The sequence below is a fragment of the Rattus norvegicus genome, chromosome 1, assembly GCF_036323735.1.
Source record: "Rattus norvegicus strain BN/NHsdMcwi chromosome 1, GRCr8, whole genome shotgun sequence".
NCBI classification, from domain to species: domain Eukaryota; kingdom Metazoa; phylum Chordata; class Mammalia; order Rodentia; family Muridae; genus Rattus; species Rattus norvegicus.
The window spans coordinates 124,399,084-124,460,727 of NC_086019.1; the positions used below are offsets into that span (position 1 = coordinate 124,399,084).

Genomic DNA, 61,644 nt, shown 5'->3' on the forward strand with positions numbered 1-61,644 from the left:
CGCCATCAGACTATCTCTAGTGTTACTTTGTTCTGCTATTTCTGACAGTGGCTAGACTGTCCTATAAGCCTGTGTGTCAGGGGTGCTGTAGACCTGTTTTCCTCTCTTTCAGTCAGTTATGGGGACAGAGTGTTCTGCTTTCGGGCGTGTAGTTTTTCCTCTCTACAGGTCTTCAGCTGTTCCTGTGGGCCTGTGTCTTGAGTTCACCAGGCAGCTGTCTTGCAGCAGAAAATTTGGTCTTACCTGTGGTCCCGAGGCTCAGGTTTGCTCGTGGGGTGCTGCCCAGGGGCTCTCTGCAGCGGCAGCAACCAGGAAGACCTGTGCCGCCCCTTCCGGGAGCTTCAGTGCACCAGGGTTCCAGATGGTCTTTGGCTTTTTCCTCTGGCGTCCGAGATGTGTGTGCAGGGAGCAGTCTCTTCTGGTTTCCCAGGCTTGTCTGCCTCTCTGAAGGTTTAGCTCTCCCTCCCACGGGATTTGGGTGCAGAGGGATTTGGGTCTGTTTCCTTCAGGGTCCGGCGGTGTCTCTGGCAGGGGTCCTGCCGCTCCCCCACGGGAGCCCAGAGGCCTTATGCAGTTTCCTCTTGGACCAGGGATGTGGGCAGGGGTGAGCAGTGTTGGTGGTCTCTTCCGCTCTGCAGCCTCAGGAGTGCCCACCTGACCAGGCGGTTGGGTCTCTCTCTCACTGGGTCTGGGACCAGAGAGCTGCTGTGGGCCGGGATCCGCGGGTGTGTGACTTCCGGTAAACACAGAACGTGCCTGGTCCTAGAGAAATTCCGCTTCCATGTGTCCCAAGCTCACCAGGCAGCTTTCTTGCAGCAGAAAATTTGGTCTTACCTGTGGTCCCGCTGCTCAAGTTTGCTCGTGGGGTGCTGCCCACGGGCTCTCCGCAGTGGCAGCAACCAGGAAGACCTGTGCCGCCCCTTCCGGGAGCTTCAGTGCACCAGGGTTCCAGATGGTCTATGGCTTTTTCCTCTGGCGTCCGAGATGTGTGTGCAGGGAGCAGTCTCTTCTGGTTTCCCAGGCTTGTCCGCCTCTCTGAAGGTTTTGCTCTCCCTCCCACGGGATTTGGGTGCAGAGAACTGTTTATCCGGTCTGTTTCCTTCAGGGTCCGGCTGTGTCTCTGGCAGGGGTCCTGCCGCTCCTGGGCCCTCCCCTACGGGAGCCCAGAGGCCTTATACAGTTTCCTCTTGGGCCAGGGATGTGGGCAGGGGTGAGCAGTGTTGGTGGTCTCTTCCGCTCTGCAGCCTCAGGAGTGTCAACCTGACCAGGCGGTTGGGTCTCTCTCTCACCGGGTCTGGGAGCAGAGAGCTGCTGCCTTTTCTTTTCTTATTAACTTGAGTATTTCTTATATATATTTCGAGTGTTATTCCCTTTCCCGGTTTCTGGGCAAACATCCCCCTCCCCCCTCCCCTTCCTTATGGGTGTTCCCCTCCCAACCCTCCCCCCATTACCGCCCTGCCCCCCAACAATCTAGTTCACTGGGGGCTCAGTCTTAGCAGGATCCAGGGCTTCTTCTTCCACTGGTGCTCTTACTAGGATATTCATTGCTACCTATGAGGTCAGAGTCCAGGGTCAGTCCCTGTATAGTCTTTAGGTAGTGGCTTAGTCCATGGAAGCTCTGGTTGCTTGGCATTGTTGTACATATGAGGTCTCGAGCCCCTTCAAGCTCTTACAGTTCTTTCTCTGATTCCTTCAACGGGGGTCCTATTCTCAATTCAGTGGTTTGCTGCTGGCATTCACCACTGTATTTGCTGTATTCTGGCTGTGTCTCTCAGGAGCGATCTACATCCGGCTCCTGTCGGTCTGCACTTCTTTGCTTCATCCATCTTGTCTAATTGGGTGGCTGTTTATTTATGGGCCACATGTAGGGAAGGCTCTGAATGGATGTTCCTTCAGTCTCTGTTTCAATCTTTGACTCTCTCTTCCCTGCCAAGGGTATTCTTGTTCCCCTTTTAAAGAAGGAGTGAAGCATTCACATTTTGATCTTCCGTCTTGAGTTTCATTTGTTCTAGGCATCTAGGGAATTCAAGCATTTGGGCTAATAGCCACTTATCAATGAGTGCATACCATGTATGTCTTTCTGTGATTGGTTTAGATCACTCAGAATGATATTTTCCAGTTCCAACCATTTGCCTACGAATTTCATAAAGTCATTGTTTTTGATAGCTGAGTAATATTCCATTGCGTAGATGTACCACATTTTCTGTATCCATTCCTCTGTTGAAGGGCATCTGGGTTCTTTCCAGCTTCTGGCTATTATAAATAAGGCTGCGATGAAGATAGTGGAGCACGTGTCTTTTTTATATGTTGGGGCATCTTTTGGGTATAAGCCCAAGAGAGGTATAGCTGGATCCTCAGACAGTTCAATGTCCAATTTTCTGAGGAAATTCCAGACTGATTTCCAGAATGGTTTTACCGGTCTGCAACCCCACCAACAATGGAGGAGTGTTCCTCTTTCTCCACATCCTCGCCAGCATCTGCTGTCACCTGAGTTTTTGATCTTAGCCATTCTCACTGGTGTGAGGTGAAATCTCAGGGTTGTTTTGATTTGCATTTCCCTTCTGACTAAAGATGTTGAACATTTCTTTAGGTGTTTCTCAGCCATTCGGCATTCCTCAGCTCTGAATTGGTTGTTTTGCTCTGAACCCCATTTTTAATAGGGTTATTTGTCTCCCTGCGGTCTAACTTCTTGAGTTCTTTGTATATTTTGGATATAAGGCCTCTATCTGTTGTAGGATTGGTAAAGATCTTTTCCCAATCTGTTGGTTGCCGTTTTGTCCTAACCACAGTGTGCTTTGCCTTACAGAATCTTTGTAGATTTATGAGATCCCATTTGTCGATTCTTGATCTTAGAGCATAAGCCATTGGTGTTTTGTTCAGGAAATTTTTTCCAGTGCCCATGTGTTCCAGATGCTCCCCTAGGTTTTCTTCTATTAGTTTGAGTGTGTCTGGTTTGATATGGAGTTCCTTGATCCACTTGGACTTAAGCCTTGTACAGGGCAATAAGCATGGATCGATCTGCATTCTTCTACATGTTGCCCTCCAGTTGAACCAGCACCATTTGCTGAAAATGCTATCTTTTTTCCATTGGATGGTTTTGACTCCTTTGTGAAAAATCAAGTGACCATAGGTGTGTGGGTTCATTTCTGGGTCTTCAATTCTGTTCCATTGGTCTATCTGTCTGTCTCTGTACCAATACCATGCAGTTTTTAATCACTATTGCTCTGTAATACTGCTTGAGTTCAGGGATAGTGATTCCCCCTGAAGTCCTTTTATTGTTGAAGATAGTTTTAGCTATCCTGGGTTTTTTGTTATTCCAGATGAATTTGCAAATTGTTCTGTCTAACTCTTTGAAGAATTGGATTGGTATTTTGTTGGGGATTGCATTGATTCTGTAGATTGCTTTTGGTAAAATGGCCATTTTTACTATATTAATCCTGCCAATCCATGAGCATGGGAGATCTTTCCATATTCTGAGGTCTTCTTCAATTTCTTTCTTCAATGTCTTGAAGTTCTTATTGTACAAATCTTTTACTTGCTTGGTTAAAGTCACTCCGAGGTACTTCATATTATTTGTGTCTATTATGAAGGGTGTCGTTTCCCTAATTTCTTTCTCGGCTAGTTTCTCTTTTGTGTAGAGGAAGGCTACTGATTTATTTGAGTTAATTTTATACCCAGCCACTTTGCTGAAGTTGTTTATCAGCTTTAGAAGTTCTCTGGTGGAACTTTTGGGATCACTTAAATATACTATCATATCATCTGCATATAGTGATATTTTGACCTCTTCTTTCCCGATCTGTATCCCCTTGACCTCCTTTTGTTGTCTGATTGCTCTGGCTAGAACTTCAAGAACTATATTGAATAAGTAGGGAGAGAGTGGGCAGCCTTGGCTAGTCCCTGATTTTAGTGGGATTGCTTCAAGTTTCTCTCCATTTAGTTTAATGTTAGCAACTGGTTTGCTGTATATGGCTTTTACTATGTTTAGGTATGGGCCTTGAATTCCTATTCTTTCCAGGACTTTTATCATGAAGGGGTGTTGAATTTTGTCAAATGCTTTCTCAGCATCTAATGAAATGATCATGTGGTTCTGTTCTTTCAGTTTGTTTATATAATGGATCACGTTGATGGTTTTCCGTATGTTAAACCATCCCTGCATGCCTGGGATGAAGCCTACTTGATCATGGTGGATGATTGTTTTGATGTGCTCTTGAATTCGGTTTGCCAGAATTTTATTGACTATTTTTGCGTCGATATTCATAAGGGAAATTGGTCTGAAGTTCTCTTTCTTTGTTGGGTCTTTGTGTGGTTTAGGTATAAGAGTAATTGTGGCTTCATAGAAGGAATTCGGTAGTGCTCCATCTGTTTCAATTTTGTGGAATAGTTTGGATAATATTGGTATGAGGTCTTCTATGAAGGTCTGGTAGAATTCTGCACTAAACCCATCTTGACCTGAGATCTTTTTGGTTGGGAGACCTTTAATGACTGCTTCTATTTCCTTAGGAGTTATGGGGTTGTTTAACTGGTTTATCTGTTCCTGATTTAACTTCGGTACCTGGTATCTGTCTAGGAAATTGTCCATATCCTGCAGATTTTCAAGTTAATTGTATATAGGCTTTTATAGTAAGATCTGATGATTTTTTGAATTTCCTCTGAATCTGTAGTTATCTCTCCCTTTTCATTTCTGATTTTGTTAATTTGGACACACTCTCTGTGTCCTCTCGTTAGTCTGGCTAACGGTTTATCTATCTTGTTGATTTTCTCAAAGAACCAACTTTTGGATCTGTTGATTCTTTCTATGGTCCTTTTTGTTTGTACTTGGTTGATTTCAGCTCTGAATTTGATTATTTCCTGCCTTCTACTCCTCCTGGGTGTATTTGATTCTTTTTGTTCTAGAGATTTTAGGTGTGCTGTCAAGCTGCTGACATATGCTCTTTCCTATTTCTTTCTGCAGGCACTCTGCACTATGAGTTTTCCTCTTAGCACAGCTTTCATTGTGTCCCATAAGTTTGGGTATGTTGTACCTTCATTTTCATTAAATTCTAAAAAGTTTTTAATTTCTTTCTTTATTTCTTCCTTGACCAGGTTATCATTGAGTAGAGCATTGTTCAATTTCCACGTATATGTGGGCATTCTTCCCTTATCGTTATTGAAGACCAGTTTTAGGCCGTGGTGGTCCGATATCACTCATGGGATTATTTCTATCTTTCTTGTTGTTGAGATCTGTTTTTTGACCAATTATATGGTCAATTTTGGAGAGAGTACCATGAAGAGCTGAGAAGAAGGTATATCCTTTTGTTCGATCTTCTCATTGAGTCCTGGATTTCCTGTATGTTTTGGACCAGTAGCTTTTTCCGCTTTACATTATCTTTGATAGTTGAGTCAATGATTTCTATGAAATCTTCTGCTCCTGAGATTCTCTCTTCCATCTCTTGTATCCTGTTGTTGAAGCATGTATCTACAGCTCCTTGTCTCTTCTTTTGGTTTTCTATATCCAGGGTTGTTTCCATGTGTTCTTTCTTGATTGCTTCTATTTCCATTTTTAATTCCTTCAACTGTTTGATTGTGTTTTCCTGGAATTCATTCAGGCATTTTTGCAATTTCTCTCTGTAGGCTTCTACTTGTTCTCTAAGGGAGTTCTTCACGTCTTTCTTGAAGTCCTCCAAATATGATCAAATATGATTTTGAAACTAGATCTTGCTTTTCTGGTGTGTTTTGATATTCCATGTTTGTTTTGATGGGAGAATTGGGCTCCGATGGTGCCATGTAGTCTTGGTTTCTGTTGCTTGGATTCCTGCGCTTGCCTCTCGCCATCAGATTATCTCTAGTGTTACTTTGTTCTGCTATTTCTGTCAGTGGCTAGACTGCCCTATAAGCCTGTGTATCAGGAGTGCTGTAGACCTGTTTTCCTGTTTTCTTTCAGCCTATTATGGGGACAGTGTGTTCTGCTTTCAGGCGTGTAGTTTTTCCACTCTACAGGTCTTCAGCTGTTCCTGTGGGCCTGTGTCTTGAGTTCACCAGGCAGGTCACTTGCAGCAGAAAAGCTGGTCTTACCTGTGGTCCCAAGTCTCATGTTTGCTCACGGGGTGCTGTCCACGAGCTCTCTGCGGTGGAAGCAGCCAGGAAGATCTGCGCTGCCGTTTCCTATTTCCCTTTTTCTTTATCTCTTTTCTTCTTTCTTTTTACTTTTTTATTGTTCTGGGACAATATACGGACAGAGAGTGGGAGAAAGGGACTTTGCAGAAAAGTGGAAGTATTATCAGGGAGTTAGCCAGGCTGAAGAAGGAAAAAATCTGATGAAAATATTTATTTGAAAATGGTGCAATACATGCACATGTGAAGTAATATATATGTACATATATATATATATATATATATGAGACATATGTACATATGAGATAAAAACACTATTTACATAGAATACTTTTATATTATGATAAAGCAAATATGACCATTATATGTAGGATTAGATTAATTTTAACATATATAAAGAGTACATGTAATGAACTACGTGAATACAAGGTATGACAAATAGATAATATCGTCTCTTTTTTAGTGAAACCTCCACTCCTGTTAGCTCCATCTGCCAATTCCCTTCTCCTCCAGTTTCACTACCCATCAATTTCCTGTTCAGAAAGGGGCAGGCCACCAAAGACCAACAAGATACATGATCATCTCAAAGTACAAAGGAAAAATCTCTAAGAGTTTTTAACCACTTTTGGTTTGAGGAAAATTATTCAAGTATTTCTCAGAAAAATGAATTCCCGTAATTTTAATTGTAAATACTGCATGTATAGTTTTTAAATGATTCACTATGCCTGTAATAAAAAAAGTTAAAGGGTATCAGTTGTATGTTTATTGTTTATTTTTTGTTTTGATTGTTTGTTTGTTTTTCTTTTCTTTGTACATTGTACTACAAGGCATTCTCTGGGCATTCATTAACGAAAGTGAATAAGTGGAATATTATTTCTGTTTATTTTATACAAAGTGTCAATTTACTTTTCAATTATATGTATCATATATATTGAAAAATTTACAATGCAGAGATGGTGGGCATACATGTGAATAACTTACTTTTTTGTTTGAAATGTGTGAATCCACTTCTAATCTGAACTATTGAGGTATGGATACAGACATTTGATCTGGATCTTGAGGTAGGAAGATGTATGTCTTTAATTCATATATGGGAGTAGGAAGTTACAAACCATTATTCTGGATCTTGAGTTGAGAAGAGATGCCCTTAATCTAAATCATGCATTCTGCTGGAAGCTTATGTGGTAACACAGAAGAAGGAAGCACTTTGCCTACTTGGAATCACTTGTGTCATGGCTTGAATATGCTTTACTCAGGGAGTGGTACAATTTAGAGCTGTGGCCTTGTTGGGATAAGTGTGACACTGTGAGCACAGGCTTTAAGACCTGATCCTAGCTCCTTGGAAGTCAGATTCTGCTAGCAGTATTCATATGACAATGTAGAACTCTCAGGTCCTCCTTCAACCAGGAGTGCCTGGACACTGCCAATCTCCCACCGTGAAGAAAATGGACTGAACCTCTGAACCTGTAAGGTAGCCCCAATTAAATGTTTTCCTATCAAGAATTCCCGTGGCCATGGCATCTGTTCACAGCAGTAAAACACTAAGACAGATTGCTAGCACATCCATTCCTTAACTCTCATTAGATCCTGTTTGGAAATATATCATATATAGAAGAACAGTTGAGACACACATACTTATGGGACAGAACAACCAATAGATAACTGAACTTTCCATTCACAGCCAGCCTTTTTTGGATCAATAGGAATTAGTAGCCGTTTATAAGAAATTCCAATAAATTCCATTTACACACACATATAAACACAGACATATATTTTGTATTTACACCCATACACATACATTATATGCATATTCACATGCAGAGTCACACACATAAACATATACATATGTGTAGTATGTGTAAACACATATATATTACATATTAATATGTTAATTCAAGAAATAAATTGGAAAGGATAATATTTGCAATAAAAACATTTGATATCTAATCTATCTCATCCAGTCTTTCTTAATATAATCATAAAATAATCATGATAAATTTTATTATACCAAAAGAAACAGACCGGATAAACAGTTCTCTGCACCCAAATCCCGTGGGAGGGAGAGCTAAACCTTCAGAGAGGCAGACAAGCCTGGGAAACCAGAAGTGACTGCTCCCTGCACACACATCTCAGACGCCAGAGGAAAAAGCCAAAGACCATCTGGAACCCTGGTGCACTGAAGCTCCTGGAAGGGGCGGCACAGGTCTTCCTGGTTGCTGCCACTGCAGAGAGCCCGTGGGGAGCACCCCACGAGCGAACCTGAGCCTCGGGACCACAGGTAAGACCAAATTTTCTGCTGCAAGAAAGCTGCCTGGTGAGCTTGGGACACAGGAAAGCAGAATTTCTCTAGGACCGGGCACGTTCTGTGTTTACCGGAAGTCCCACACCCGCGGATCCCAGCCCGCAGCAGCTCTCTGCTCCCAGACCCGGTGAGAGAGAGACCCAACCGCCTGGTCAGGTGGGCACTCCTGAGGCTGCAGAGCGGAAGAGACCACCAACTCTGCTCACCCCTGCCCACATCCCTGGCCCAAGAGGAAACTGTATAAGGCCTCTGGGCTCCCGTGGGGAAGAGCCCAGGAGCGGCAGGACCCCTGTGCCTGAGACACCGCCGGAACCTGAAAGAAACAGACCGGATAAACAGTTCTCTGCACCCAAATCCCGTGGGAGGGAGAGTTAAACCTTCAGAGAGGCAGACAAGCCTGGGAAACCAGAAGTGCCTGCTCCCTGCACACACATCTCGGACGCCAGAGGAAAAAGCCAAAGACCATCTGGAACCCTGGTGCACTGAAGTTCCCGGAAAAGGCGGCACAGGTCTTCCTGGTTGCTGCCGCTGCAGAGAGCCCGTGAGCAGCACCCCACGAGCGAACCTGAGCCTCGGGACCACAGGTAAGACCAAATTTTCTGCTGCAAGAAAGCTGCCTGGTGAACTCAAGACACAGGCCCACAGGAACAGCTGAAGACGTGTAGAGAGGAAAAACTACACGCCAGAAAGCAGAACACTCTGTCCCCATAACTGACTGAAAGAGAGGAAAACAGGTCTACAGCACTCCTGTCACACAGGCTTATAGGACAGTCTAGCCACTGTCAGAAATAGCAGAACAAAGTAACACTAGAGATAATCTGATGGCGAGAGGCAAGCGCAGGAACCCAAGCAACAGAAACCAAGACTACATGCCATCATCGGAGCCCAATTCTCCCACCAAAACAAACATGGAATATCCAAACACACCAGAAAAGCAAGATCTAGTTACAAAATCATATTTGATCATGATGCTGGAGGACTTCAAGAAAGACATGAACACACTTAGGGAAGCACAGGAAAACATTAATAAACAAGTAAAAGCCTACAGAGAGGAATCGCAAAAATCCCTGAAAGAATTCCAGGAAAACACAATCAAACAGTGGAAGGAATTAAAAATGGAAATAGAAACAATCAAGAAAGAACACATGGAAGCAACCCTGGATATAGAAAACCAAAAGAAGAGACAAGGAGCTGTAGATACAAGCCTCACCAACAGAATTCAAGAGATGGAAGAGAGAATCTCAAGAGCAGAAGATTCCATAGAAATCATTGACTCAACTGTCAAAGATAATGTAAAGCGGAAAAAGCTACTGGTCCAAAACATACAGGAAATCCAGGACTCAATGAGAAGATCAAACCTAAGGATAATAGGTATAGAAGAGAGTGAAGACTCCCAGCTCAAAGGACCAGCAAATATCTTCAACAAAATCATAGAAGAAAACTTCCCTAACCTAAAAAAAGAGATACCCATAGACATACAAGAAGCCTACAGAACTCCAAATAGATTGGACCAGAAAAGAAACACCTCCCGTCACATAATTGTCAAAACACCAAACGCACAAAATAAAGAAAGAATATTAAAAGCAGTAAGGGAAAAAGGTCAAGTAACATATAAAGGGAGACCTATCAGAATCACACCAGACTTCTCGCCAGAAACTATGAAGGCCAGAAGATCCTGGACTGATGTCATACAGACACTAAGAGAACACAAATGCCAGCCCAGGTTACTGTATCCAGCAAAACTCTCAATTAACATTGATGGAGAAACCAAGATATTCCATGACAAAACCAAATTTACACAATATCTTTCTACAAATCCAGCACTACAAAGGATAATAAATGGTAAAGCCCAACATAAGGAGGCAAGCTATACCCTAGAAGAAGCAAGAAACTAATCGTCTTGGCAACAAAACAAAGAGAATGAAAGCACACACACATAACCTCACATCCAAATATGAATATAAAGGGAAGCAATAATCACTATTCCTTAATATCTCTCACTATCAATGGCCTCAACTCCCCAATAAAAAGACATAGATTAACAAACTGGATACGCAATGAGGACCCTGCATTCTGCTGCCTACAGGAAACACACCTCAGAGACAAAGACAGACACTACCTCAGAGTGAAAGGCTGGAAAACAACTTTCCAATCAAATGGTCAGAAGAAGCAAGCTGGAGTAGCCATTCTAATATCAAATAAAATCAATTTCCAACTAAAAGTCATCAAAAATATAAGGAAGGACACTTCATATTCATCAAAGGAAAAATCCACCAAGATGAACTCTCAATCCTAAATATCTATGCCCCAAATACAAGGGCACCTACATACGTAAAAGAAACCTTACTAAAGCTCAAAACACACATTGCACCTCACACAATAATAGTGGGAGACTTCAACACCCCACTCTCATCAATGGACAGATCATGGAAACAGAAATTAAACAGTGATGTCAACAGACTAAGAGAAGTCATGAGCCAAATGGACTTAACGGATATTTATAGAACATTCTATCCTAAAGCAAAAGGATATACCTTCTTCTCAGCTCCTCATGGTACTTTCTCCAAAATTGACCATCTAATTGGTCAAAAAACGGGCCTCAACAGGTACAGAAAGATAGAGATAATCCCATGCATGCTATCGGACCACCACGGCCTAAAACTGGTCTTCAATAACAATAAGGGAAGAATGCCCACATATACGTGGAATTTGAACAATGCTCTACTCAATGATAACCTGGTCAAGGAAGAAATAAAGAAAGAAATTAAAAACTTTTTAGAATTTAATGAAAATGAAGATACAACATACCCAAACTTATGGGACACAATGAAAGCTGTGCTAAGAGGAAAACTCATAGCGCTGAGTGCCTGCAGAAAGAAACAGGAAAGAGCATATGTCAGCATCTTGACAGCACACCTAAAAGCTCTAGAACAAAAAGAAGCAAATACACCCAGGAGGAGTAGAAGGCAGGAAATAATTAAACTCAGAGCTGAAATCAACCAAGTAGAAACAAAAAGGACCATAGAAAGAATCGAAAGAACCAAAAGTTGGTTCTTTGAGAAAATCAACAAGATAGATAAACCCTTAGCCAGACTAACGAGAGGACACAGAGAGTGCGTCCAAATTAACAAAATTAGAAATGAAAAGGGAGACATAACTACAGATTCAGAGGAAATTCAAAAAATCATCAGATCTTACTATAAAAACCTATATTCAACAAAATTTGAAAATCTTCAGGAAATGGACAATTTCCTAGACAGATACCAGGTATCAAAGTTAAATCAGGAACAGATAAACCAGTTAAACAACCCCATAACTCCTAAGGAAATAGAAGCAGTCATTAAAGGTCTTCCAACCAAAAAGAGCCCAGGTCCAGATGGGTTTAGTGCAGAATTCTATCAAACCTTCATAGAAGACCTCATACCAATATTATCCAAACTATTCCACAAAATTGAAACAGATGGAGCACTACCGAATTCCTTCTACGAAGCCACAATTACTCTTATACCAAACCACACAAAGACACAACAAAGGAAGAGAACTTCAGACCAATTTCCCTTATGAATATCGATGCAAAAATACTCAATAAAATTCTGGCAAACCGAATTCAAGAGCACATCAAAACAATCATCCACCATGATCAAGTAGGCTTCATCCCAGGCATGCAGGGATGGTTTAATATACGGAAAACCATCAACGTGATCCATCATATAAACAAACTGAAAGAACAAAACCACATGATCATTTCATTAGATGCTGAGAAAGCATTTGACAAAATTCAACACCCCTTCATGATAAAAGTCCTGGAAAGAATAGGAATTCAAGGCCCATACCTAAACATAGTAAAAGCCATATACAGCAAACCAGTTGCTAACATTAAACTAAATGGAGAGAAACTCGAAGCAATCCCCTAAAATCAGGGACTAGACAAGGCTGCCCACTCTCTCCGTACTTATTCAATATAGTTCTTGATGTTCTAGCCAGAACAATCAGACAACAAAAGGAGATCAAGGGGATACAGATCGGAAAAGAAGAAGTCAAAATATCACTATTTGCAGATGACATGATAGTATATTTAAGTGATCCCAAAAGTTCCACCAGAGAACTACTAAAGCTGATAAACAACTTCAGCAAAGTGGCTGGGTATAAAATTAACTCAAATAAATCAGTTGCCTTCCTCTATACAAAAGAGAAACAAGCCGAGAAAGAAATTAGGGAAACGACACCCTTCATAATAGACCCAAATAATATAAAGTACCTCGGTGTGACTTTATCCAAGCAAGTAAAAGATCTGTACAATAAGAACTTCAAGACACTGGGGAAAGAAATTGAAGAAGACCTCAGAAGATGGAAAGATCTCCCATGCCCATTGATTGGCAGGATTAATATAGTAAAAATGGCCATTTTACCAAAAGCAATCTACAGATTCAATGCAATCCCCATCAAAACACCAATCCAATTCTTCAAAGAGTTAGACAGAACAATTTGCAAATTCATCTGGAATAACAAAAAACCCAGACTAGCTAAAGCTATCCTCAACAATAAAAGGACTTCAGGGGGAATCACTATCCCTGAACTCAAGCAATATTACAGAGCAATAGTGATAAAAACTGCATGGTATTGGTACAGAGACAGACAGATAGACCAATGGAATAGAATTGAAGACACAGAAAGGAACCCACACACCTATGGTCACTTGATTTGGAGCCAAAACCATCCAGTGGAAAAAAGATAGCATTTTCAGCAAATGGTGCTGGTTCAACTGGAGGGCAACATGTAGAAGAATGCAGATCGATCCATCCTTATCACCCTGTACAAAGCTTAAGTCCAAGTGGATCAAGGACCTCCACATCAAACCAGACACACTCAAACTAATAGAAGAAAAACTAGGGAAGCATCTGGAACACATGGGCACTGGAAAAAATTTCCTGAACAAAACACCAATGGCTTATGCTCTAAGATCAAGAATCGACAAATGGGATCTCTTAAAACTGCAAAGCTTCTGTAAGGCAAAGGACACTGTGGTTAGGACAAAACGGCAACCAACAGATTGGGAAAAGATCTTTACCAATCCTACAACAGATAGAGGCCTTATATCCAAAATATACAAAGAACTCAAGAAGTTAGACCGCAGGGAAACAAATAACCCTATTAAAAAATTGGGTTCAGCTCTAAGATCAAGAATCGACAAATGGCATCTCATAAAACTGCAAAGCTTCTGTAAGGCAAAGGACACTGTGGTTAGGACAAAACGGCAACCAACAGATTGGGAAAAGATCTTTACCAATCCTACAACAGATAGAGGCCTTATATCCAAAATATACAAAGAACTCAAGAAGTTAGACCGCAGGGAAACAAATAACCCTATTAAAAAATGGGGTTCAGAGCTAAACAAAGAATTCACAGCTGAGGAATGCCGAATGGCTGAGAAACACCTAAAGAAATGTTCAACATCTTTAGTCATAAGGGAAATGCAAATCAAAACAACCCTGAGATTTCACCTCACACCAGTGCGATTGGCTAAGATCAAAAACTCAGGTGACAGCAGATGCTGGCGAGGATGTGGAGAAAGAGGAACACTCCTCCATTGTTGGTGGGATTGCAGACTGGTAAAACCATTCTGGAAATCAGTCTGGAGTTTCCTCAGAAAATTGGACATTGAACTGCCTGAGGATCCAGCTATACCTCTCTTGGGCATAAACCCAAAGATGCCTCAACATATAAAAGAGACACGTGCTCCACCATGTTCATCGCAGCCTTATTTATAATAGCCAGAAACTGGAAGGAACCCAGATGCCCTTCAACAGAGGAATGGATACAGAAAATGTGGTACATCTACACAATGGAATATTACTCAGCTATCAAAAACAACGAGTATATGAAATTCGTAGGCAAATGGTTGGAACTGGAAAATATCATCTTGAGTGAGCTAACCCAATCACAGAAAGACATACATAGTATGCACTCATTGATAAGTGGCTATTAGCCCAAATGCTTGAATTACCCTAGATGCCTAGAAGAAACGAAACTCAAGACGGATGATCAAAATGTGAATGCTTCACTCCTTCTTTAAATGAGGAAAAAGAATACCCTTGGCAGGGAAGGGAGAGGCAAAGATTAAAACAGAGACTGAAGGAACACCCATTCAGAGCCTGCCCCACATGTGGCCCATACATATACAGCCACCCAATTAGACAAGATGGATGAAGCAAAGAATTGCAGACCGACAGGAGCCGGATGTAGATCTCTCCTGAGAGACACACCCAGAATACAGCAAATATAGAGGCGAATGCCAGCAGCAAACCACTGAACTGAGAATAGGTCCCCTATTGAAGGAATCAGAGAAAGAACTGGAAGAGCTTGAAGGGGCTCGAGACCCCAAAAGTACAACAATGCCAAGCAACCAGAGCTTCCAGGGACTAAGCCACTACCTAAAGACTATACATGGACTGACCCTGGACTCTGACCACATAGGTAGCAATGAATATCCTAGTAAGAGCACCAGTGGAAGGGGAAGCCCTGGGTCCTGCTAAGACTGAACCCCCAGTGAACTAGTCTATGGGGGGAGGGCGGCAATGGGGGGAGGGTTGGGAAGGGAACACCCATAAGGAAGGGGAGGGGGGAGGGGGATATTTGCCCGGAAACCGGGAAAGGGAATAACACTCGAAATGTATATAAGAAATACTCAAGTTAATTAAAAAAAAAAGAAATACTCAAGTTAATAAAAAAAATAAATAAAAAAAATTTTAATATACCATGAGGGTAATACTTCTACTTACTGTATGAAATCATCTATGCTTACTTCCTAGCTTGATGCTGTCTTAAGTGTTTCTCCCATTTCCACTATTGTTTCTTGACCTAAATATTAGGAAATGCACAGGTGCCTATGCTATTCCTCTGTCATCTCAACTTGTAGTGGAATAATATTTTCATAGAAGTCTCTTGCTGAAGGACAGATACATGGCTACGTCATATCTCATAAAAACTCTCTTTCTCACTTTCTGATAGCTTTATTTGAAAATAGATGGTCTATAGCAAATGTAGGTAGAAGGTGTGACATCCAGACAGAGAGAATGCAAGAGCGAGAGCAAGAGCGAAAGCGAGAGCGAGAGCAGAAGAGAGAGAGAGAGAGAGAGAGAGAGAGAGAGAGAGAGAGAGAGAGAGAGAGAGAGAGGGAGTCAGGGAGGGAGAGAGGGAGAAAGGCATAGGAGATTAGCCACTGAGATGCAGAAGTCAGAATATGAAACTATAGAGAGGTAACCAGCCATGTGGCAGGCAAATAAAATGTATATGGGTTGAGATATAGGCTAGACCAGTAAGAAAACTAGGTTAAGGCCTAGGACATAATTCATAAATAAATAAGCATGTAATTATTCTGGACAGGAGGTAGACATAGAAATGTTGATTACGTTCAACACTTTCTCTATTTTGTTTATTTTGATATGAAACTAGCACCATGATTTTTCATATTTTCTCATAATTTTGAATATGGATGACATACTAACTCCTACTTGTTGCAGACATATTCTCGTTCTTTTCCTCATCTACTTGTGGTTCATTTCTCACAGTCTACCTAACCATACTTTGTTGTGAAGTATCTAATATAAGATCTCATTCAGGTTGTATGTTATAGTAACCCTCATAACAATTACTAAGAGGTTAATTGAATCATGTACTTCTTATAGAGTATTAACATACTTTTTACAGAGTAGAAGTATCTTGTTCCTTTATATTACCTAGACTTTTCCTTCACCTGTGTAGAACACCCTTTCAGTTATTATATTCATATTCAAAATCAGGGGTCGAATTGATTTTGTTTTTTTTTTAATGTGCTAAGCAATAGCTACCTAACTTCCTATGTTAGTGGTCTTTTGCCATTTTTTAATTTATACAACTTACTCCCAACATTTCCTTTTGTATGCTTTTCAACTAGGTGTAGAAATATTTCTGTCTGGGAGTAACACAGAGTAAATAGCTACAATAAGTGCTTAGTACAGTCCCTATTATATATCGGGTTTACAAGTAAATTAATGATGAAAGATTGAGCTACAGCTATGACTGGAAATTTAAAAGCAAAATATGCACATATAACACTAATGCATCAAGGTCACATAAGTTACCTACTGTGGATATTGACAATCATGGAAATATAGTTCTGAAAATTGTCTGTTGAATTTGAACTAAAATACAGGGAAGGACTTCTGAAATTATTAAAATTCAGTTTGGACTTTAAGGCCATTAAAATAGCAATGTATTCCTGCATGTATTCCCAGTTATAAGGACATCATTATATACAAAGGAAATATATTTTACCTGCCAGCTTGATCACTATTATTTACAGCACCACTGTTCTGTGGACCCTAGAACATAGAGTATTCATTAATGCTAGGAATAACGTGTGCGGAATGTATCCAGTGATTTGACATCATCCAAACAAGGATGATCCAAACTAGCTCTGTAGATAGTAGTGGTCTACAGAGTGAAACCTCATGGATTTCAACCTTTCCCTGTTAACATGGTTCCTGGCCATGTACTGCCCATCAGACAGCACTGACTGCAAACAGAACCTATATGATTACAGTGACAGGTCCACATAGTTGCTTTGTCCTCTAATCATCTTGTCAATCCTTTAGTTACTCTGTGCTTAATTCTTTCAGTTCTGCCTCTATAAATGCGGTTGCTTTATGTCTGTGTCCTTATTTCTTTCCTCATTAAAGGACCTGTTTATACACCAATGGATTCTAAATCATTATATTCATTAATCTATTAAATCCATGGAATCTAAATGTTCATACACCATATTGTTACTGATATATGATATGAGCGTGATTACATGTTAAGTTACTAAGTATTATTTTTTCAGGAAAATCATCTAGCTTTTCATCAATGCAATATATTTTTCACACAAGATTAATCTCGAAAAATATAGCAAAGGATTTATAATATGGTACAAAGAGTCTACAACTCAGTCTAGATTAAAATATTACTTGTAGAATAATTCTTTTTAAAAGTCAATTAAAGCTCTCATACCTTACTACACGTGTTTGAATGTGTGACTCTATTGCCTCTATCGCTCTGTGCGTGTGTGTGTATGTGTGTTTTCCCATGTATACAAGGTATTTTGTATATATGTATGATTCGAGTTGAAATTCTCAACATGTTAAAGATTCTTCGCTTTTATCTGATATAAAAAGCACATACTATGACCTCTTTTACTAGATATGCTTACCTACAGGATCACTGAGTTTATTCCCTGCTATGAACAAAACTTGAACATATGCTCATGCGAAGACTGAAATTCAGAGATTATTTTGGGGCCCTGTGTATCCTTGTGTTCCCCTTATTATTAGATTTTTGATGCCAGCCTCAAAACTAGTATTTTCTCCTTGCAAACTATTTTAGTGACATCTTCAGAAGTCAGGTATTATTTGCCTTATTTAGCTGTGTAGCCTTCTATTTGCCTTTATTTTCTTCTTGTAGATCATAATAAATAGTTATGGAAGTGAAGATTAACTTAGCTGGTTAAATTGTTATCAGAGTGGACAGAACACAGGAGTTACAAATGATAAGATGTGGACAATGGTAAAACAGGAGGGCTTTAACTGTAGAAGATAAAAAGTCATAAATATCCTATAGAAAATGTGGTTCATTTAAACAATGGAATACTATTCAGTTATTAAGAACAAGGACATCATTAGTTTTGCAGGCAAAGGGATGGGACTAGAAATTATCATTCGTAGTAAGGCAACTCACACTCAAAAAAAAGATGCATGGTATGTACTCACTAATATATGGAGAGTACCTAAAAATAAACAGAATACCCAGGACAAAATCCACAGAACTCACAAAGGTTAACAAGCTGAAGGGCCCAAGTAAGAATGCTTCAATCCCATTTTTGAGGGAGAAGTAAGCAATCATGGGGTGCTGAGGGAAGGAAGGACCTGGGAAGGAGAGGAGAGGAACAGGGTAAAAGGAGAACATGACCAGGTAATGGCAGGGGTCAGGTGAGAAGCACTGAAGACCAGCATAAATAATGGGGACAGGTAACCTCAGGATTTAGGAGGTGGTGGAATTTCTAGAGTGTACCAGAGATTGGGGAGATGAGAGGCTCTCAGGAATCAAAGAGCGGGACATTAGATGAAATGCCCAACAATGGGGAGAGGGAATTTGTAGAAAATCTACCTACAGTAGAAAGACAGAGCATCAAGTGTATGGGTGGGGTTTCCATTTCACAGTCAAAAACTTTGACCCATAATTACTCCTGTCTAAATGTACTACAGAGACAAACATGGATAAGAAACCAAAGAAAAGAAGACCCAGTGACTGGCCTAACTTGGGATCCATCTCAAGGGAAGGGTCCAAGCCCTTACACTATAACTATGCTTACAGATCGGAGACAAGCATGGTTGTCCTCCAAGAGGCTGAGCCAGCAGCTGATGGAGACAGAGCCAATATTAGGATACAAAAGTAGACCCAAAAATCTTAGGGTACTTTAAACCCTATAGAATATTTCAAGTACTCAAGGAAGGGTAAAAGCAGTAGTTATTTCCTACAAAAGGAAGAACATGTATTTCATTTTGAACACCCAAAGATATACCCCAAAACCGTACATATATAATATTATATTGACTCAAAGCTTATATTTATGTCTTAAAATAAACATGATGAACATGCACATATATGTATATGTATATGTATATGTATATGTATATGTATATGTATATGTATATGTATATGTATATGTATACGTATACGTATGTGTATGTGTATGTGTATGTGTATGTGTATGTGTATGTGTATGTATATGTATATGTATATGTATATGATGTATATGTATATGTATATGTATATGTATATGTATATGTATATATACATATACATGTATGAAAAAATGCAGAAACACATTTTAAAAACAAGCAAGAATGGAATAAAGGAGACATGGAGGAAGAAAAGAATATGTGAAATATAATTTAATTTATTCTAAAAATATAAACCCAATGTGTACAATATATTTGATATGCATAGATACATGAATTTGTTCTCCAATTAAATGGAGGTTAAGTAGTGTCCAGCAACCACATTGCATTCTAACAACATACTGAGAGAATTCCAACACTGTCCTTTCTAGGGAACAGTTAAGTTTATTAGATTAACTTACAAAGCTTTTGTGATTGGCTGCTTACACCTGTGTTTGAGGTCTGACCCAAAATATACAACAAAATGTTTGTACTCTGTAAGAATGATGACTTGTTCAGGGATCCACTGATAGAATCACAATCAGGACTTCCTTGGCCACATTCAGTTACAGTAGATTTAGTACAAAAAGGTTTAGGAGCATATGTTACTCAATTAAGTATCCTATCCTTCGTGATATTTAAGAGGAAATGTAAAAAGTCCAAATCCAATCTAAGATATTTCTTTGTCATGTTTCATGGGGAAGATTGCCTGAAAATGTCAAAAATTTCTCTTGGAGACTGGCACTATACAAACATTTGAGAGCACTTCCATTCTTTCCAGCACTTTTTACTCAAGAGTCCCTAAGAGTAGGATGGTCTCACTTGGCTGTTTGACAATTTGTAAGTTCCAGCAGGTTGCTGAACTCTACAGAATTTTTCAATTAATTCTCTCTCTAGAAGAGGGGTATTGAGGTGTCTTGAGGATTATTTATTGCTAAGAAGTACAAGTGAGAGAAATGATGAAAATTAAGAAATGGACACATAGTATAGCGATAACCTGTGATAACAAACACATTTTTAATGGAAGAATTTTACCTAGCGCTTCATTTAAATAATCAATAGCTATTGGTTCTTTAGAGGATGCCATGGCTCCCTCTGCCTCAAATATATGTTTATGTTACCCATATCACATGGGACTTTTTCCTTCCTGGAACTGGCATTGACTCCAACAGGAACTTTGAATTTATGTAAATAATGCATGCCATTATTAAACTAGGTAAGACATCTTGATTCTCAAATTTATTAATAAACATGCAGAATCCACAACTTAGCATGGTCTTCAGGTTTACTTCTCTAAAGCATCATTAGTACTGCTATGGAGGAGCTAGCTCATATAAAGAAGATATTTGTTCCAGTACTAAGCTTAATTACCCAAATACCATACCCAATCAACCTTCTTACCAAAAGGAACTTTTCATTGTCTTCTAAAAAGCAACAAACAAATATTAAACATCTCATGTTATAAATGTGAGCACAAATCAATTTAATGCCTAAGGGAAAGTTTTAAAGATACAGTTGTAGAAGTAACTCATTGTATGGGGTATATGTGCATCTCACCCTGTCTGGTTCTGAGCCTCATCACCTTACAAACTCATTGGCAAATGTCATTCTAGCAAATTCCCTTATCTGTGTTATACCACCAATATTAATGTTTAAGCCAAACTTTAAAAGTACATACCATATGTAAATGGCTATCATATACTTTTCCTTTGGCTGTTTTAATCCTGTCTTAGTTATAATTTGTTCTCATTGTGAGTGATTAACTCACATATTACTGTTGTCTTTTGAAAGTTTCTAATGTTAGATAAATGTGTGTATAAGAGTGGTCATAATCAATCATGTGAAGTATTGAGAGAGGAATCGAATTTTCATATGCTATCCATCTGTCCCCTGATGTGGAAAAAAGTTCTGCCTATGAGAAATTTGATGTTTTTGAACACACACACACACACACACACACACAAGCACACAAACACGCACGCGTTAAGTCTCCTTTTGATCGAGTTAGTATATATTTTTAATTTGCCTGAAATTTCTACTATTACAGAGTGAAACACAATTTAATCTATTCAGTGAATTTTTCTAACACTGAACAATATCCTGGGTCCCTAGAAATATTTTTCTTACATTTTTCACTTCTTGCATGTAATAATGGGTAACTCTAGGACCTAATATAGTTGACAAGATCAGCAGAGTACTATATGCTCATTCATAGTAGTCATTGTCTTAACACTCCATTTAAAAAATGCTACTCATGATGAAGTGTTTCTCTCCCTCAGAGGTCATACATTCCATTCCTTATGGAGGCTACAGTAAAGTAATGAGACAGATATCTATCTATGCATCAGTATTCTGGTGATAATTCTTTTATGAGGAAAAAGTCCATGCATCTTCTCCTGAGATCTATAAGTTAGCTCAAGTACTAGCTTCTTTGATTTCTGAAAAAATCATTAAATGAGTTCAGGTCTCTCAGTCCCAATGAAGTTGTCTACAAATGAACAGATCTTTCTCTTATTTTTCCTCCATCTTTATTAAATTAAGTATTTCTTATTTACATTTAAAATGTTATGCCCTTTCCTGGTTTCCAGGCCAACATCCCCCTAACCGCTTCCATTCTATTTGCGTGCTCGCCGCCCCATCCTCCCCCCATTACTACATCCAAGAATACCATTCACTGGATATCCAGCCTTCGCTGGGCCAAGGGCTTCTCCTTCCATTGGTGCCCCAACTAGTCTATTCATTGCTACCTACGAATTTGGAGGCCAGTGTCAGTCCATGTATATAGTCTTTGGGTAATGGCTTAGTCCCTGAAAGCACTGGTTGGTCGGCATTGTTGTTCATATGGGGTCTCAACCCCCTTCAGCTCTTTCAGTCTTTTCTCTGATTCCTTCAACGTGGGTCCCATTCTCAGTACAGTTTTTTTGTTGCTGGCATTTGCCTATGTATTTGCCATATTCTGGCTGTGTCTCTCAGGAGAGATCTGCATCCAGTTCCTGTCAGGCTGCACCTCTTTGCTTCATCCATCATCACCCAGACATGTGGCCAATAGAAATTGCAGGGCAGGAGAGACTGCCACTTTTGCCCTCCTTTCCCCACATCCCTCGCCAAAGTGGAAACTGTATAGGGACTATAGGCACAGGAAGATAGGGGCAGTAAAGCTGCAGGAGGCATTTGGTCCAGACTGCATCCTGATATGCAGGGACCCAGTCAAATAGGTCCCTGCAACCAAATCCTGCCAAAGGGAGAGTTAGATCTTCAGAGGGGAATACACACCGGGAAACCAGAGGAGACTACTCTCTGCCCAAATTTCTGACTCTAGATGAAAAGAGCTAGTACTATCAAGTCCCCTGTACACAGGGACCCAGAAGAGGGGGCAGGCCCTTCTGGTTGCTGCCCTCACAAAGAGCTGAAAACGAGCCCAGATGAGGGACTTCAGGCTTGAGACCAGAGGAAAGATCAACTTTTCTGCTCCACGTGACCTGTCTGGTGGACTTAAGATACATGCCCACAGGAACAGCTGAAAGCTAGTAAACAGGAATGACTACACGTCTGAAAGCAGAACACTCTGTTCCCATAACTGGCTGAGAGAAAGCAGGAAAACAGGTCTACAGCACTCCTGACACAGAGGCCTATAAGACAGACAAGCCACTGTCAGAAATAGCTAAACAAGGTAATACCAGAGAGAGCCTGATGGTGAGAGGCATGCTCAGGAATCCAAGCAACAAAAACTAAGACTACATGGCATCATCACAACCCAATTCTCCCACCAAAGGAAATACTGGATATCCAAACACAACAGAAAAGCAAGATTTCTATTTAAAATCACATTTTTTGAAAATAATGGAGAACTTTAAGAAAGACATAATAACTTCCTTAAAGAAATGCAGGAAATTGCAAGTAAACAAGTAGAAGCCCTTAGAGAGGAAATACAAAATTTCCCAAAAGAATTACAGGAAAACACAATCAAACAGGGGAAGGAATTGAAAATTGAAATCGAAACAATAAAGAGATAGAAGAGAGAATCTCAGGAGCAGAAGATTCCATAGAAAGCATTGACACAACTGTCAAAGATAATGTAAAAGAGAAAAAGCTACTGGCACAAAACCTACAGGAAATCCAGGACACAAGAGAAGATCAAACCTAAGGATAATAGGTATAGAAGACAGTGAAGTTTCCCAACTCAAAGTACCAGTAAATATCTTCAACAAAATCATAGAAGAACACTTCTCTATACTAAAGAAAGAGATGCCCATAAACATCCAAGAAGCCTACAGAACTCCAAATAGATTGGACCAGAAAAGAAACTCCTCTTTTCACATAATAGTCAAAGCACTAAATGGACAAAACAAAGAAAGAATATTAAAAGCAGTAAGGGAAAAAGGTCAAGTAACATATAAAGGCAGACCTATCAGAATCACACCAGATTTTGCACCAGAGACTATGAAAGCCAGAAGCTCCTGGATAGATGTCATACAGATCCTAAGAGAACATAAATGCCAGCCCAGGTTACTGTATCCAGCAAAACTCTCAATTAACACAGATGGAGCAACCAATATATTCCATGGCAAAACCACATTTACACAAAATCTTTCTACAAATCCATTCTACAAATGATAATAAATGGTAAAGCCCAACATAAAGAGGCAAGCTACATCCTAGAAAAAGCAAGAAACAAATAGAAGGCAAGCACACAAACATAATCTCACCTCTAAATACGAAGATAACAGAAAGCAACAATCACTATTCCTTAATATCTCTCAACATCAATGGACTCAATTCCCCATTGAAAAGACACAGATTAACAAACCTGGGAGAGAATAACATTTGAAATGTAAATAAGAAATGCCCAATTTAATAAAGATGGAAAAAGACATTAAAAAGATTTATGAATTTTAATTTTATGTATATGTTTGTGGGGTTTTTTTTTGTTTTGTTTTTGCATATAGTCAGGTTTGTGTACCTCAGGCATATGGTGTCTGCATTGGTCATAAAAAGACAATACAACCTTTTGATCCTGAGAAAAGATGGCTTTTTCTTTTCAGATCAAGCACTCAAACTTTATTTCTGGGAAGTGGCTTACAAAGACAAGCAAGCAAGCGAAAAGGCCATGCAGAGCCCAAGACCAATTTGACGATGGTCACAATCACCCCAACCTCCCCCATTGTTCTTTTGGTTCCTGTAACGCTAAACCATATATTGCAGGTTTACTGATGAGAACATCTAACTGGCTAGGTTTCTCAGAGTGTGTATGTGGACTTGACATTCCTGAAACATACCTGAGACAGTGGGTGTATAAATTGGCTTGGCTCCCGGCATAAGTATCCAAAGTTGTTAGAGCCAAGGAATTCAAAGACATGAATTAGTGCATATAGCTTCTGCAAATTATTTCCTCAATTTGTTGTCAGGAGTACATGAGCAATTGCCAGCCTTCCTTACTGTTAGTCTAACATTAATTGGTAGAGTAAGCTAGACCCAGGGTGTAACAAATGGCTCCAGGAGTTAAGGTGTAATCAGTCCATTAGCTGATTTGATTTAAACAAAAAGAGCAATACTGAATTTTCGAGAATCTATGTCTAATACATTTTGTATTTGTACTCTCTACATTTCATGGTTTTTAGTTATTTCCTAATGAGGAAGGAAATTTCACTTCACCATAAAGTTAATGAAGTTCAGATGTAAATTAGTTGTTACCAAGAATACAACCTAAGCCTGGTCAGCCTTGATGAGAGGACTGTCGTGACAGTTTGCTGCTAAGGTCTGAGCACAATTTATATGAGCAAGTGAATAGCATAACATTTTTCTCCTGAGAATAGCTGAGGTTTTAGGCTTGAACAACAGAAAGTTATGGGGTATTTATGTACAGAAATATAATCCGCAATGCATATTTACAGCCATCCTAGTAACCACATAAATTCAACAGGCTTACAATATCAAAAGTGAAGTTTGAGCTTTATTCCTCTTCAGTTTGGTGCTATTACTTCATACGGAAAGAAAACATTTTTTCCTTTTGATTCCCTCAGTGATTTTCACACAGCATTATCTCATCTGGAGTTCCCACAAACTGCTGTAATGTCTAGGGCACAGTACAAACAGATGGTATGTAAATGCTTCTTATCTTGGTTTGACACACATCTCAGCTTTCATAACTGTCTCTTCCTGAAAAGTAAATTGTAGAATGTGGTATTTGTATGTAAAACTTCACCAGATACCTTTGTGAGAGATGGGGCACTATTGGCTGTGTGCCGAAGCCTGCTAAGTTGTATAACAGGGCATAGTGGGTATCCACATCTTTACATCCCCCAATCTCAAAATATGAGATGAACCACAAAGGAAGATTTTACACAATGGTAATTTGCAAATTCTACCAAGAAGGCTTTCAAATACTTTTCCCTCAGACCATTGACTGTTAAAGATTTGTAATATATCTTTTTTCTCAATCTTTACTAAATTGGGCATTTCTTATTTATATTTCAATTGTTATTAACTTTCCCGATTTCCAGGCAAACATCCCCCAACCCCTCCCAAACAATGGAGGAGTGTTTCTCTTTCTCCACATCCTCGTGAGCATTTGCTGTCACCTGTGTTTTTGATCTTAGCCATTCTCTCTGGTGTGAGGTGAAATCTCAGGGTTCTTTGTAATTTATCTCCCTGAAATCTAACTTCTTTATTTCATCAGCCAGTCTCTTAGGCAACCTTTTTTCAAACATTTTTATTCTTGAAGATAACTGTTTTCAGACACAGCTTTCCTATCATCTCCCTTTTTACAGTAAACCTTCTATATTACAGAAATGATAGAGACTCAAGGAGCAGATTTTTAAAAAAAATTATAGTGCAGATCAAAACCAAGAATTCTCAATAAGAAAACATCAAAATCTGATAAACATTTAAAGAAATGTTTAATACACTTTGAAATCAGGTAAAGCAAAAAAAAAAACTAGTTTGTGGTTTCATTTTCCATTTTGATAATGGCTAAGAACAAAAAAACATGTGAAAACACATGCTACCTGTGATGTAGAGTAAGAATATCTCTCATAGGTACAAACTTACATTGCTACTATGAAAATCAGGGTGGCAGTTCATCCAGAAGACAAAATTCAGTCTTTATGCTCCAGTTTGAACCAGCTTAGCAAGAAACCCAAAATGTGATTCACACCACCACAGAGACAACTTGATCAACTATGTCCATTGTTTCTCTCTTCCTAAGAGACATAAATTAAAGGCAATCAAGATGATCCTCAACGGAAAATTGATAAATTGAGTATGCTAACACAATTGCATATTACTCAGCCATTAAAAGCAATAGAATCAAAAAAATTGCATGCAAATTTATTGATCTGGGAAAATATTCTAATACAGGTAAGTCAGACTCCGACAAAAAAATATGGGATGCAACTTCTACTATGTAATTCTTAGATTGCAGTCCTTGTTAACCAAGCCACAATCAAGAGAACCATGGAGGATTAATGCTTTTTGTAACCATCATCAAAGAAGTTTCCAGCTGCAGCAGATAAGAACAAATAAAGAGACCCACTGGCAGACAAGACACAAAAAGCAAAAGAGAGAAACACTAAGGTCTAAATAGGATGTCTCCATTAAAATCTACCGTGAGAGCTCAGAGTAAAGGAAGCTCCAAGAATCTCAGAGATGGAGATCGAGGACACTCTGAAATCATAATCAACAAAAGCAACGTTCATAGGAACTCACAGACCCACTGAAGTCACATGAACTGGGCTTGTTTCTGCATGCACTAGGTTCTCTGTGCTTATATTTTGACTTACTCTGGGTATCCCCACCTTAACCTATCAAGTTTGTGCAAGATTATGTGCATCCTCTCCCACTGAGGCCAGTCAAGGCAGTTCTCAGATTCATATATTGTGGATGGGAGTGGGGATAGGGGTAGGGGATAGGCTGCTCATTGGCCATTTAGTCTCTGCTCCATATTTTTCTGTACATTTCTTTTAGAAAGGAACAATTTTGGGTCAAAAGTTTTATAGGTAGGTTGGTGTCCCCATACTTCCAATGGAGGCAGTCTCTGGTTGCTGGAGGTGATTTCTTCACTTTCCCTGTCCTCATTTTGACTTCAGCCATGCACATCCACCATGATATTTCAGACTACACCAATCAGAATTGCAAAGGTAAAAAAATCAAGCAACAATGCAAGCATGTAGAAAAAGAGCAACACTTTTCTACTGCTGATGCAGCCTCAAACTTGTACAACCACTATGGAAATGAACCTGGCAGTTTATCAGAAAGTTGAGAAATGTGCTCCCTGAAGATCTAGCTATACTATTTCTAAGCATATACCCAAAAGATGTTCCAGTATATCACAAGGGTTTATTACTAATAGCTGGAAAATAAAAGAGATCCAAACACCCACCAACTGAAAAATGGATACAGAAGATATGGTTCATTTACACTATGGTGTACCATTCAGATGTTAAAAGAAAGGGAATTATTAATTTTGCTGGCAAATTGATTGAACTGAAAAATATCATCCTGCATGAGGTAACCCAGACCCAAAGCGACAAGTATTGTGTATATTCAGTGATAATTAGATATTATCCAAAAGTACAGAATATCCATAATACACCTCACAAAACCAAAAGAGGGAAAGAAGAGGGAAAGTCCAAGTAAGGATGCTTAAATCGTAATTAGAAGGGGAATTAAATTTTCGAGGGTGTCAGAAAGAAGGGGGAGCTGGGTTGGAGAGGAGAGTAGAAGGGGGATAGGAGGCAGGATCAGCTTTGTGGAGGGACAGGAGTGAGGCTCAGAGCACTAGGAGAATGAATGGAAGTATGCACCTACCAGTGTTGGTGATGGATGGTTGAGAGTGTTTAGGAATTGACAGAGACCTTGGATATGGGAGGTACCCAAGATTCAAATTGATTTTTGATTTGATCCATTTGTCCTAGTACCTTAATTCCATGAAACACATAGCAATTCCATTTTAGTCTTCATGAGAACTGGGTTTGTGTTTTCCTTGCCCAGGCAGTGTAGGAAACATTCTCGAGGCATATTACAAAAATGTAGTGGCTAAATTTCTTGCAATAATGAGATAAAATATTAGTCCAAACCTACAGAGAAACAATGTTCCAAGACTCTCATCACTTGCCTGACCTCATAGAGAGGGACTGGCATGCATGGAAGATAAAGCACAACATATGAACTATTATTTCCCAAGGCAAGATGACTATAAAATATGGATTGGAAAGTTAGCATTTGAAACCCTTGATGGCAGCACTATGATAACAAGGAAGACAGTCAGTTAGACTTCATTGATACTGGTTCCCAAATCAAATTATATTCCTTATATCTAAATCTACAAGATGTATAGGATCTAAAACTGAGGCAGGGCTGAAGATTTTAAATCAAAAGCAGGAAAGCATTACTTGCACAGGAAATGCAAGGAGGTATCTCAGAGAAGGAGCAAAGGGGATACCTGCAAGTACCTGCTCATGCTGGGATTTCATTAGCTTTGTCACCTGCAGGATTCAAGAGACGTCCTTCTCTGGAGCATCTTATAGTCAGGCTTTGGCTAGATCCACTTGAGAACTGGACTCTAATCCGGAGACTGGTGTGAAAATACTGGCTTCAGAGACCTTTATTAGCACAGGTTGCCTCTGATTTGACATTTATGTGCATTCCAATAGGGAATGGACAAAGAATCATTCAAAAACAGAGATATCACACTTCGATATTAAAAACAAAATCTGTGGTAAGTTTGGAGATCTCTGAGGGAGCTATTGATACATATGTCACTCCATCAACCCATATTGCAGGAAATGCAGAAGAAAGTTTGAAAGGCGAAGACAGAAGGAAATGTAATTTACTCTAGACATAGATATCAACTGATAATAAAATAAAGCCAGCCAGTGGTGCCTCAGGGCTCTCCTGCATCTACCTGCTTGACTCTAGATCCTGGCTACATAGAAAAATGCCTTCATTTCTACATGCTCTTATGACTGTGACTCTGGGCTCCAAAATTAAGCAATCTCCTAATTCACTATTATCTCTCAGTGGCATGGTTCTTTAGTGCTATTTATAGATGCCTGAATTATAGTACATAATAATAATGTCTAGTAGACTATTGTAACTTTGATGTAACAAAGAAATGTTACCTTTAAGCCACCACACAAACTGTATAGTAGAAATGGCATTTTTCTTAGAATGACACTAGAAGTTTCCTATAGTGCCTGCTAGTGTTATATGAAAAGAATCTCAACAGAGAATATGGGACTAAATGGGGAGAGTACTAATGGACTAATAGTAAAATATACTATTTGATACTTGGAAAATTAAGATATTTGTGAGGGGGAGATCCAATATAAAACTTCTGTACTCAAGCTTTCTTGCATAGAAGAAATTCCAGAGAACATAGAAAATCATTAGACTTGTTACTTCAAGCATAGCCAATGCAACCTGTTCAGTAACCTAAAATTAACAGGCAAATAAAAATATTGCAATCATATTTAATTTCTTGAATACATTTAAAAGAAAATTTCTGTGAATAGATGTTGTACATACTTACTAAAATTACTATGTGTTGTCATTGGAAGGTTTACTGAGTGTATATCAATAACCACCAGATCTATTGTATTAAACAAATAATCTATAAGTGGCCTTTATATAGTGCAGTGGATGTAATCTTTGGGAAAGTTGATACAGTCTTATTAGAAGCTCTTGTTCTGAATCTTCCGTTTCACCAGATATTTACTTGTTATTATCTCCATCAACATTAACCGGTGGTGATTTTAAGTGAAGATGAACACCAGAGCAAGCAAAATCTTACTTACTAATAATAAACATACACAACAAAGTTTTCTATATTAAAATAAAGCTTCAATTCATGTACCCTAAGCTTCTGTGTATGTTTGGGTAACTGACAATATAGACCTGTGTTCTTCTGTTGAAAGGGATAGTAATGGACACTCCTGAGGCTGCAGAGTGGAAGAGACCACCAACACTGCCCACCCCTGCCCACATCCCTGGCCCAAGAGGAAACTGTATGAGGCATCTGGGCTCCCGTGGGGGAGGGCGCAGGAGCAGCAGGACTCCGGCCTGAGACACCACCGGAACCTGAAGGAAATAGACCGGATAAACAGTTCTCTGCACCCAAATCCCGTGGGAGGGAGAGCTAAACCTTCAGAGAGGCAGACAAGCCTGGGAAACCAGAAGAGACTGCTCTCTGCACACACATCTCGGACGCCAGAGGAAAACACCAAAGGCCATTTGGAACCCTGGTGCACTGAAGCTCCCGGAAGGGGCGGCACATATCTTCCTGGTTGCTGCCGCTGCATAGAGCCCGTGGGCAGCACCCCACGAGTGAACTTGAGCCTCGGGACCACAGGTAAGACCAACTTTTCTGCTGCAAGAAAGCTGCCTGGTGAACTCAAGACACAGGCCCACAGGAACAGCTGAAGACCTGTAGAGAGGAAAAACTACATGCCAGAAAGCAGAACACTCTGTCCCCATAACTGACTGAAAGAGAGGAAAACAGGTCTACAGCACTCTTGACACACAGGCTTATAGGACAGTCTAGCCACTGTCAGAAATAGCAGAACAAAGTAACACTAGAGATAATCTGATGGCGAGAGGCAAGCGCAGGAACCCAAGCAACAGAAACCAAGACTACATGCCATCATCGGAGCCCAATTCTCCCACCAAAGCAAACATGGAATATCCAAACACACCAGAAAAGCAAGATCTAGTTTTAAAATCATATTTGATCATGATTTGGAGGACTTCAAGAAAGACGTGAAGAACTCCCTTAGGGAAACACAGGAAAACATTAATAAACAAGTAGAAGCCTACAGAGAGGAATCACAAAAATCCCTGAAAGAATCGCAAAAAACCCTGAAAGAATTCCAGGAAAAAACAATCAAACAGTTGAAGGAATTAAAAATGGAAATAGTCGGTCCCCAGCTCCGGAAAAAAAAAAAAGAAGCAAAAAAAAAAATGGAAATAGAAGAAATCAAGAAAGAACACATGGTAACAACCCTGGATATGGAAAACCAAAAGAAGAGACAAGGAGCTATAGTTACAAGCTTCACCAACAGAATACAAGAGATGGAAGAGAGAATCTCAGGAGCAGAAGATTCCATAGAAATCATTGACTCAACTGTCAAAGATAATGTAAAGCAGAAAAAGCTACTGGTCCAAAACATACAGGAAATCCAGGACTCAATGAGAAGATCAAACCTAAGGATAATAGGTATAGAAGAGAGTGAAGACTCCCAGCTCAAAGGACCAGTAAATATCTTCAACCAAATCATAGAAGAAAACTTCCCTCACCTAAAAAAAGAGATACCCATGGACATACAAGAAGTCTACAGAACTCCAAATAGATTGGACCAGAAAAGAAACACCTCCCCTCACATAATTGTCAAAACACCAAACGCACAAAATAAAGAAAGAATATTAAAAGCAGTAAGGGAAAAAGGTCAAGTAACATATAAAGGCAGACCTATCAGAATCACACCAGACTTCTCGCCTGAAAATATGAAGGCCAGAAAATCCTGGAATGATGTCATACAGACCCTAAGAGAACACAAATGCCAGACCAGGTTACTGTATCCTGCAAAACTCTCAATTAACATAGATGGAGAAACCAAGATATTCCATGACTAAACCAAATTTACACAGTATCTTTCTACAAATCCAGCACTACCAAGGATAATAAATGGTAAAGCCCAACATAAGGAGGCAAGCTATACCCTAGATGAAACAAGAAACTAATCGACTTGGCAACAAAACAAAGAGAATGAAAGCACACACACATAACCTCACATCCAAATATGAATATAACGGGAAGCAATAATCACTATTCCTTAATATCTCCGAACATCAATGGCCTCAACTCCCCAATAAAAAGAAATAGATTAACAAACTGGATACGCAAGGAGGACCCTGCATTCTGCTGCCTACAGGAAACACACTTCAGAGACAAAGACAGACACTACCTCAGAGTGAAAGGCTGGAAAACAACTTTCCAAGAAATGGTCAGAAGAAGCAAGCTGGAGTAGCCATTCTAATATCAAATAAAATCAATTTTCAACTAAAAGTCATCAAAAAAGATAAGGAAGGACACTTCATATTCATCAAAGGAAAAATCCACCAAGATGAACTCTCAATCCTAAATATCTATGCCCCATCATATCCTATTCAAATTATTCTCCTAATACTGTACTGGATAAGACAGGAAGAATCAACTTTCTTGTCTTTTTTCTGATTTTAATGAAAATATCTTTGATGCTGGTTAAAAAAAATATCTATGCCCCAAATACAAGGGCACCTACATACGTAAAAGAAACCTTACTGAAGCTCAAAACACACATTGCACCTCACACAATAATAGTGGGAGATTTCAACACCCCACTCTCATCAATGGACAGATCATGGAAACAGAAATTAAACAGTGATGTCGACAGACTAAGAGAAGTCATGAGCCAAATGGACTTAACGGATATTTATAGAACATTCTATCCTAAAGCAAAAGGATATACCTTCTTCTCAGCTCCTCATGCAACTTTCTCCAAAATTGACCATATAATTGGTCAAAAAACGGGTCTCAACAGGCACAGAAAGATAGAAATAATCCCATGCGTGCTATCGGACCAACACGGCCTAAAACTGGTCTTCAATAACGATAAGGGAAGAATGCCCACATATACGTGGAAATTGAACAATGCTCTACTCAATGATAACCTGGTCAAGGAAGAAATAAAGAAAGAAATTAAAAAATTTTTAGAATTTAATGAAAATGAAGGTACAGCATACCCAAACTTATGGGACACAATGAAAGCTGTGCTAAGAGGAAAACTCATAGTGCTGAGTGCCTGCAGAAAGAAACAGGAAAGAGCATATGTCAGCAGCTTGACAGAACACCTAAAAGCTCTAGAACAAAAAGAAGCAAATACACCCAGGAGGAGTAGAAGGCAGGAAATAATCAAACTCAGAGCTGAAATCAACCAAGTAGAAACAAAAAGGACCATAGAAAGAATCAACAGAACCAAAAGTTGGTTCTTTGAGAAAATCAACAAGATAGATAAACCCTTAGCCAGACTAATGAGAGGACACAGAGAGTGAGTCCAAATTAACAAAATGAGAAATGAAAAGGGAGACATAACTACAGATTCAGAGGAAATTCAAAAAATCATCAGATCTTACTATAAAAACCTATATTCAACTAAACTTGAAAATCTTCAGGAAACAGACAATTTCCTAGACAGATACCAGGTATCGAAGTTAAATCAGGAACAGATAAACCAGTTAAACAACCCCATAACTCCTAAGGAAATAGAAGCAGTCATTAAAGGTCTCCCAACCAAAAAGAGCCCAGGTCTAGACGGGTTTAGTGCAGAATTCTATCAAACCTTCATAGAAGACCTCATACCAATATTATCCAAACTATTCCACAAAATTGAAACAGATGGAGGACTACCGAATTCCTTCTATGAAGCCACAATTACTTTCATACCTAAACCACACAAAGACCCAACAAAGAAAGAGAACTTCAGACCAATTTCCCTTATGAATATCGACGCAAAAATACTCAATAAAATTCTGGCAAACCGAATTCAAGAGCACATCAAAACAATCATCCACCATGATCATGTAGGCTTCATCCCAGGCATGCAGGGATGGTTTAATATATGGAAAACCATCAACGTGATCCATTATATAAACAAACTGAAAGAACAGAACCACATGATCATTTCATTAGATGCTGAGAAAGCATTTGTCAAAATTCAACACCCCTTCATGATAAAAGTCCTGGAAAGTATAGGAATTCAAGGCCCATACCTAAACATAGTAAAAGCCATATACAGCAAACCAGTTGCTAACATTAAACAAAATGGAGAGAAACTCGAAGCAATCCCACTAAAATCAGGGACTAGACAAGGCTGCCCACTCTCTCCCTACTTATTCAATATAGTTCTTGAAGTTCTAGCCAGAGCAATCAGACAACAAAAGGAGATCAAGGGGATACAGATCAGAAAAGAAGAGGTCAAAATATCACTATTTGCAGATGATATGATAGTATATTTAAGTGATCCCAAAAGTTCCACCAGAGAACTACTAAACCTGATAAACACCTTCAACAAAGTGGCTGGGTATAAAATTAACTCAAATAAATCAGTTGCCTTCCTCTATACAAAAGAGAAACAATCAGTCTGGAGGTTCCTCAGAAAATTGGACATTGAACTGCCTGAGGATCCAGCTATACCTCTCTTGGGCATATACCCAAAAGATGCCTCAACATATAAAAGAGACACGTGCTCCACTATGTTCATCGCATCCTTATTTATAATAGCCAGAAAATGGAAAGAACCCAGATGCCCTTCAACAGAGGAATGGATACAGAAAATGTGGTACATCTACACAATGGAATATTACTCAGCTATCAAAAACAACGAGTCTATGAAATTCGTAGGCAAATGGTTGGAACTGGAAAATATCATCCTGAGTGAGCTAACCCAATCACAGAAAGACATACATGGTATGCACTCATTGATAAGTGGCTATTAGCCCAAATGCTTGAATTACCCTAGATCCCTAGAACAAACGAAACTCAAGACGGATGATGAAAATGTGAATGCTTCACTCCTTCTTTAAATGAGGAAAAAGAATACCCTTGGCTGGGAAGGGAGAGGCAAAGATTAAAACAGAGACTGAAGGAACACCCATTCAGAGCCTGCCCCACAGGTGGCCCATACATATACAGCCACCCAATTGGACAAGATGGATGAAGCAAAGAAGTGCAGACCGACAGGAGCCGGATGTAGATCGCTCCTGAGAGACACAGCCAGAATACAGCAAATACAGAGGCGAATGCCAGCAGCAAACCACTGAGCTGAGAATAGGTCCCCCGTTGAAGGAATCAGAGAAAGAACTGGAAGAGCTTGAAGGGGCTCGAGACCCCAAAAGTACAACAATGTCAAGCAACCAGAGCTTCCAGGGACTAAGCCACTACCTAAAGACTATATATGGACTGACCCTGGACTCTGACCCCATAGGTAGCAATGAATATCCTAGTAAGAGCACCAGTGGAAGGGGAAGCCCTGGGTCCTGCTAAGACTGAACCCCCAGTGAACTAGACTATGGGGGGAGGGCGGCAATGGGGGGAGGGTTGGGAGGGGAACACCCATAAGAAGGGGAGGGGGGAGGGGGATTTGCCCGGAAACCGGGAAAGGGAATAACACTTGAAATGTATATAAGAAATACTCAAGTTAATAAAAAAAAAAAAAAGGAAAAAAAACAAAAACAAAAAAAAAAACAAAAGAGAAACAAGCCGAGAAAGAAATTAGGGAAACGACACCCTTCATAATAGACCTAAATAATGTAAAGTACCTCGTGTGAATTTAACCAAGCAAGTAAAAGATCTGTACAATAAGAACTTCAAGACACTGAGGAAAGAAATTGAAGAAGACCTCAGAAGATGGAAAGATCTCCCTTGCTCATGGATTGGCAGGATTAATATAATAAAAATGGCCATTTTACCAAAAGCAATCTACAGATTCAATGCAATCCCCATCCAAATACCAATCCAAATCTTCAAAGAGTTAGACAGAACAATTTGCAAATTCATCTGGAATAACAAAAAACCCAGGATAGCTAAAACTCTCCTCAACAATAAAAGGACTTCAGGGGGAATCACTATCCCTGAACTCAAGCAGTATTACAGAGCAATAGTGATAAAAACTGCATGGTATTGGTACAGAGACAGACAGATAGACCAATGGAATAGAATTGAAGACCCAGAAATGAACCCACACACCTATGGCCACTTGATTTTTGACAAAGGAGCCAAAATCATCCAATGGAAAAAAGATAGCATTTTCAGCAAATGGTGCTGGTTCAACTGGAGGGCAACATGTAGAAGAATGCAGATCGATCCATGCTTATCACCCTGTACAAAGCTTAAGTCCAAGTGGATCAAGGACCTCCACATCAAACCAGACACACTCAAACTAATAGAAGAAAAACTAGGGAAGCATCTGGAACACATGGGCACTGGAAAAAATTTCCTGAACAAAACACGACGGCTTACGCTCTAAGATCAAGAATCGACAAATGGGATCTCATAAAACTGCAAAGCTTCTGTAAGGCAAAGGACACTGTGGTTAGGACAATACGGCAACCAACAGATTGGGAAAAGATCTTTACCAATCCTACAACAGATAGAGGCCTTATATCCAAAATATACAAAGAACTCAAAAGTTAGACCGCAGGGAAACAAATAACCCTATTAAAAATTGGGGTTCAGAGCTAAACAAAGAATTCACAGCTGAGGAATGCCGAATGGCTGAGAAACACCTAAAGAAATGTTCAACATCTTTAGTCATAAGGGAAATGCAAATCAAAACAACCCTGAGATTTCACCTCACACCTTTGAGAATGGCTAAGATTAAAAACTCAGGTGACAGCAGATGCTGGCGAGGATGTGGAGAAAGAGGAACACTCCTCCATTGTTGGTGGGATTGCAGACTGGTAAAACCATTCTGGAAATCAGTCTGGAGTTTCCTCAGAAAATTGGACATTGAACTGCCTGAGGATCCAGCTATACCTCTCTTGGGCATATACCCAAAAGATGCCTCAACATATAAAAGAGACACGTGCTCCACTATGTTCATCGCATCCTTATTTATAATAGCCAGAAAATGGAAAGAACCCAGATGCCCTTCAACAGAGGAATGGATACAGAAAATGTGGTACATCTACACAATGGAATATTACTCAGCTATCAAAAACAACGAGTTTATGAAATTCGTAAGCAAATGGTTGGAACTGGAAAATATCATCCTGAATGAGCTAACCAAATCACAGAAAGACATACATGGTATGCACTCATTGATAAGTGGCTATTATCCCAAATGCTTGAATTACCCTAGATCCCTAGAACAAATGAAACTCAAGACGGATGATTAAAATGTGAATGCTGCACTCCTTCCTTAAATGAGGAAAAAGAATACCCTTGGCAGGGAAGGGAGAGGCAAAGATTAAAACAGAGACTGAAGGAACACCCATTCAGAGCCTGCCCCACATGTGGCCCATACATATATAGCCACCCAATTAGACAAGATGGATGAAGCAAAGAAGTGCAGACCGACAGGAGCCGGATATAGATCGCTCCTGAGAGACACAGGCAGAATACAGCAAATACAGATGCGAATGCCAGCAGCAAATCACTGAACTGAGAATAGGTCCCCCGTTGAAGGAATCAGAGAAAGAACTGGAAGAGCTTGAAGGGGCTCGAGACCCCATATGTACAACAATGTCAAGCAACCAGAGCTTCCAGGGACTAAGCCACTACCTAAAGACTATACATGGACTGACTCTGGACTCTGACCCCATAGGTAGCAATGAATATCCTAGTAAGAGCACCAGTGGAAGGGGAAGCCCTGGGTCCTGCTAAGACTGAATCCCCAGTGAACTAGACTATGGGGGGAGGGCGGCAATGGGGGGAGGGTTGGGAGGGGAACACCCATAAGGATGGGGAGGGGGGAGGGGGATGTTTGCCCGGATGCCGGGAAAGGGAATAACACTCGAAATGTATATAAGAAATACTCAAGTTAATAAAAAAAAGAAAAAAAAAAGAAAGGGATAGTAATATACGTATATATTAAATATAAAGTCATGTGGTAACAATAAAAAGAGATGAAGTTAATTTTAAGTTAATAGAAGTGAAATTTAGGAAAAGTTGCAGAGAGTAAAGAGAAGCATGAACATTAAGATATTATTGTATAAAAGATAAAATAAAATATTACTTCTGGTAAACTAGAGAGATTCAGTTCCTATATAGTTAAGGATTGGCAATTATAAACATCATTGCTAAAATCATAATCAATTAATAATTGTTATAGGTAGAGGTGTATCTATATATGTCATATATAAAAATTATTAAATAATAGCAACTGAAAGTCAACTGTTAAGTGGATATAAGTAATTGTAGCTTGTATTAAAACTGCTGGAGATGGTGTGATCTCTATCTTGAGAAACGCGTGGTAGAAAGAGGTCACTGATTCCATAACATTAACTCTAAATTTCACAGGCAGATAAACAAAAATACAGAAGTAAAAGAGGTGAAAGAATTTGGAATGAATATAGGAGGAAAGAGGAGAGTGAGAAGGAGAGCTTATGGTAAAGGTATATAAGAAGGGTGACATATAAGTGATTAACATGACCTGTCAACTGCTTTCTAAAGAACATAGGATTTTTTCAATAAAAGTAGTTCCTTGAAATATTTTTCCAATACTGGAAACATAAATGTTTTTCCTGAGATGCAAATTCAGACTACTCATTCAACCAGAAATAACTCTTTCTGTAATTTTAACTACTTTTCTGGTTCTCTATAATTAGCTGGGTATGATAGAACAAATCACATATGAATTCAGGTTATGATGAGTGAATAAATGCCACAGCAAGATATTACTAAGGATGCTGAATACAAATGTTCTATTTGGAATTCTTAATTGACCAGGTAGTAGCTTTTATTTCACACTGTAACTTCACTTACATGTTTACAATTGATCCTTTTTGGGATTCTCAGAGTACACACAATCTCTGAGAAGTAACCTTATGAGAGGCAGATAGCAGATCACTTTAAATTCTACCTTCCAGTTAATGCCAATATTATGTGTAAGTAGACAACATTCAGCACCTGGTCCTGAGCTCCCCATATACTAATATTTATTAATATCTTCTGTCTTTTACTACACTCTGAGCCATGACATTATTTTCTTCCATTCATATTACATGACATATTTCTAAGATTTTCTATAATATTCTGCTTTCTTTGATGTAATAATCACTATGACCAAAACTAACATGAAGATAGATACATTTATTTTCCAAACAACTGTACTGGTTTTCAAAAGGGACAGTCATGTCAGAAATGTATCACAGATACCTATGAGCAGGAATTAGAAAATAGGCATAGGTAATAATGCCGCTTAGTTGCTTGCTGACAGTGGATCAGCAATTTTAAATATTATTCAGGTACCCTCATCTTGGAGGAAGACTGACAAAAGTAGGCTTAATCCTCTCTTTAATCATAAAACAGGGCACACAGGCTGATCAATGCATCAAGTTGAAGATACAAACAAAAATCAACAGATATACAGTAACCTAGCATTTAACACAATATCTACTTTTACATGCTACATGAGGGAGTTGGTGGGTGGATGGTATGGGAAAAATCAGCGAGTTATGCCAGGTCAAGAAAGAATATATATATTCACTTATATGTGGATATTATCTGTAAAGTCAAGCATAATTACTATACCGCCAAGAGAAACACAAATGATAAGTATAGTAAAGTGACTAGACACTAGAGAGAGATTATTTTAGAGAACGGAAAGAAAAGTATTATATAGTTATGGATATATAAGGAACCTGTGAATGGAGGAATAAATTGGAATCGGGAGGGGGGAGAATTTGAAGGAATAAATAATTGAAGAAATAAATAGAGCGCTAAAATTAAGGGGCATTTGAGGAGTAGTATAGAACCCTAATTCAGTATAATCACCTGTACTTACATATATATATGAAAATATTCCAAATGATCCAAAAGGTCCCAAAAGGTCATCTCTATTAACCAAATGAAACTTTCACTCCTGACACTTGGTTGCATTTTAATGACTGTTAGCTTAAAGACTAAATAGGTAAAATACTTCTCAAAAGATCAGGAAGAAGGGAAGAAGTACATAACAAGATAAAATCAACTTCCTAATTCACATGACATACAAATTTTGTTTTTGCATTTAGGAATTATTATACACAATATATCTGTGTGTGTGTGTTTGTGTGTGTGTGTCTGTGTCTGTGTCTGTGTGGCTGTGTATGTCTGTGTGTGTCTGTGTCTCTGTGTGTGTGTGTGTCTGTGTGTGTGTCGGTGTGTCTGTGTGTGTGTGTGTGTGTGTGTGTGTGTGTGTGTGTGTGCTTGTAATGACTATTGTAGGAAATTGTGTAATTAAACTCATACTTAAAAATGTCTTTAACAGAAAATAGATCATCATTGAAACTAAATATATAATTTAAAACTGATTTTTTTAATTTACTAAGGACACAGGACCTAAAGGATAGAAAAGAGACAGCCTGCTATAATATGTAACTGAGAAATTCAATTATAGAATACAAAGGATCTCAGTGGTTGCTTGGCCACTAGAGTAATTTTGGAAACAGAACTTTCTGTACCAATGCTCTAGAGTCTGAAATATTGTATTTAAGGTTAACAAAAGAATACAGGTGTAGATATATTGAGAGATAAATGATCTCTTCATACATAAAGTTTCCTGACAGGAATAGGTTGCTTTGTTGAGTAATTTGCTAATGTGGAACTCTATTACCTGACTGAAACACCACAGACCATACACAATTCTATCATTAAATCTGAATTACCTGATGTTAAGCTAAAATTACTGAAGAAAGTATATATTCATATTATTGAATGGGAAAAAACAGTCTGTTGTCCAAACAGAAGTTTTCCCATTATAGACTGCACATGAAGATATGCTCCATGTTACTTAAGTAGGGAAAATAACAAGATCAAAAGCTACAAACTGGCACAAAAAAGATAGGCTGTAACACCTACATTTATTGGATATATGCTTTCCTCCATGGAAGGAAAGCTCTACTGGACACTACAAAAGTAATTAAGAACCATAGATTAGATAGGTCACAGGCTACAAACACACTTCTATCATTATGTAAAGGCAACATGAAAATAAAATGACTCTTGATGACAAAACACTACACCCATATATCCTTCCTTAAACCATATCAAAGATGCTTCTTGCACTACATGTGAAATAATAGAAGGATATTCAGTGGGGTATGTGTACTGAAAGAGAGACCTTGGAGTACGAAATCCTTACTGGAATCCCTTTGGCAAATGTCGTGCTTCAAGTGTCATGGATTTGTGTAGGAATAGAGGAAGAAAGATTGCAAAGGTTCTGAGGTGGTGGATAACTCCAAGGAACCAATGTTTTCTTTATACAATGCTAGAGGTACATGTAGGCAATCACAGAGACTGAGGCAGCACATATAAGATTTGCATAGATTCAACCCAAACTACTTTTGAAAGGAGAAAGCCACAAGTATGCACCCAGTGTTTTTTAAAAAAGTTTCATTATACAAATAAATTTTATTAATTGGTTATTTTAAAGAAAACAGAAAATATTCTCAGATTCAAAATTGATTTAAAATAAAGCACTGAGAAAAATATGTAGACAAGTGAATATGTTAATCCTCATAACAAAAATTCTCACACATCATTTTATCTGCAAAGGGTCAGTTTCAAGAGTGAAGGAAAAAATTGTTGTGAATTCCTTTCACATTTCTATTTAATATGTGTTCTAAGTCTACTGTCAGGTGTACTAGCTGAGGTAATAATAAAAGAAATCCTTTTCTTATTGTAGACCTTAATTAATGATACATATATCGTAGTACACCTTTGTGAAAATGATACAGCCTCATAAATATAAAAATTCTAAGAAACTCACAAACCTATTTTTACAATATAAGGCATTATTGATACTGCTTTGATGCATATTATCAAAGGATATATTCAGATGTATTTCTACACAAGAGGTTTCACAAATATTAACTTAAAATGAAAATATGCTAAATTAATTATCTGTCAAGCTAGGTGATATCTTGTATTTACAACTTAGTATAGCCAAAAACAGAAGGTTCGTATGAGAGTTTGAGATGAAGACCTCCGTGTTCAATGCAGAGACATTCAGTGACAGCTGAAGAAATTTGAATAAAATTTTAACTTAATATAATTTAAATACTCATAGACTACTGTTAAGAACAATTTTTAAACTATGCCTGGGAATACATTCAAGCTGTTTGTCTTTTCTGGAAGATTCACAAGGAAGAGTCTGTCTGGCCTATATAGGATGTAATGTCAGATCAGAAAGTAAAAGGGTACATAATGTCGATGCTAGTGAAACAATAGTTAATGTGGTTATTTATTGAACCATGGGTAAGTGTGTATGACACAATGGCAGCTAGATTATCTAAAGCCTACAGCAATATGGGAGAAATCACCTGAGAACTGCAGACTTATACCTCCTTAACCATTGTTAAGACAGCTAACTCATCTAATTCTCTGTGGCTACTTAATGATTTACTATTTTCATAAATTTTGAAAAATTAAAATATATAGGCCTATAAATTATGTGACTAGCTAATGCAACTTTAGCAAAGTTACTGCTCTCTAATACATTTGCTATGACAGACCCTCTGCGTCTTGTGATATGGAAAGTAAAAGGTTCTGATAGAAAGATTTTATGCAAATATTTACTGGAGCATTTAAACATAGTTACTGTCTAGAATTTCCTGTCTAGGTAACAGACCATCACCATTGATGAAACAATAAAGAGTCATTAGTGGAACACAATATTATTCTATGGCATGTATAATTTCCCATAAAAAATTACAAAATGTCAGCTATATTCTTGTCAATAGATATATCATTAAATCAAGAAATTTGATTTACTCCTATCAAGTGGTGTGTATACTAAATAAAATTATCATGGTATCACTATAAAATTATGATTAAAATTGTGAACTTTTGCAATCTGGCATTGTGTGGGTATCTATTGCAATATCAGGTTAATAGTGACACAAGTAGAACAGTACAGTAATCCCCTACTATTTCCAGACCTCTGGCTCCTGCAACTTCCTTGAAGATGTCCACTCAGCTGTTCAGGTTTTCAACATTTGCTTTGTGATAAGCACCTCAAAATGTATGAAATATAAGATTTGAGTCGTTTCCCTTAACAAGACATGCCATGAATAAATTTATATAAATCAGCTTCTTTGTTACAATGTAAACTCCTAGAATATATTATTCCTTAAAACCCATGTTTAATACAAGGGGTAAGCACCCTAAAGAAAGCTCTACTATGCAGCCAGTAGATAAACTATCTCTGTGTCCTCGATGGCTTTATTAATGTTCCATAAAATTCTAAGCAACAGCAAATTGAGAAGTATAAACTAAAGTTTCAAATTTATCATGCATGAGAAGCAAACTTTCAACTCAAGACATGCACCTGGGTTCAGGAACTGAAGTAGAGAAGTATCTCTCCTATAGATTACTTTAGTATAAAACCTATAATGATATCCTCAAGAGGATAAACTTACACACTGCTGGCTCTCCCATATCTATGATCAAACCAATGTTCACCAGAAGATGATCATATAAAAGCTATTCATTAATTTAGGAACCATCTACTACATTCACCCATATTCATGAAGTTGATAATACCAAACAAACCTTCCCTCCCAATACATTCAATTTTTAGTGTCATTCCTTTCTACCTGCTCTCCTTTCCACCCTCTTCTCTGCTATATCTCACACATTTCCCTTCTCACATCTACACACCGAGATGAACACACACACACACACACACACACACACACACACACACACACACACTTCCACCCATTTAACCTTACCAAACTGAGTTTCAACTGTAGCAGGGAATTCATAAATGTCTATAATACCAAGTTTCCATTATAGCAAGGATAGCATACGTCTACTTTTCACAATATCTCCAATTTCCAGCTAAGTCTCACCACTGGCATGCATATTATAGACAGTTTTCTAATATGTCTTTTAAACAAAATTTCAAAGAAGACAAGAGTGGGATTAATTATTCTCAGAGACTCAGCTATAGTAGAATTGACAGGGGACCATGTCAGTATCTTTTGTCAGCTGCTTGTATCTAATCTACTAATCCATAACTCTGTCATTTTGCTGGATACATGGTTCTTTTGTTTCTAAGTCATAGTTAATAGTCTCCTGCTTTGGTGAGATATTCTGCTTCTTAGATTACCAACATTCGGAACCTGTGCTCTTCCTCTTTTAGTCCTTCCATTGATTGTAAAACCATTGGGAAAGTAAAATAGACAACAATGAGACAAAGAACAAAATGTTTACAAAAGAAATATGAGACAGTATCTCAAAGACCTGTGAATGCATTATGACCTCCACATAGGAGAGGACTATCTCAAAATTGTCTCCCACTGTATAAGCAAATTCCTCATAGGTCTCAGAGATCTGGCTTTGTTTCCTTGCGGGAACAATAATACTGACAATTTTAAATGTTTAGTGTATATATAGGACACATTTAATAAAGCTAAGTTTCAGCAAATCCTTTGAGTAGGAAGGCAACAACAGATTACATGAAGCATACATGGGTAATTATTAGTCTTAGAAATTGTGGCATTTTGGTGATTCACTTCACTTATGAAGGCAATGATTTCATCAAGCATAGTGTAATAAAATAATTTTATGTTCTTATGTGCATGTAAATATCAGATAGCAAAAATGTAATGCTATATTTTTTCTGTTTACCTGTTTTTGTATATATCATAGACATAATAATTCCCTAAAGTTTTTGTCTGTTGAATGGTGTATTTTCTGTTTGATGAGAATTATTGAAGTGTGAAAGCAGTTCAGAGAAAATATTGTTTCAGTGGACATATTTTTATTTATATTTTATCCCACTTCTCAATTTCCCTTCTACAAAATCTATATACCTTTTCTCCTCCCTCCCCTACATGAGAGCTCTAGCATTCCCATATGCTAGATCATAGAGCCACAAAAGGACTAAGTGTCAGATAAGGCAATCTACTGCTGCATATGGAAATGGAGCTGTGGGTCCATCCATATGTGTAATTTGGTTGGTGGTTTACTCCTTGGGAAACTTAGAAGGGTCTGTTTGTTTGATATTGTTGTTCCTTCTATGGGATTGCAAACCTCTTGGCTCCTTCTGTCCTTCCCCTAATTCCCCCATTGAAGCCCTGTGCTTAGCATCTGCATCTGTGTCGGTAAGGCTCAGGCAGAACCTTACAGGAGACATCTATATCAGGCTCCTGTCAGCAAGCACTTTGTCAGCAATAGTGTCTAGGTTTGGTGTGTGCAGATGGAATGGTCCCTACGTGGGGCAGCCTCTGGATGGCCTTTCCTTCCATCTCTGCTCCATTCTTTCCCCTGCATTTCCTTTTGACAGGAGGATACTGGACTATTATGTTTGAGATTGATCAGTGGCCATATTCCTTAACCAGGAGAAGAGGACAGGGCTGCAATCAGGATGTCAACTGAATGAAAAATAAATTATTGAGAAAAAAAGGAAAGAAATGTTCCCTCATATAGTGATTAGTACATTTAAACACTTTTAAGACGATCAAGGTAACAATGTGAATGACTTCATTAATTCTTGCTATTTATGATGGGTTGACAACTATTTAAATATTAGTTTAACTGTTATATAGGGAGAAAATAACATTCAGTTGATACTGATCTCAGTTCATTTATGGTGCTATCCCTCTCTATTTGAATATTTGGCAAACGGAGTAGGTTTTTGTTTCCTGGCAAAAATGGAACAAATGGTTTTCATTATTTCATATTTGCCAATCATGTGCTTATATTTTGATTTGTGCATCAAATATATATTCAGGTATAGTTACTTCTGTGAAGGGTGAACATATCTTGCCATATCATGTGTTAATAATTTAAATTACTCTACTGCTTTTTTCTCTTATTGGATCCAGCTTCTGTGATAGTTTATCAGGTAGCTTTAAACCCAGTGTTTTCAGTAAACCTTATTTGATGCTGCATAGCACAGGATCACTTTTGCCAATGGTACCACATCATGACAAGTATATGTCATACGTTTCTCTTAATTCTGTGAAAGTGTAACTCACTGATTCTTTGTAACCAACAGATTATGATTCCTGGTGATGATGTGTAGCTCTTTTCTGAGAGTTCACTTTGCCACAATTTTGTGAGATGTACATAGGAATATATTCATGTTATACAGTTTAACATATATCCAATAAAATAAAAACTGTTAAACTTTCCTTGTTAAATATATGATATGCAAATATGTGTTTTACATGATGAAATAAAGTGTTTATATTGTTTTCATCTGATGATTTTTATAGAGTTAAAAACAACTTCCCAACACTTCCTTTTCTATGCTTTTAGTATTGGTTATGGAAAATACAATATCTATATGTAATGTCACAGAGTGAATAGCATGAGTAAATAATTAATACATTCTGAATAATAAAATTACTTAGTTGATTATACGGATTAAGCTACAGTAGATACATCTTACATCTTTAAAGAATGTATACACTGAGAACTCATGAATGCATAAAGTTGACTTCTCTTCCCTATTGTGGAGATTCGCAATCACAATAGCAACATTTTGATCATAAATGTCTTTGCAGCCCCACTACAATGTAAAGATATAATAGGATCCTGAACTTTTTAAGCACTGTTTAAATTTTGTGTTCATTAAATTAGCATGTTCTTTGTGTATTTTTCTATGATGCAGTGTTCCAAATGTGCAAACTATTAACACCACACAGCTGTTTGCAATCATAACACTATTCCTTTCCATCACTACAGATATGTGGTCCTAGAACCTAGAATATTCATTACTGCTGTAGTATGGTGATGTAGCCAATGATATGACACCACTAAAACAATGAACCTTTCTTCATGGATGACCATGTTTCACAGAGTAAATTAAGTGACTTTCCAAGCTTTTCTAGCATTGTCCCTAGACATAGCACATATGCTCCCCAGAGGGATGCAGTGAGTATGAACAGACTGAAACAATGATCCACATTCGAACATCTGCAGAATTTTGTTTTCCAGCTCATGTACAGTCTCACTTTCAGTAAACATCACAGTTATCTAAAAAGGAGAGATTGATCCTTGTCTCCTTATTTATTTACTCATGAAATCCAATCACCTTGCCTGTTTACAACACATTGTAAATCAATAATTTATGAAAATCATGCAGTGAAAATGGTCACTCTTTTTATTGTTGTTGATCAACTGGCCACAAACTCATTTTAACTTTATTTGACTTTTTTATAGTTGAAATTTGCAGTTTTTTAACAGTAAAATTTATTTTATTAAGGTCCATCCTTGCAAAATGTAATTGTATGATTTGAAACAAAACAAACACCTCAATGTTTATCTATAGGTTACAGATTAAAATTGAAGATAATAGTATACTTTATATATTAATGTGATGATGCTTCAAAATGCATGCACTTGCGTAATTGTGTCTCTGTGTGAGTTTGTATGTGTGTGTATGTGTTCATATAGCCACAAAATTGTGTGCATAAATATAATTAATGATACAATTATATCTGAAATTTAAAGAGAATTCTATGAAATATTTTTGTGCTAGACAGCACCACCTATGGGATTAGTAAGTTCATTTCCTAGACTAGATAAATAATTGAATGTTTGGAAATCAAAATACTGAAATTTGGCATTTATTTTGTTGGGCCCTCTGTGATCTTTTGTTTCTCATATTAATCTGATTTTGATGTCAGCCTCATATCATTCCTCAGTTTCTCCTGGCAATTTTTACAGTACAAGAGTCTGCATTTCAGGAGCCAGATATTACTTCCTATGTTTCGGTATGCCCTTCTAATTGTCCTTAATTTCTTCTCAGAGAAACACACCAGCAGGTGTTACAGGAGGTAGCAGTGACTGTTCTATTTAATTTGTGATTGGAGTGGGAGGAGTCTAATAGTTATCCATCCCAGAGAATAGGAAAGGAACCCTTAAAGGATATATTTCTGGGTTATAGTCGGGCCTGTGAAAAAACAAACATATCTTCTATTAAGTTCTTTCAGAATTAGAGCACAGGCTTTTCTTTTCCCTTCAATATTTCTCCAAGAATCTCATTTTATTGGAATTGATAAAGTTTCATTGTAAATCTTTTATATTGATAATACTAGAAAAATGAAGAGATATTGAGTTTTAGAGTATTTCTCCCCAGGCATACCAGGGCGTAGTACATCAAATATGTATGGGAACAATGTTATATGGATTTTACCAATAGAAATTTCTTTATCTTTGCCAGTCTGAATAAATGAAAAATACCTCTAAAGACTGTTAGTGAAACAAATTAACAAGTGGTGGAACACTTGTACATTCAGTATTGGATATTTATTGGTTTTGTTTTAATTTTTGGAAAAGACCATTTATCTCTTAAGAGTGATACAGTGATGTACACCTTATACGACACACATATCTAAGACTAACCTTGACAATAGTATATCTTCCTCCACCCATTAGCTACAACCCTTGATTAAAAACTGCTTAATTCCTCTCCTTAATATTTACAGGTCTTATTAGTTCAAACCATGAACTTTTGAACTACAGTCTATGAAATATAATGTAAGAGGGAAGGTAGATATTAATCAGCAGTTCATGTTGAAAAAGTAAATCACGTATTGAACAAAGTCAATGCATGAATTCAAAACCATATTCACCTATATAGAATTTTTGTAGATGTTCTATATAAACTTTGTCCCTCTTTAATAATACCTATAATACTATGAGCTCAATTAGCACAGAAATAACATTAATTCACCTTTTTCTTATAAAACAGTACGGAGCAGAAATCTCGCTTCAGTTCTCTGCTTCCACAGATTTCAAACTGGACATTTCTTTCCCCATGTTCCACAACTTAAAGAGCCAGTCACTGAGAGATTATTTTTTCTATGGTAAAAGTTTTCCATAAATCCAGTAATTTGAGTGTTCAATTGTATTTTGATTATATTTACCTCTGCATATTAACCATAATTAAGGTTGATATCTACATTGATATTCGTTTATGTGTGTAAACTTGAGTATCAATGAGTATTTACCTTTTCTAGGTCATTTCCTCCCCAATAATATACAACATCTCAATAGTAGAGTACTAAGATTCAAGTATTGGGAAACAAAGCTGTGATTTTTATCATTTATCAAATTTGATCTGTGTTGTATTTTTGTTTTTCTTGAAAAAAAATCAGAAAATACCTAGGTTTATCCTTTCTTTGAAATTTCTGTGCTGTACTCCACTTTCCCACAATTACTAACATAGAAAGAAGTACTATCTCTCAGGTTTTTCTACTTACCCAGAAAATGATCTCTTAGTACACACAGCAGGAGCCATAATGACTCTGTAGATTATCAGTGATACTTCTATATTAATATATATGTTCCCGCGGACAGAGGGTAAACATCCCTCAGTAAGAAAAGGCAGTGCATAGTACACGAAAAAAATACAGCTGTCCTGGGACTTTTCCTAGAGATGACCAGTGTCCCACATTATTGGCAGGTATCACAACGCAACACACTTAGCATTAACATAAATTTTCTCTCAAAAGAATAGAGACAAAGAACAATATAAAAATGTCCTGTGCATATCAGCTCCACATTCAACATTTCTTCAGCTCCATGACACATTTCCTACCTCAAGGACAATATCAATTCTCTTCTCACACTCATTTTCAAGTTTGTCATTACCAATTACTCTAAGTGCTCCTAAAATTCTACTTTCTTTGTGTGAAATATAAATAGTGTCTAAATTCACATTATAGCACCTGCAGGCAAGGAAGTGGAGAAGGAGGAACACTCCTCTATAGGGAGTGGGATTATAAACTGGTACAACCACTCTGGATAATAATCTGCCGGTTCCTCAGAAAATAGGAAGTAGCTCAAACTTAAGACCCAGTTTGTAGTTTTCCTGGGCATATACCCCAAAAAAGAGTCCATCATCCAAAAAGGAAACATGCTCCACTATGTTCATAGCAGCCTATTATTAAGGAGAAACTATTAACATCTGCTACTCTTAAAATATTTTTGTACAGAACCATGAGATGAAGTATTCAAGTTTTGATAAAGTAGTTGCTCAAATGATAGAAGTCACAGAGAGGGTGAAAATTCAACTAGGATACTTCTCCTAAAGTCATACTGGGGTGGCGTATGTAAATTTGGGATGGATGTAATAAACTCATGAATCATGTGGAATGAAGAATCCATGGCATATGTGCATATCTGTAAGGATACTGCTTAGCGTTATGATACTATGATTTCTTAATGCAGGGGAAGCCCAAGTTATAAAAATAAGACAAGAGATATGCTCACCAGTGGTATCATGGGTAGAAACACACTGTGTGAAAAAGGAAGAAAGTGAGGTTAGACACTAAATCTCAGTCATTAACTTGGTGTAGCAAGAATTTAGAAGGAGAAACCCAAGTGCTCACAACAAAGCAGTCTGATTTCAGTTCTCAATAAATTAACCTATTCCTGTTCTTTTCCCCCTGTAGACTGTGTGACTAGACCTAGATCTATTAATTTCTCTGTTGAATTTGTTGGACGCCTTAAAAATTATTTCTGATTCTAATGCATATAACCTTTAAAAAAACCTAATATTTTCTGGCCTGCGTAAGAGCAACTATGAAAACATACACAATATGTTTCCATTTTGATGCTATTTTCCTCAAACTCATAATTTGTAAGCAAGCAAATAATGTATGGTTCAATCAATAATTTATATCATATACCTATATTGCCTTGATGAATAAATGTTCAGCTTTTCGCTGAACAGCTATTGGAAAATGTATCTTCAATAGCAGGGATGATTAGAAATCAAAGAGGCAGCATGAAGAAAAAAGAGTATTCCATCTCAGAGATTATTAAAGTGGGAATAAGGAGAAAAAAGTCTGAAACAAGCCATCTCAGGGATAACTCCATCCTCTTGGCAGGGTCAAACTGAGTCCATGGAACCTACTTTCACTTGATGTGTCTGGTTTGTCTGCTGATTATAAATTACATGTGAATACAAAGCAAAAAGGTGTCTGTTATCTAAACTAAGGTACATAATTTGTAAAGGCATTACCTATAGTGCTGTAATTACCTATGTGCAACTGGATCACTCCTTTGCTCCCATACCATTTTGATTTATGTTCAAAATGTTTAGGCCTGATCCAAGGCTCTGATTCGAAGCTTTGAAACCTGGTAACCTAAATCATACCCAGTCCCCTGCATTTAATTCATCACTCCACAATTGTGTCAATAAGAATGGACAATATTACAACCCACCTTGTTTTGCGTTCTTGTCTTTAAAAAGGGTGTGTAATGTCTCTTCAGGGTCACAGTTCACCTTCTGAATCTGTTCTATTTCTCTACTTTATAGCAGTGGCCTGAGTACCTCATCTTAAATATGTATTAAAATGAACTTTCAAAGATATAGTTAGCTCCCTCCAGAGTCTATGCTGTTGTTCCTGAGGGACAGGTTTTGTTGCCTAACTGAAATAGAGATATTGCTTTGTGGGACTCTTGTGCCTGATTGGGTTATTCTGATATTTTCGACCCCAACATGTGGAGTGGTTGATATTATTATAGAGAAAAAGTTAGTATTAAGATTCAATGAAACTTTAGCTTTTCCATCAGCCCACTCAGGCTATCAGAATCTCTTAATTTTTGGTCATTACTGGTAGCAGTTATCTACCACTTAGCCCTGAGCTATTGCAAATTCACTGAGCTTTGGAATTTTGGTCAAATTAGTATTAGAGACACAGGCCTGGGAAAATGGTAAGTCTCCACTAGCAAAAGTAAATGTATGTTACCTCAATACAGACTTAATACTGAAGAGAAAAGCCAGAGTTTCATGTGTGCAGTAAAGCAGTCTACCACTGAGCCAAATAGTCACTACAGTTATTTTTCTTAACATATTCTTGTCTTATCTCCTACTATTAGTTTAGCCTAGTAACACTGGCAAGGTTAGGAGAGGTATTTGCCTTTATTATGGAACAGACAAAACCTACAACACAGAAGGATCACATGTATAGACAAGTAATCTAGAAAACACAGCTATTACCTGCCAAACAGGCAAGCTGATTAGAACCTGCTTTTAATGCCTCCGCCATAAATCTTATATGGTGCTACAGGGGATAGTATGTCACAGATATCCAACAATGAAGCCGAATACCCCTGCTGTCTTAATCTTTACAGAGGTGGAATACAGAGGTAGAATCTCACAAGGGGATTCACTGTATTAGTCGTGGTACTATCTCTCCACTCACCCAGAAAAAGCCCTCATGGCACTCATGATTGCATGACAGCCATAACCACATCCATGTCTTTCTGCATAATTGTCACTAAGGAATAGTAACATGAATATAAATTCTCTAATATTATTGATGTTAATTGCTACACATAGTAACTCATGGCATATTGGTCAGTTAGATATTTGCTGAGGTCATTTCATGGGAAGTCCAGATTATTAATCTTGGAGAAAGCAAAATTAACAAGTTTTTTGGAGTGTTACTAAAGGATAGAATTGCTATGAATCCTTAAATCTGCTGAGTGACCATTGGTGAGACTTTTCAATACTTCCTTTGGCCCACCCATATTCAATAGTATCCCTGTTCATAAACTTCCTGGTAGACCTTCTCTTAATTCCGCCTAGAAATATCTTCCAGGAAAAGCAATACTCAGTATCAGAATGTTAACATCTGAACATTTGACAATTTTAAGGTCTCTACCTACTCCACATTCATCAAAGTGATTCAGGCACTGAATCCATGGGCTTTTAACACAGTGTTCAGTGCACTTCAGAAATTAGATTCAACCTTTGAGTTGTTCTGGTTAAGCTTGTCCCTCATATATATTAAAAATAGGCATAGTGATTTCTTTATTAAAAGCTATTATATAACAAAAGCCTTTGAGTAAGGCTGTGCTGAATAAGAAAGATATTGCTCTTTCCTGATTTTTTTTATTTTTTATTTCTATTTTTCTTATATCCATCTCTATATCTACCTCTATAGCAACACAGAGAAAATTTTACCAAAATTGGCTATCAATGTATCACTCTGTGAGTCAAGTAAATATCTTCCTCTGATACTTCTATGTATATAATACTTGCAGATTTTTCTATTATATCTCAGTTGGCCCTCAGGTAAATTCCTAAATTCTTTCCTGCTCAAGTGGTTCATGGGAAGGGTAATACGGAGAGGATGAAACTGCATAGGACATACAAACATCCAAATAATATATAATACATGAAATAAAACAAGTTTGTGATTGCAAGGAACTACTTTAAACAAACAATATAATTGTATAAACATACCAGAAGTATCATAGAAATGTGATTGGTGAGAGGAGAATGGTAATGAAGAGATACTGGTCAGACGGTGGATATTCACTGCAAAGATTGACAAGAAAATCTGGTACATAATTTTGTTTTGAGGGGAATACCAAATACTAATTTGATACCACAAACAATTGTGTAATACTTTGACTGACATCATAGAAAGGAATGGACACCTGGAAAAGCAACAACAAACTCTACTATTATCTGCCAAAGCAGACTGCTCCTGCAGGAGACTCAGACAGTGGAGATGTAGCATAAGCAGGGACTTCCTGAGATTCCTCTGCTCCTGCTCTGACTTACTGGCTCCTGTTTCTTATCCAGATCATATGTTTCTCCCAGTGAAGCTACCTTTTCTCCTTTAAAATTTTCAACTTTTTTTCACTCTTGTGGTCCTTCATCACCTGAAAGGAGGATTATAAATTTTGGTGGTCAGTTTTTGACAGATACCATGTGTGTTCTGTTCCTACACTCTTCCTCTCTGGAGCAGGTTATAGTCAGGCTTTGGCCAGATCAGGTACCAGAAGATTAGTGGCTGTACTACACCCATGGAACTCTGAATCTCTGAGACTCTTAAAGGCAGACAGATGATATATATATATATATATATATCATCTATATATCTAATATTATGTATCTTTTCCAAGAAGGCTTTGAAAGACAGGGAAGATAGTGGTCTGGAAATGTTAAAGGTTGGTCTCTCAGGCTACATGAGTGGGCCCTGTAAGAACTATCCTTCTGAGAGCAGTTCTTCATAGCTGGTCCTCCAAGGGAGTAGCTTCGGTGGGAGAAACATATGATCTGGATAAGAAACAGGAGCCAGTAAGTCAGAGCAGGAGAGGAGGAATCTCAGGACTCCCTGCTTATGCTACATCTCCACTGTCTCAGTCTCCTGCAGGAGCAGTCTTCCTCTCTGGAGCAGGTTATAGTCAGGCTTTGGCCAGATCAGGTACCAGAGGATTAGTGGACTCTAGCCAGAAGTCTAACAGGAAAAAAAGCCCTGCAGCCGGAGGGTGGGGGTGATTTTATTACTCCCTTTGCTTCAGTTTACAGGAGTGTGTACATGCAAATACAGAATGGATTAAGAACGGATGAGCAGAGAGATTTCAAGTGTGAGAATACAAAGCAGAGCCTGCAGTAACCTTGGAGATCTCCATTAGAGCTGCTGATTCATTTATCTCTGCCTCCTCCCTCTGTGTTGCTGCAGAAGCAAGGAAAGTGAAAAAGGAAGTCAGGAAAACAAAACAAAACAAAACAAAACAAAACAAAACAAAAAGCATAATTTACCCAAAGCTCTTGTTGCAATTAACAATACACAATACTGGCAAATGATGATGGGGGCTTATAATGCCAGGGGGTACTTTGGAATGTAGTGTACCTATCTAGAAAAAAAGAAAACTTCTGTTTCTTTTTGAACTGTTCTGATTATGACTCTAGGGTATGAAGTGCAGCTGGTTGCTGTCTCCGTAATTGTACATTAGGTTTGAATGCAGGTGTCTTTCTTCATTTTTTCTTTCTTAGATGGAAATGACAGTTAAAAATATTTTATTTGGAATTGATATATGAAATTGTATATTGAAAAAGCACTCCATTTCCCTACACTATATTTCATTTCCAATGACAGCTATTCCTATTGCACCAGAAGGTAATATGTGTACTGTCTCTTTAATAAATCTGAGTTCATTTATGGTACTTGCCTGTACATGGATATGGCACCATCTACTGGAAAATTTGTAGTCTCTCAAGTAAGGATCCCTGAGAAAAATCTGACTCTTTTCCTCCATCATCTTATTAAATAACAAAAGGCAGACTTATACCAGTCGGGATTCGTGAGTTCTGCTTCTATCATATGGGATTTTGCCTGGATGTGCATAATAGAGGAACTATGCATACAGTCTCAAATGGTGGTCAGTGTGCATTATTTTAAGATAATATTTAACCAATGAATGGATTTTGCGAAACATTCTAACATAGCTGGCCCTCAAAACTCAGAGTTTTGTGTCTCTAGCTCATGACATGGAATTACATGCTACTATGTATATGCTTGTTTTTTATAATATGAATATTCTAGAAATAAATCTCATTTGTCTGCTTCACCATTGGACACCACCACCTGCTGACTGATGTGGGACTCAGGACTTCCACCACTTGAGTTCCTGCTGCAGCTAGTGCACATGCAGACTCCTGCATTAGCCACTGCACTCTTTGTTTCACCATATGTTGCCTGCTCTTGCCACATGCGTCACTTAGAAAAGCCCTCATCAACCACTCAGTTCCTCTTCTCCTGCTACCAGACTTTAGCTACAATTCCTGCACGAATACCAGCACTTTGGTAGATCTATTTCAGTTGGCAAGGAGAACCCTAAATTCCCAAAATAGGCCTTAGTCAGTCTTTCTGGGGAAAAGGGAACCACCTTAGCTAAAATATGAGATAGGACTTCAATCATTGGGTGAAGATTCCCCTGAAAGCATTTCCTAGCTTCCCTCCTACTCCAGACTCTCGCAGACGATCATAAAATCCCAGGCCTGGGTAGGAATGGTTTCTGGTATGTCTGGGATCTGTCGTTTACGGCCTATAGGAGTCTAAGTGATGACTCAGATGCCTGGCCTCAAGTAATGCTACTGTTACCACCAGTAAATCCTCCTGGGATGCCAGTCAGGATTACTCAGTAACTTTCCCCTAGTGAGCTATTCATTGTCTTTGAACATCCCTTCAAGATTTTGATTTCTAGAGAATTTCAAAACTCTAAAACTAATGCCTCTCCTGAGGACATCAAAATATTTGAATGATCTAGTATTCATTAGGTAATGGTTCAAAATGGCCGCATAATAGCATGCTAAATTCCTCAATTTTAGAGGATATTCACAATTACTGCTAGCAGTCTGGTAAATGGAAGGTTCCTTATGCCAAAGCATTCATATACATTTGGTCTAACCCCTCTCTGTATTTCAGTTTCTGTGACATCCCACTGAGTTAACGTGTGCTCTGGGTACTGGCTGGTCTGTCCAGCAGGCCTCCACATCACTGTGACACCCTGCATGCAACTTCCTGCCAAGAAGAGCACCTTCATCAAGCACGTGCTGGTGAGTGGTGACTAACTCGACCTCTATGTGCTTTCTTTATCTGAGAGCTTGACTCTCCATGATGTACATATGATCTCAGGGGAGTGTTCTTGAGCTTGGAGCTACCTGTGCTGACCCTGGGGATGGATCCTTTCACTAACTCTCATTCTAGGACCGTTTCTCTTTGGTGAGATTATTCCTCCATTTTTTTTTTTGAGACAGTTTCTCTCTGATGAAAATGCCAGGCTGGGCCTGGATAAACTGATTTCTGGCTCAAGAGAACCAGCTCTGAGTGTAGCCCCAACACTGTCGTGGGCAATTAATAATACTAGTCTCATTCACAGGTCTATCCATCTTTGTTGTCCCCGTGAAAAGCAGATGTGGCCCCATCCTTTGTGTCTGCCAGGGACTCTGTCTGTGAGACCTGCTTTCCCACACATGTGCAACCCCTACACTTTGCACACATGCTTCTATGCTCTGCCTGCTGCAGACCCTGGTTCACAGCAGCAGGATAAGCAAGTCTGGTCCTGTCCCTTGTATCTGATAAGGATTCTTCTTGGTAAGACCTATGTGCAAGTGAGCTCTCTTACTGTCAGGGACTTTGCTCCTGTGCTTAATCTGCCACAGCCTCAAGAAAAACAGCTTTCACTGTCTTTTCCAGCATACTCACACTGCCCCCCCAGTTGGATCTCTGGTTGTACCTCCCCATGATCATCAAAGGAATTATACTTCCACAGGTAGATTCATAACTTCTCTCCTGGCCAGTCTTTAGAGGACAGTCTTAAAACCAGTGTATTTTTAAAAATTGCCAGAGGTCATCTTGGAAAAACAGGAAAACCCATCCCAAATTTTAGAATGACTTACAAAGGCTTTATTACAATACACATATTTAGACCCTGACAACTCAGAATGTAAGCAACTTCTGAAAACCTTTCTTCTCCCAGAGCTACCCACACATAAAAGACAAACTTAAAAAAGCTGGACAGGGGGCTTCAAACTCTACAGAAGTTTTTTGGTTGGCTTTTAGGTTTACCATGGGAGAGATAAGAGGGCTTGCACACTAATACCATATGCTGGGAAAGGCTGTCTGGCCAGCCTCAGCTATTGCTGTGGGACTCCAGGTCTTCTAAGACTAAGAGACCAACAGGCTTCTGCTACAGATGTGGTCAACAAAGTGACTGGGCAAAGGCTTGCCCTATCTTCTGCAAGCCAAGGGGCTATGTTTTAGGTTCCATCAAGTGGACATTGGGCTGTCAATTACCCTCATATTGTATAGCACAGGGGGACATCACATGCAAATAACCCTCCAGTGGATCTCCTAGGCTTGGCTATGGACTCTGAAGGGGCCTGAGTTCTCTGGACTGCCATCACCAGTAAGGAGCCCTGGGTAACTATCATGGTATGTGGGTAGCCTAACTCCTTCCTTTTAGACACAGGGGCCATTTACTCTTTCCAAATAGTTTTGTAGACCCATGTCTCTCTAATGTTCCCCCACTGTCAGGGTAGGAGGCAACTTACCATCCTCACCAAACCCCACTGTTTAGTTACAATTTTAGGAATGTACCTCGCACCCTTTCCTCTTTGGTAGTGCCAACATTCCCTGTCTACTTATAGGGACAGGATCTTATAGCTAAGTTGGAAGTCTTTATTTCCTTTGTTCCACACATTTGCCTAAACCCAAGCTTGTAAGCAGCTCCTCTGCTCCTTAAAGTCAGCCAACCTACTAACATGAGCATGTTGCCTCCTCTACCAGCTTCTCAAGTAGACCACCAAATCTGGGGTGATCCGGAACCCCTTTGTTGCTAAAGTCTTTCCAAATAGGACTTGGACACTGTTTTCTCAGTCTTTTTTGTCATGGCTAACTGTTTTAAGTCATCCAGGACATGTTCTGTAAGACAAATTGTTCCTTCTTTTCACAGAAAGCTTATCTTAAAGACTATTCATGTTGTTAACTTATATTATCTCTTTTGTAAAGTTATAAACTACAGGAAACCCACTCAGACCTACCTCTCATATAGAAATTAGAATATCTGCCTCAAGTTCCCATTTATAACTTATTCCAAAGGGTGGCATTCCTCTGGGTTTCAAATGTACATGTATGAAAATATTTATTTTCTTCCAAACACACTTAATTTTATTCTTCAACTATAATAAATATATATGTGTGTTCCAGCATCTGGTCAAGTCCAGGTGTTTACTACACCCAGGATATCTCCAGAGAAGCCACCTCCAGAAGTTCCAATCTCCTATCACAGACACAGACACCCTTATTGATCCTGTTCCTTCTGACCTAACCTCAGATCATTCCATAGATGCTTGCCAACAAGGAAACAGTCAACTCTTAAGATAGTACAAACATCCCATACCCATTTTTCTAACAGGAAATAGACATCGCAAATACCCTATTCCTACTCCACCATTGTCTTTCTAATTTTGCTTTAAAAAAAAACAAAACAAAACAGGGGAATGTTGGTATTCTTTCTAAGGTCCATCCCCACAGCTACCTGGCAACAGCCATGTATGCTCCACCCCAGAGTTGCCTGGCAACAGTCAGCTGTCCCTGACTATAAATGGGGTTGCATGACCGCTCCTCTTCCTCTTGCTCTTGCTCTCTCTTTCTCTTGCTTACTCTTCTGTGCTCATGTGCTTCTCTTTTTCCCTGTTCTTTCTCTCCCCATCTCCGCCCTCCCTCCACATTCTCTTACTTGTCCCCTCTTTTATTCTCCTTGTCTCATCAAACCTCTACACATGGATCCATGTTGGTTTGGTGTGTTCTGTCTGGACATGGGCCAAGATTTTCACTCCCATCACACATTGCTGTCCATGCTATGGGACAATATATTATTCTTCTTTCCTACTTCTGATTCTGTCATTTGTACTCCACCAGTTTAACTTATTTCTAGATACTGGATGGAAATTTTATGTAACAGGCAAGTGACTGTGTTGTTTCCCTTTGATCCCCACACGTATGATGGTACAAGAGTAGCACACTGTGTTCTCCTGTATATTCCATCTCAGACTTATTCAAAATCCTCACATTTTTAATTGTATTTTCCTACAAATTCTATTTAAGTATATTTTATAATTTCATGGTCTTTAAGACTGTTTGCTATGTCACTCATACTGTTATCTTTCTACTCCAGACCACCATGTTATATTAAAATAAACATTACCAAGAAAAAATACTTCAAAATTTCAATGTAAACTTCATATTTTTACCTATGTTTTCAAGTCTTAAATTTTGTCAAATCTGAGTTCTTGCAAGAGTATTAGTGGCTTAGTGCTCAAAGAAAATATCAATTTTTCATTAGATCTTTGGTGAGTAATACAGACCTATATGATGGCCAGGAAGAAAATTGGTGTGTGCCCTATGCATCAAATCTAGCTATTACACATGGCTTTTGAGATGAGAAGTCCTTAAAGAAACTATTCTACTGTTAATTTCCCTGATACAGCAATATCTTAAATATATTTTAAATATCTAGCCTTATACTCACAAACAAGCCTCGTTATCACCCTTAGCAAAATATTCAGTTTGAATCACAAAAAATACCATTACAGTATTGCATAACTTGTAGAGTTTCAAGGACCAACTGATAGTGCTGTTTCTAACCCGGTTTATGAATTCAGAAAACTCATGATTATTTCAAGAATGTGACAGCAGTTCAGAAAATGCATACACAGAGTATAAGACCCAGAGTAAAAAAGATATCTGATACTGTAAGAAGAAAGCTACAAAATAGATATTATCCAAAAAATACAGAATTCCACTTGAGAGGTAGAAGAAAGCAATCCCAGGACGGGAAGTGAGGGGTATTGGTGGGAAAGAGGAAAGAGAGGGGAAGAGGGGAACATGATCAGGTACTGGGTGGGGAGAACAGGACTGAAGTCCTGAATTCCATCTGAAAGAATGAAAACAGGCAACCACAGGAGGTGGAGGGGGTGGTCCTAGAATACCAAAAATATGGGAGGTGAGAAACTCTAAGGACTCAAACCGAGTAACCTTAGGTAAAATATCCTACAGTTGGGAAACAGAACTAGTAGAGTTCACCTCCAGTAGTAATACTGGGACTCATGGTAAGGATGTGATTGCCATCCTACACTCAAACCTCTGACCCAGAATTCTTCCTCTCTGAAAATACTTCAGGAACAAAAATGGAGAAGAGCTTTAGGAAAGAGTGGTCCAGCAACAGGCCCAAATTAGGACTCAGGTCAAAGAGAGGCCTCAAGGCCAGACATTATATCTGAGGATATGATATGCTCACAAAAATGAGCCTATCATGACAGCCCTCCCAAAGACAGAACAAGCAGCTGAAAGAGTCAAAAAGCAAATGTTTAGACCCAACAAATGAAGAAGCTGATTTTTAAAAATATTTTGTCTATAAATCAATTTTGTAAAACTGATGGAAAAACTTCTCAAGAGCTCACATTTAGCTGAAAAGTCTGATGACAAATGATATTTGCTAAAAGAGAGTGAATTCTTTTTTCAAGGATATGATATGATATCTGATAGGCTATTCATTGCCAATAAATCTGCATTATGCATAGCTATGATCGCCACATATTTTACACAGCTTGAAGTAGTTTTGTGTAAATTTATATCTTTAAGAAATATAGTCATTAATAAGAAGTGGAAATCTTTTTGATTATGAATGGGAAAGAGATATAATGGGCAGATGTTAGGAGAAAGAAATGTGGAAATAAAGTGCAGAGTATTCTTGTATGAATCTGAAACATAAATCAAAGAAGCACCTCCTCTCTCTGTCTCTGTCTCTCTGTCTCTGTCTCTGTCTCTCTGTCTCTGTGTCTCTGTATCTATCTCTGTCCCTCTCTCTCTCTCTCTTTCTCTCTGTGTTTGTGTGTGTCTGTGTGTGTGTGTGTGTGTGTGTGTGTGTGTGTGTAAATTAATAGAAACACCCTATATTTGGAGAGATATAGTTACACAAATAAGTATTATATAACAGAAGTGAAATCTCCAGTGAAAGCAACTAATTGTTTTGATGAATTGTTGAACAAATGGGTTTCATCATTTGCCAACCAAGCACCACCCAGCATTTTAAAAGCTATGGTTAAATCTCCACATTGAAAGGCTCTATTGTATAAGATACTACTGACTTTATCATGGAAAAGAAGAAATATATCCAGTACCAGATTTGAAGCTTCACCGTTACTGACTCCAATTAATACGGATGAAATTTAAGCTCCATGTTACTAGAGGAGAAAACAAATCAATATCACCTACAAAGTCTTCAATATGCACTAGTAAGAAGTATTCAAGATACATTGTTGCCATACTTATTTGTTATCAGAGAAATCTGTAGATCAAGTGGACCCTGACACCAGACAAAAGAACTGTTAAGGTTGAAGTAGATTAAAAAACCCAGGGAATCTTATAATTGAGAACGGCAAGTTTTGTAATCAGCACCTGGCCAAGCCTTACCTATCCCGGAACATATAACCATGACTATCAAAGAGATGA

General features: G+C 38.4%; 1 long non-coding RNA gene across 1 annotated transcript; it reads right to left on the reverse strand.

Annotated features, from left to right (window-relative positions):
- Window positions 1-16,203: 16,203 nt before the first annotated feature.
- LOC120099833 (uncharacterized) lies at window positions 16,204-35,221 on the reverse strand. Its single transcript, XR_005499144.2, has 2 exons — window positions 26,176-35,221; window positions 16,204-25,201 (listed from the first exon to the last, which is right to left on the reverse strand). It is a non-coding gene; the product is annotated as an uncharacterized LOC120099833 (long non-coding RNA).
- Window positions 35,222-61,644: the final 26,423 nt, after the last annotated feature.